The 60,948-nt window shown below is 37.1% G+C and overlaps 1 long non-coding RNA gene across 1 annotated transcript; it reads left to right on the forward strand.

Annotated features, from left to right (window-relative positions):
* Positions 1-11,509: 11,509 nt before the first annotated feature.
* LOC143161508 (uncharacterized) lies at positions 11,510-60,669 on the forward strand. The gene is made up of 6 exons (XR_012995550.1): positions 11,510-11,568; positions 14,744-14,817; positions 48,889-48,966; positions 50,258-50,335; positions 53,922-53,991; positions 60,637-60,669. It is a non-coding gene; the product is annotated as an uncharacterized LOC143161508 (long non-coding RNA).
* The last annotated feature ends 279 nt before the right edge of the window (positions 60,670-60,948 follow it).

Here is a 60,948-nt window from a genome sequence, read left to right on the forward strand (position 1 = left end):
TGGATCCAGCCGCACCTAAACTCCTCTCTGAGAAGTTTAGAAAGCAAGGGGGTCCTTTCTGAACCTCGTGACTCAATGGGAGGGTCTCCCTGACAGTTTTGTCTGACCCTGTCCTCTGTGCAGTAAATAATCAAGTGTACCTTGCCATCGAATCTTGTTCACTGTCACATTTACCATTGAAGTTTGTTAATTCACACTTTAACCCACTGTTTTCTATCAATAAAGCATTGTTGCTTCTCTCTTATGAGTGAAGTGCAGTCTCACTCCATCTGTGACACCTCTTAAGTTTCTTTTTCCCTTTTCCTCTTCTTTTGCACAGCTAACCTGTTAAGAAAACTTAGTGAATGAAGTCTATTCAGCCCTTGTATTCCTTTTTCCCATTGTTCTGATGAGGTACAGTATTACATTAAATGTGCATACTGTTCCAAGTACTTATTAGGATTTTTGAAATCAGAAAGGTTTTTTAATTTTTCACTTACAAGTTTAGGAAATGGTGTTATCTTAAAGATTCCTTTTCTTCTGAAGATACATCCAGGAAGAATCTCTTTTTCCCTTCTACTGTTTCATTCTCCTTTTCCCTTCTCTCACAACCTCAAGGTTAGAAAGATAATTCTCAATGATTTTTTTCAGATCTAGGACAACTTCCTCTTCATTTTACTTTTCGATATTGCTTGCTCTCATCTATGTTTCTTGATCCCTCAGGGGCTGTATGCTAAGCTTTCCTTGGCAGTACTGATGTTTATTAATGCGGTGGACCGAATGTATGCAGAATAAAATAGACATTAATAGGTGTGTGAGTCCCAGAGGTCTTGCTGCTGTCAGGCTGCTCCTCCTCTCTTGTGCTGAAGGCACCCTGTCTGCACAGTTACTCACTTTCCTTCCCCTGAAACAACCAGACTGCAAAATCATGAGAAAAATACACAACTTTGTATAGTTGAACATTCCTTAAGTTCCTTCCTTAGCCATCATGTACATTACTAAAACTTAGCTGAAAATAGGGGATAAGTTGTTCTTGAAACTGAACCACCTTAATTTATTTTTACATACTTTAACACTTTGTTTCCATTCAAAACCTGAAGCCGGTGATAGATATTTCTCTTTGCTCAAAATTTACTGAGAGCTTCAGCCCATTAATAACAGTGGGCATTCGTTAATATCTAAGTAATGTGATAGAAGTTGGCACTTTTTTTCCTGTCCTGCCATTACTTCTCACCGCAGGAGTCAGTATTTCAGCACATGTAATGAGCTGTCATTGCAGTTGAGTGCTGCACTACAATGGGCTATGAAAAATGTAGCTGGAAGTTTATGGGATGTATGGACAGATTTTTGGTTGCGCAGCTTTAATTATAGTGCTAAGCAATTTAGTTTAAAGGTAGCTCTGTTTTTTATGTGAAACCTTCAACAGAAGAATCTGCAACCTATATACTGAAGAACTGGATTAAGGAAATCCGTTGCTATTGAAGGAAATGCTGAAAACTCTTTCAAAATTGCCAGCAGAGCCTGGTGCTGTGTTGTATCCTTAATTAGCAAATATAAGCTCTAGAGAAGACTAATTCAGGGATATTCAGTAATGATAAGAGATGTGACAATAAAAAGTCTCTAGAAGTCTCCAAGACAAAATGAAAAAAGTTATTTTTTTCATACTTGTCACCAGACAGTAGTTTGTATCCATTCATAGATGCAGGTGGATATAGACTGTCTTGGGATGTTCTGTCCTGGGAGCAAGGATCAATACAAAGCTCGGCCGAGTCTCAGGTGAGTGTCACGACTGCAAGAGCAGCCCCTGCTTCCACTGATGCTCTTTTTCAGACTTCAAGATTTCTAAACACTGGCCCGACCTCGGTAGGTAGATGAACAGTGTTCCACTTGCATTGACAAGTGTAAAAAGAGAAATATTGGTTTAATTCATGGTTGTACCCGTATGGCTTGGCAAATCCTCTGTTTGGTTTGGTACTAAGGTAGTGCAGATGCACGTCGGATGTGAATTTACATCTAGGGAAACTAACCATGTTCCTTGAATGTAAGCACGATGACTAAGCACTGCGATGCATAACAATGTCTTTTGTTTTTCTCACGATATCTGCCTTAGGAAGTGTACAGTTTAGAGTACGCATCTTAAATCAAACACTTATGAAACCTTGTTATTCTACAAATGGATCCTTTCCTAATTTATTACACATCATCTAGCCAATAAGGTAGAGACTTTATAGAACGTATACATTAACTTACTGAAAAAATGTGCATGCAAATGTTATTCCCATTTGTCTTCTAGAAGGCAATTAATGTCTCTTTTCCTCTTGTAACAGATAGCCTACTGGGACATAAAAATAATTAATACCTTGGAAGCATTATCTCATGGAATCTCATGTTTATTTCATTTAAGGTAAAGCATTTCTAATACAGGTCAAAAAAATCAGGCTAAGATTTGTGTTCCCTGGAGATAATTCAGGTGTTTTAACAGAATCTGTTTGCATTTCTCCCTGAAGATATGTTGGTACCACTGCTGTGTGCAGTGACAGGGATTTTAGACAACAGTATCAATATGTCACAATTTGTTGCATTAGTGCCGGTTCCCACATTTCCTTCTCAATTCCTTAAAATGTTTCTTGGACAGTGTGCTCTCAAACGAGCTAGGATTTTCCAAGTGCTGAAGCTACGTACTAGAGAATCCTATTAATTAATCTTATTCTTCATGTTGTTTTGTTCAAAAAGAGGGGTTTTGTTCCATTTTTAAGGCACAATAAACAGTAAATAGTCTAGGTAACAACTTTCCAACCCATATGTTCTTCTGTATGAGTCTCTGGTTGCACTTAACTCCAGTCTGCTACTACCATTTGTGATTCAGTTGAAAGTATTGTACTGGAAAGAAGAAAAGTGTTATGTACTCCAGTTGTGTGGTATGGAGGGAAAAGTGAGTAAATTCTCCTGTTTCGTGTGCATAAAAAGGGGGTAAGATCTTTACTGACAAACTAGAAATGTAAAAATTCTGCTTGAGAATAAAAATATTAATGTGTATCTATCTGAAAGGTAATTTTTAGAGCTCTCTTCCATTGGATGCACCTTATGGACATACCACAGAATTTCTGGTGTAGGAGGTTAGGTGTGCGTTGTGGTTGGAAATGCACAGCTACTTAGCTGCTATGTACTTGCCCTGCTGAACAAATGCTCTGCCTGCAGCAAAATATGAGCAGCATGCCCCAGGCAATGTACAGCCAGCTATTAGATTTCAGTGTAGCTTAGAAGTTGTCTCAGTACAATCCATACTTCTGTTTTAAACAAGAGAGGAATAATAAGGGAACTATTTGGGGTACTTTAAGCCCTGTTGTAAAACTGCCAAATTAATTTTGTATCATCTGACATATTACTTGTTAAGTATATCTGATCTATTCTGTCAACAGACTAAATTCTACTCTAATGCAAATGAAAACCAAATTAAGTTAGCCAAACACCAGAATCCTTCTACGCCTCTTCCTCCTTCTGCCTCTCTTATACCACATTCTAGGGATGACTGTTGCAGGCTTAATAAAGGATTTTATTTCAGTGAATATTACTGTTGTAAAAGAAGAACCTTTATTCATCCACAGCTTGAAAACATCTCGCAGGCCAATAAAAGCCATTAGTATAGATAAATCCAAATCACACCTGAGTACGTGAGGTGTTCCCCATGATCTGCAGTCCTTCTCTGCTACCCCTTTTATGACCTTCATCTTAAACGATTAGATCCAAAAAGTGAAGGAGAAATCTTTCCTACAGAGCCATCTGCTAATGTGTAGCTGAAGTTGCCCAAACTGGCATGTACAAATGCCTGAGAGCATCTCTAGTGTGAAAGATGCATCTCATGTGGGCTGTTTTTACTAGAGTTTGGTAGCCTTTTGCTGGGGCAGGCTGGGTTACTGCATGCACTGATGCTCTTGCTCCCGTTCTCTCGGGAAGCCATCAAGGCTCCTTGTCACTCTTTCTCCAGACCTCCTTTTTCTTGCTGGGCATATTTCCACTTATTCCCTCTTTCAGAAACTCTGATCTCTTCTTTATCCCTTCTCCAGTGTTTGTTCATAGGTAGACATGCATAACCTCTAGGCACTACCTCCTGCCCTATAGAACTTTCACAAAAATAGGTGGCGTGAATCCTACTATTATGTAAACTCAGTTACAATATAAAGTTTAATAGTTCAAAAGGTTTATATATGAAGAGTAGCTTTTAGTGAGTAAAACTATTTGCGGTACCATGGAACTCAGAATTTATAGAAAATTTATGCTTAGAGAGCAGCTTTGAAGGAATTAGTCTGTTAACGACAAATATAAGCATTGAAAGTAATAGTCCTTGTACAGGTTCAACAAAGGTGTTTACTATTTTGCAAATGAAGTCTTAGCTAAAAATTTCAGATTGTTGTTTTAAGCTTAGTTTTTAGGACTATAAAAATGAGCTTTAAAGCTTTCTTAAAATAGAACATTGTGCAATAGCGTGACATAGTTGAGCTCTTGAGGCAAGCAGATAAAACAATGCAAACTGTTCTGAAAGAAACATCCTCCCGAGGTGGTGTCCCAGAGTCCTTGTCCTCAGCTGTCCTGCACCTGGGGTCTGCAGCCTGGGTGCCGGCATCCTTTCTGTAGAAATCAGGGACCCGAGGAGAGGCAAAGGAAGCGGGGGAAGAAAATGTGTGCCTAGTTCTCATTTGAACCTAATTCAGGGTCTGGTACCTTGGAAGCGCTTTTGGTTTCCACATCCTAGATACATTAGACATAGCTTCAAAATGGCAAAGATAGGCAATTATAGCTTTCGTGGTACTGTTTTTACCTAAATGTAATATTCCTATTTACAGGGAAAACAGACTCAGTCGTACCAAGAAATGGGATCCCCAAATGGCTTTTCAAACCATCATATTTAAACAGATGACCTTAATTTAAGGACTTTGTGTGCTTGCTTTCATCCTGTTAGGGGTGGGGGGAAATGTATATAATTTTTCTAATCAGATGAAAATTACAGATGAAATAAAAATACTGGTTGTGACTTTTATGACAGGTGCCTGATCCAAGTCCCTTTCCATATCTACCCCCAAAATTAATGTCCATCACGCAGAAAACAAACATTTCAAAATGTCTACTATACCAGTCTTTCACCAAAAAAAAAAAAGCCTGATGTCTCTAGTAATATGAAGTTTTTCCTATGTGTTTTCTCAGAGGTTCAAGTGAAATGTAAGTATTCCCAGTATACTGCAATTCAATGTATTCTCAGAACTGCTGCAGAATCGGGGCAAAAAAAGTACAAATATAGTAATGAATGGTGGAAAAAGTAGAGAAAAATTTAGTAAGAAGATGTGAGCTATTTACAAAAAGAATACAGGTAATGATTTGTGAAATCACAAGTGTTTTCATATCCTCTTACTTGTTTCGACCATATAAACCTCTGGCAGAAACAGATCTGTTCTGTGCTCCTAAAGTGCCCAGTGTAAAAGTTATCCTGAGCTCCAAGGCCTAAACACAGCAAAAATTAATATCAGAATGATAAATGTTTTTCTCTGAATCCACAGTGATGTCAGACGCCTGTTTCATGTGTAAAAAATATTTAGCAGCAGAACAAAACACTTTATAGTTTGGACTCCCAGAAAAAATTTTCTTAAGGGTCCTGCAGAAAATCTATGAAATCCAGTATTGGTATATATGTAAAATGAAGTTATTAGTGACACCCATTCTGAGTGATGCTAATTATAGCTATGAAAACACTTGTAGCATGATCTGTAACTGGTATTAAAAAACCCACCCAAAAACTGGACGTGTGGAATTGTGTGTGAAATTATACCTGCAAATGTACAACTCTCAGTGCCAAAGAAAAACCTTTAAATACATCTCACGTGTAAATTTAGTCTGAAGACTGTAATATGTAAGCTGCCAAACAATGTGAACCATTGTTTGCTGTACACCCCGGGAATAAAGCAAAATGGATGTGCTGAAGTCGTAAGAATAGCAATAGCCATAAGGACAGCATGTGATAAATACATAGGGTGAATTTCTCCTGAAATGCATAGTTTCTGCTGAAAACAAGCTCATCTCAGAATGCAGTGTGGTATCCTGAAACAGGTTTTGTTTTATTGTTTTTAAGTCATCCCTCCTTGTTTTCTATGACTGAATTAAGTGCACTGTTTATAGGAAGAACTTTGAATAGATTTAGACTGAAGAAAGGTTAGGACAAATTATTGGTGATTTTTTCCTTTGACAGATCTGTGATGGAGAGCTTGTAATGAGTATATAAAGAAACAAGAGCCAATCTAGATTTGAAAGATAAACATCTAAAAAGCCTAAGATGTGCAAAAGAGGAAACACGAACAAAATGATCATATGGTGATTTAACTATTCTCCTAACCTATTTAATTTTAGGTCCTTGAGAAGTTCATAAGAATGGATTTGGAAGCTCTAGAGAAAAGCGGGTGTTTGTTCCTGCCTTGACACCCATACAAATATATTCATATGTAGAAATTAATTTAAGCTCTACCAAAGCCATAGGTCCAAATGGTATGTATTCAGGATGTGATTATTTTTCAGTGATGGATCCAGGTAAAAGGGAAATTATGTGCACGTTCAGCAGAAGATTTTGAGAGTATAATTTGGAGTGAGAAACAGGTGGGAGGGGCTGGATTCAGTCTTCTGACTTGTGAGGTGTTATAACTGGTTAGCTATTGGGATGCTGGACAAAGCATCACATTAAGAAAGCTTTATTTTATCATGTAAAGATAAGATTTGCATGTGCTGGAGACCTTCATTCTAGGCAAACATTATATGTTGCTCAAATAATAAACTACGTGTCGGTAGGTTTGGTCCATTTTCAGTCTCTGAAACCATATAATTGCCTGAAGTCTTAACCTCTAAGTATCCTCAATAAGCTTTCCCAACTTTCTAACTGGCTAAGGCTCTTATTTAGGACTGCTAGCGATTCAGGACCAGCACGAGTGGTAGCCAGGCGCAGGTACAGAGCAGCACTCTGAACACCCTGGTCTGTACCTGCTGTGAACTACTCTCTTAATTCCATGTCTCTCTCTCTGAGCTGAGTGTGATACAGGGTTTTGCTTGAGATGCTGAACCACTGCAGGCTGGACACTGCTGTTGTGTACTTCTCCCACAGTGATGCTGACCTATTTTAATTGCTTGTTCTTCAGTGTGTGACTTTGAAATCCACCATAATCAAACTGAATTTGTAAGACCTGCTGTAAGATTTCACAGCTAGAGTCCTTTACAAGAAATGCTTTCTCTGAATTATGCTCAGGGAATGGATTTTCAGGTAGCTTTTTTTTGTGTGTGTGTGTGGTATGTCTGCTTAAAAATTCAGCTTCACATAGTCTATATGTAGAAGGATCTGGGGCAATTGCAACAGAGCAGAGATGGATAGATATAGACCAAGAAAATCTATAACTCTTAAGAGTGAAAGGATCAAAGAAGTATCCATATTTTTTCTTATACAGTTGTTCCTGTAAACTTCAGTTCAACTTTTTTCTGGAAGTGAAAAAAGCTGTGGAAAATAGAAGGTTGGAATATATTTTGTAAAAGAGACAAATGAACCTTTCTGCCTTCACCGTCCTTGCAGTTGTCCATATTTCCTGTTCCCAAAATCACCAATTCTATACAGGACAAAAGAAGCTCATCCAGTCAAGCTGCCAAAACGATTCCGTGTTGCTCCCATGATCAGTCATATACTCAAATTGCTGAGTGCTTAAGTCCCAGCTGAAGTAAGTAACTTGATTAAAGAAAAATGTTCAGGTTAACCTAGATATTCACATTTAATTTTAGAGCAGTTGCAAATATATTAGGTGAACATAAGAAGACAGCAGTTTTGAATCATTTGCTCAGCTTTACATGTCAAATAATGAGGGCTGAGATGCACATTGTTTAAATGCTTATTGCCAAGCCCTGCTCAAAACTCTCCTGCAAAAATAAAGATTTTATTTATTGGACAGAAAAAGACCCATTTCCTCTAAATGTCATACAACCCCCTCAAGCTACTAACAGTCTCTAAAGTGATACGAAGGATATTACTTAGGGTTTCTATAAACTTTAAGGGGGGGGGGGGAGGAAAGGGGGAAAACCCCAAAACCCAAACACCTGACCAACTCTGTCTCCTTCTGGAATACCTTCTGTCTGTCTTGAACGTTGAATGCTCTTAAGAGTAGCTGAAGCAGTTGGCAGGCAAACTGAGAGTAGCTACACTGTCATCCATCTCTAACTACAATTTTAATTTGGTAAATATATAAGTTGTGAGAACGTCCAAATATTGATTACAGTCTGTGGGAACTGGCTGTTTTCTTTAGATGGAATGAGATCCTTTGATACGCACCTTTATCAAACATTGGAGAGCGTTAGGCTGCTATATCCGAGCTTCATACACAGCTTAGTGATATGTTTCCCTCCAGAAAAATTCTTTTATACATTAATTTAAGCATCCAAATGCAGAATTTGGAATTAATGAAAATCAACTTTCACATTTAAAAAACTTAAGAGATTAAATTTAAAATTACTTAATTATGGTATATGAAATATGCAAAAACCCCTGAGTTTTGAGCAAAGATTTTTTCAAAAAAAGAAAATTTTATAGCAGTAGGTGCTTCAAATTGTTCAGGGTTTGATTTTTCTGTAGGAAAGATTACCCTTTAAAAATTTGTTTCTACCATTAATAAATAACCCAGAGCTGAAATTTCAATTTTCAGAAGAGCAAAGGAATAGATTATATTAACTAAGAGATGGGAAAATAAATTTTCGCTTCCTGGGGAAAGAAACAGATTGTGTCTCCTAATGACTCTGCATTTGTTCAAGTAATTCTGTAGTCAGTTCAGAATGGATCTGAATTGTATCAACGTTTATTATTATTACTACTATAATAACCAAAACAGAAGTATAAAAATGCTGGTGAACAGTTGATACTAGGGGGGGATGGGTTATGTGCATACACCCCCCTCCAAAAATAATTAAGAATGTATCCAAACATTCTAGCCAAAATGAGCCGGATCCTCTTTAATTTCCTGTTGTTGTTTTCTTCTAGACAAACCAAGCTGAAAAGAGACACTGATTTAATTTGGTAAGGAATAGGTTGTCTGTCTGATGCCATGTTTTCTGCTTGCTCGTGTCTTGCCAACAATTATCTTGTCAAAAGGTAATGTAATGTAGGCAACAGAGAAGCAGTTAGAAAACTTCTGATAGAGGTAAACTTTTTTACTGCAATAAAACTTAATCTAAAAATAATCAAATGTTATTATTTAAAAAATTTATCCACTTGTTTTCTCGTAAGACACATACTGCCTTTATAATTGACATTTTCTGGACCCGAACCCCTGCACGTTAATGCAGATTATGGCACAAAACAGATTTAGACCTGATATTAAGTTTAATTAGAGAAACATGGTATAGAGCTGGGTCTGTGCTGTTTTCCAGTGCCGTTTGTTGAAAAGGATGTAGCTGGAATGCTCCTGCCCTCAAAGTGTCCTCGCTGGACCTGGGACATTGGGACTTTGTAGCTGGGAGCAACCTGGGATATTACACACTGCGGGCTTCCATGCCAATGTGGCAATATCTGTAGGAAGGAACAATCTCTTTTTAGACTTTTATTGATTAGTGTAATCAACTTTAAACTCTGAGCAATTGTTCTCCATCTGTTTTAGCTTTAAAGGTTTCTGTTTCTTGCTCAGATCAAAGAAAGCTCTAGTGTCCAAATGATGATCTATTTCTTTCCAAAAATAGCAGTTGAAAATGTTACCTCTCCCTCCAATCCTTGACTTACTTATATCCTTAAATCATCTTGGGTAAAATACTGCTGGTACTTTCGGTGTGTATGTAGCTATTTGGAAACTCTGCCTAGTGAGAAACTGGACATTTGGCTGGGTAATAGAGATATATCTATATACACACGTCATGTATAGAGGCTATAAATATACATCTGAATCAATGCGAAGCCTAAAAATCCGTTTAGACATCGGACTTCTTGATGCAATGACAGATCTGACTTGGCGCTTCTTCTACCTATTGAACAAGCTTAGGGGAGAAAAGAGATCCTCTTGTTATAAATGTGTCTTGAAATGTTATAGAATTATCAAAGTGGGAGTGAGGAAGGATGGGCAGTCTGTGGTGGGGTGGAAAACTTGGTCTTCCATTGGCTTTAGAGCTGCAGAATAACTTTTGATGGCAGCTCATGGCAAGCTTTAAAGATTTATAAAAGATGTACGTCAGCTCTCAGGCAGTGTGCTGGCTTGTTTGGGATAGAATTTTGGCTTGAAGATGTCTTCTGTACCTGGATGCAGTAAATGTAAGGATTCAGGCTAAAAGGCAGAATGAGATTGAATTTACCGCTTGGATTTTTCTTTCAGGAAGACTTGGAAACTGATTATGCATTTAATAATGCAGAAGCACATGATGGCTGAAACTTAATTTTCTTTCTTTACTTTTGTAGTTCTTTCGTAAAGGTTACAATATCATCTTTTGGAGCAAGTTCAGACACTGAGTTTTTTACATTTACTTTAACAGCAAATATTGAAAGTATGGTAATGTTATTTGCCTTAAATTTGGGGGGCAGGGGAGGCAGAATCCTGGTGTTTAGTAATAGAAGGAAAAACTTTTATTAGAAAGTTTGTATCTGTTAATACTTGTAATGTGTACAAATTAAAAAAATTCTTACACCTTTTAAAGGAGACATTAACAGGGTCATAATCAAAATACTTTTTTCTTTACAAAGCTGTGATTTTGCTGATTTTGCTGATTATTGCATCAAAAATTATTTGCTCTTGTGTAATCTAGTTATGAGACAAAGAAAACGGTTTTTAACAATGCTTATATACCTATTGTATTGGCTTTTGGTAGTAATTCTGGAAAATTGCTTTCCCTTTTGCTGAATGGGAGTTTTGCACTAAAATTACAGAATAATTACACCACGGCTGTGCAGAAAATATGCCCCCATTTCTTCAGAGGGGGAACTGAATTGTGACCTCCAGTTCCAATTACACTAAATCACTTTTGAATGTGTGATGTTCTCCAATAACACTTTTGATGAATAACTTGTGATACTTGCCAATTTACTGGGGCCATAACCACCTTTCTGTTCTATATTTTTTCAGTATCTTTTTCAGTATGTGACCTTGTCCCACAGTTCTGAACTCCACATTGTGGCTGTAATTAAAGTGCATTAATAATAATATTAATTATTTGTTAAAATTAATCTGAAAATAATTGTGACTAATGAAGGACCCTAAGAAAATCACCATGGCATTCATAACAGTTCGTGAGTTGAAAGAGAAGCAAAACATTTTTATAGAAATGTTTGAACTTTTCTGCCTATGCTTAAATATTCACGAAAGTTTGGAAATGGTTTCTGGCACCTCATTGCCATGGTGATCAACTCTATGCATGATATAACAGCATGAGTCAGTGCGAAACAGAAACCCAACCATACTTTCAGCCACTGTATTTGTTTACATTTATATACGCCATGAAGAAAATGTTTTGCTTTCCCTATTAGCCACAAATAACGTGTAGCAGCAGCAGCAGCCACAGGAAGATGTAAGGGGGGGTAGACAAACACTGGAGGAAGAAAATACTGAGGTAAATATAATCTTTGGTTGTTACTCCAAATTATGGAAATGCAGCATGGGGCAATGATTGGGGCTATCTGATGCCAGAACAAAGATGCTGAAGACTTTATATTGGCTGGTATAGAAATCTTTCTGGTAGCACTAATGCCAAGGATGTTATTGCATTGCGTCAAGAAATCATGAGGCTCTGAACTTAAGGATCAAAAATTCAAGATAAGGTTTTTATGCCATACCTTTATTTTGAATTTTCATGGGGCGCTCCTTGTCTAAAATTTGGCTTCTGCATGAATTTTTATCTTTTTTTTTTTTGCCTGTTTGCTTCATAATTTCAAAAATTTGCATTAAAAGACCTTGACATACATAATAGAGGCTATGGCATTTATAGTGAAGCAGGGAAAGGTTAGTTCAACTGGGCAATGTTCCTATATGGTCTGGGTCTGTCTGTCTTTTCAGCCTCCAGCATTTCTGAGATGTCAGGTTGTTAAATAAGGATCGTGTTCTCCAGATTGATTTTTTTTTTCTTCTTCTTCACACACTCTTCATGAAGTGTTGCAGAGAGCGGGAACTAGTTGAATCAAATGAAGGGGCAATGGAAAACAGACTATGTGGTTCAGTTGCCTGTAAAACCTTAAGCCTAAGGGGAAGCTTGGCTGTGAAACCTGGGTAAAGCCACCTCAGATACAACCTGTAGTGCCCACTGACCTTCAGACAGCTGTGGCACTGTCTGGTGTGTTACATAATTTTCCTTCTTTCATTAATTGAACTTTTTATCTTACAAACAACCTTTCTGAGTCTATTTTGTTACATAGCCCCTGTTTTATTGTGGTGAAACTACGGATATTTTCATTTGTTTTATTCATTAATGCAAAGCTTCAGTATTAGCATTTGCTTAAAACAAAATCTTCACTACTTGGCAATGCCCAAAATGTAATGCAAAGAAGAAAAGAAAAAGAAAAAGCTATGAAACTAATGTGAGCTGATGTAAGCTGCCAAGGAAATGACAAAGGGGTAAAAAATGGAATAATTTTTTCTGACAAAAAATAAAAGGCAAATAAAAGGTAGAGGGCTGTGCAAGAACCCTTTGCACTCTCTCCTGGATCTGCTTTGTCCTTATGCTTGTAGTGAGATCTCCCCTGGCAGCATTTGTGAAGGATGTTTTTCGTGAAAAGCCAGTTTAAGAAATGAAGCAGTGGGAAAGGTGGAATTACCATGAATTATTTCTCTCTCTCACCCTGATCGGATTCTGTTTCTCTCTCTGGCAATCCTGCCAGTTGCAGAGCAAGGCAAGCAATTCCAATTTGAAGATATTGATCTTTTTTTTTCTGTTGAGATTTACATTAAACATAATGGTTTAGAGGGCTCCAGTCAGGGAAGTTTACCTTTACAGACAGTATGATAGGAGCCATGTGCCATTGCCAGCCACCTCCAATTCTACCTTATCCTGTAAAACTCATTAGCAGCAGCAGCATGTTTTGCAACATGCAGGGAACACTACACGTGTAGTGACAATTTATGAGAAAAAAAAGTCTCGCTAGTCTTTATCTATCCTGAGCTATTAGTTGCATGCTTGTACTTACTCCCACCTTTACTCCTTTGTAACAAAAAGGTTTTGCTGGATAATGAAACCGTAGCGAGATAGGAGAGCTGATGTTTCTGTAGGTACATGTTATGGCACTATTTAAAAATTAAGGATAGAAATTAAATAATTAGAAATATTTGAAGCAGACTGAGCTCATGAAGTTTACTGGAACCTACTATTTTCTGACCGCTTTTTATAAAGCAAGAGTAAGCGTCACTAGAGATGGTCTCCTATCTATAAAGAGTAGGCTCTTTGATTCTCCTGTTTCTGCACAGCACTGTATGACTGGTCCTGCCCATGTTGGATTATTTTGACTCTACTGACATCCCCACCTAGCCTTCATGTTCAATTCAAAGCTAAGGTACTTTACAGCCTCTATCAGTCTGATCTGATTTAAGCTTTCAGTGGAGGTTAAACATTTGGTAATTTTGGCTGTTCATAATTTTAAAAATGCAGTAAAGTTGTTTTTGTTGTTTGTTTTTTTTTTTTACTCAAATTTCACCTGTTTTGTGGCTTTCATTGCTTTCCAAAAAGAGTCAGTTTAGCAATTTACTAATCCAGCTAGCTCTGGGTTTTCTTTTTTGCTATGAAGTGTTTGCCAGGATACCTTAAGCTTTCTTCACATGCAATTTCTGAAACATTTTAGAGTGAAACCAACATGTATGTAAAGCACTGGGAACAACCTATTTGCTAAATCATCTGACAAACAAGATGTGCACCTACATGGATGTATTTATACGGCCGTTTTAACAGTTTACTGGATGCTTTTGCAGTGTGTAACGTGGCGGGTGCCACTGGAGGGCTTGCAAGCTATTTAAAGTGATCCTTCGCTAACCCTGTGTGCTGTATTCGTAATTTTTGCTATAAAATCATACCCTAGGTAAATCACGCACACTGTGTGATTGCAATTTGACTGGAAAGAATTATTCAGGTAGTGATTGACTATCACTGAAGTATTGATTGCTCTCCTAATAGAGCTATCACGATTCCCTGCCAGGTCTTCAGCTCTCTGCCACTAATTATTTTGGTCTATAGATCCTTTCAAGAAGCCATATGTAAAAAGCTGAAAGCAGAAATACTACTTTATATTTATATTCAGAGCGATCCATTGCTGACAGTCATTGTAATACAGTTCTGGAAAACAGTATCTCACAGAGCTAGAGGGTAATTGCCTGGAAAGTTGGATTTGAACTTCTTGTATGTAGGAGTGCTGAGGTTTTAGCATGACAGCTCAGGGATGCAATAGAGAAATATGTAATACAACAAAGGAAGAAATAATTAAGATAATGCAAAATAGCAAAGAGGAAGCCAGGAAGAACTGATAAGAGATGGTAGGAACCAGAACACTCCGTTGCATTTACGGTAGGAATAAATTTAAGAGCAACTCTGAGACTATGGCAGCTTAATTAAGCCTAATAGTGTTAAGAGAGCTGTAGCTGGACAGACAGCTGTCTGCTGATGGAAGAAGTCAGGAACCCAAAAAACTTCAGAAAATCAGAAGGAAGAAACTATTTCGTGTTGCTGAAGAACTGAGGCAAAAATGTCAACTGGTTGGAATTCCAAGTAAATAGCAAATTAACTCCTCGCTCTTGTTTTTTTCCTGTAGGTTCTGAATAGGAGCCACTCTGTTCCTCCAGTTTTTCCGTCGCTTATTTGAACTGAAATGATTTCTGTGTGCATGTGAGTACTAATTCTCTACATATGTTGGATAAAAAATTGGAAATACATAACAGGTGAACCAGAAAATGCCACATTTTTTTCAGCCTATTTCATTTCAACGTTTCAGTGATGTGCAATCCTTAGGAAAATTTGATCTAAAAGTGTTACTATGCTTTTTTAGGAAAAAAAAAAAAAAGTGGCTGAATTTATTAAAGCTATTTAAAGTATGGGTATAATTCACAAATCCTCATTTCTGATCACATAAGGTCATGTTTCAATAGGGGTTTCTATCTCTCCTATGCATTGCAAGTACGTTATGCAGCTATATGAGGCAGAACTTAAAACCATAGACATTTAAATAGTGTAAAGAGAAAAACATCATCAGAAGTAAGCTCCTTAATAATAGAAAGACTCTGGTAAAAATGAATCAGTCTAGTCTAAAGAGCTTAAATTTGCCACTTCTAAATTTGCATGTGCATAATGCAATGGTGTTGCACTGGAAGTGAAATGGAGGAGCTGTGGAGTAGTCCACAATATTCTGATGGCATTTATTTCCTACACATTTCACAATGTGGAAAGCAAAACCCTCCTGGAAGATCGTGAGCTCTGATTGCACACAGATTATGTGCTGTAGGAGAGAATCGTTATTGTCAACGAGACATCTACAGAACATATGTAGAAAACCTTTAGCAAAATTGCAGTTATCGGAGAAAACAGTAAGCAATTGTCTTCCCGGTGTTGCTTTATGTTAACACAGTGAAAGGGTGAAGAGGCTGTGCAAACGTGGAATCAAAACTCAGTGCTAAGTTTTCATCCCTGAAGACCAGTGGCTTTTCTAACCAAGGAGTCTTCTCTAGCTATTGGTTTTTAACCCCTGTTTGGAACGGTCTGTGCTCTATCCTGAAAGATACTCTGCAGATCTCTAAAGAGGAAGCATCCCAGATTCTTCTGGGAGAAATCACTGTTCTGCATTTTCTTCCTCAAGGCAGTCCTGTCAGAATTCAGACACGTCAGCAGTTTGAAAATAGTTCATCTCCAACTGTATTATGATTGCTGCAATGGTATTTATTGTAGGATAAGATAATCTTCTTCCTATCTCTACATCATTGGTACACATGAGGCCTAGAACAGTTTTCAGTTCACAGGTCCATACAGACAGTTAGTTCCCATTAATGAAAATGATGGAGCCTAAGTGTCTAAAATCTCCTGAATGTCTGTTTTGAGCTTAAGCTTGTAGAAATGCAGCTAGAATAACGCTGGAGAGTAAACAACATGCAAGATGTACATAACAATTTTTGATTTATATGCTGCACTGAACCAAAACAAAAGCATTCAGAAAGTCTTCACCCATGATTCCTCCTACAACAGTAACTGCAGGTTGAGATCTCCAAAGCCAATAATGAAGAGGTAACAGCTGTATTAGGCACTTTTTGTTGGTTTTGTTGCTGCTTTAAATGAATGAGATGAGGGAAAAAAGAGAGAAAGTATGAACAAACTGTTATAATTAGAAGGCTAAATTCAACTCTAGGTTTATACTGTTGTAAATGCATGCTAGTCTCATTTTGCTACTGGGGGTGAGTTTGGAGTTGCACTGGTGTAAGTGCTGACTCGTGTTGTGTGTACTGTATTAAACATGTTCCCACATAAAGCACAAACTAAAATGTCTTACAGAGTCCATGAAAATTAGCATCATTAGGGGACTTCCTCCCTGTTCTCATAATGTCACTGCTTCATTTATTTACTAAATGACTATTTTGCCATACAGCTGGGATAGATACTTGAGGGGCAGCAGATCTGTACACTTTGCTGTTCTCCATGCAGCTGGGCCGTCTGCTCCACCCACCCACTCCATCCTATGCCAATAACTCTTCCGGCAATGGTAGCCAGGAGTCACAAGCTTTTAAAAAAAATAATGCCTTTAAGATTTATGTGTTTTTTAAATCTGGGCTTTTAATTCTACACCTGTTAGGTATCACTAAAATCCATTATAATATAATAATATCTGAGGTAAAATAGAAAAAGAAAGAAACAGTAGGATTTCTTTTAAAGGATGCTTTTAATACTGCTTTTACTGCAGACGCTTTATGTCTCACAGCTAGGTGCAAACAAGGTGACTATTCTGATGAGATTTGTATAAAGGTAGTGACTTTTATGATGAGGGCAGAAATTTTAATTATAGAGAAATGCATATTGCTTTACTCATGGCTTTGTTAGAAATTTCCATTTTTTTACTTTTATAAATATAAATGCCTTTTATACGGTCTTTATATGGATTGTACAGTAATTGGAAATAAAACCTTTTCCATAATAGAAATGAATGTTAAGACAAAAAGTCATCTAGACAAGTACATAAGGTAACCTTGGTAGTTTCAGATGTGTCTGACCATAAACTACTAGCAAAGCGAGAAAGAAACAGCTTTTCTTATGTCATCCGGAGTAGGTCCCGCCAATTTGCATCTGGACAGTTAATGTAAGCCCCAAGATTCTGAAAATTTTCTGTGTCCCATCTTGCTTCATTTAGTTCTCAGGGCTCCAGCCAAAGAGGTCATCACATACTTCCTTTGGAAGATTGATTCACCGACTGCAAAATTTCACTGTCAAGAATGATTCTTGCCATTTAGCCTGCATTTTCACTGTCAGGAACATTTCTTGATGTTCAGTCTATATTTGACCTTTCTTAAGTTCCTTGTATATTCTTGAAGAACTTCTCACAAATGGGCTTATATAAATAAATGGTGGTTTTTCTTAGTTCTTACTTTCTCTCACCACCCGTTACTCCTGTTTCTAGTTAACCAACATAACTTTTTTTTTTAATCCCTTAAAGAATTATTTGTTCTTGGAGGGAGACTGCATAAAACATGTGGAGCATAACTGTAATTGGGGGTGTGTGTGTATTTTTTTTTCAAGTGAAAATTCCAAGTATATATTTTAAGTGAATCAGTAAGATGTGGTAGGAGGTTTTCTGGGATGAGATTCTTCCAGGGTCAATCTCAACAGAGCAAGTGTATTAAAGTTTTGTGATTAGTTTGTATGTCCTGAAACTTTTTTTTTTTTCCTCACCAGCAGTAAACATGTAGTCTTTGTCACTGGGTACTCCACAAGATCAGGAGGTAAGTTTTGGTGCACTATCTCTTAGAAAGCAAGGACCTATCCTCATGACCAGTTTCAGCAGAAAATGTAACTAGGTATTGTTTTTTAAATGCTTCCTATCCGGACAAATAATGGCTTATAATTGATTGGTAAATGCGTTGGTTAATAACTAATAACATTTCATTCCTCTGAAATATTCCCTGAAAATGTCTCAGTCCAATTAAAGTACTTGGTTTATTGATCTATATCCTATGCTTTCTCTTTCATCTTGCTACGAGTCCTTTCATCCTTCTCTTACTACTGGGCTTCATCAGTTTGAGTTTCATCTGCAAATGCAGATGACTGTGAAATACAAGCTCCTGCTTGAAAGTTGTAAAGTTTCCACAGGCTTTGCTGGGTAAGATCCGAATTTGTACTCAAAGGGTGTTAAGGTTTCTGTCCCTCTTCCTGCAAAGCGATTACTTGCATGATTAATTATAACAGCCTAGCATATGTTTCCATAAGGCACTACTCCAGCACTGTGGAAGGACCTAAATGTAGCAAAGTTTTTTATTTTTTATTGCTTTTTTTTTTTATTAAGAGAAGTGATCTTCTGCTGTCTTTGTGATTAAAACCATTGCAAATAAAACGCAGCATTAGGATGAGACAATCTGCCCTATGGTCTATTTAAATTTTAGTGCCACTTTTTGGCCTATTTTTTTTCACTGGTAGAAAAATATAGCTACAAAGCAGGAAGAATTACATTTTGTAAAAGTGGAAACTTAAACAGATAAGAGACAAGCTACGAGTTAACATGTGTGGAAATATTGGGAAGATGCCTACAGTACATCTGGGACGCTCAGCGCTTGTATCTGTACGTGAGCAAGAAATTGTTGCTCTGACTGTTTGTATTTGCCTAACCTTCCATTATCAAATAAAATCCAGAACAAAATACAATTTCTGTCTGAGACAAATATGACTAGAATCCCCAGAAAGACTCTAAAGGTCAGATCATCTGTTTTGAAATATTGCTCCCCAGTATCTACAAAGTCTTAGTGACATTAAACAGTACAACATGTAGTTTGCTAGAAGGTACCCCAGTGTTATATATTTAAAGCACAAGCTGTAACCTAGAAATAAATAAATAAATAAATAAATATTATTTGGTGAAAGACTTCCAACTCTGACCAGTATTTGTGTAATAAGAATATTGTGGGAACGGTTTTTAATTTGGCAGCAGGTGAACTCCAAATCTCTGATCCTCCTGGCACTTTGTCTGCTGGTCTGGTTAGATAGTCGCTCTCACCGAGTCCAGGGACTATTGCTAAAACTGACTTCCACACCTATTTATTTGGAAAAGAAAAATGGTGATTGCTTTATGCATAAATGGTCAAATATTTGCATTTTATAATTGTTTACACAGAGATTAGGAAAACTGAATCATAACAAGGTGCTTTTCTTCCTTTGAAATGGGGTAGAATGTTAATTAGCCTTATTTCCTATTTAGTAAATACAGCACTATAGGAGGCTTGCTGTTGTTGGTATATTTTTTTTCTTTTACAGTGAGTTTTACCAGGAGGCTTCTTAACTAATATTGAAATAATTTCTTGGGCATCTACTTTGATTGAATTAGAAGGTAATTTAATCCCCCCAAAATAGAGAAAAAGGCAAGTGTAACTAAAAATATTAATTGGAAAACATCTTTTATTAGGGATTTGTATGTGGGAAAGAGAAAGATAGTGATTTTCATGTTTACCAAATTCTCAAAGCTAACTGCACGCACACAGTTATATAACGCATCTATCTACTAAAAAAACACACGTAAAGATTGTACAGTGACACATGATGACTGGGACTGTGAAAACATAGAGATTCAGCAAAACCATTGGTGGTGATGGGCAAAGCTTTTTCAAATGTGCAATTGTTAGCTAGTAAATTTCTATGGGGGGAAAAAAAAAAGATAGTTCTGGAAATCAGTGGAAGTTGGGCATGTAATCTCCAGGGATGCCTCTGAAAATTTCCTTCCTAGAGTTAATCAGTAAATGGGAAAACATAAATGAGAGATGGGGTGAATATGTGTATGAAGTAATTATGGCCACATACAGATATAACTCTGATAATTCTGGTCAGCAAGAGCGACACAGAAACAGTGGAAGAGCAATTCCCGATAGCAAGCAGAGTTTTGTGCAAAAAAGAAAACTCTGAGGGGAATTAAGGCTGAAATGAGAGATGTTTCTGTAAGTGACCGCTTCCATATTACCACATTATGTTTAGTTTCTCAGGAGATACTTTCTATGATTAAATTTCACTCCTGAACTACCCTGGATTCAGCACATGATTGAGTCACCTTGAATCCAATGATCATTTAAATGAGAAAAATCATATTCAACATTAAAATAATCATTTTTACTCCATGTAACTCATTTATAATATGCCTCTCTGTTAACACACTGCTACCAGAAACCATTTCAAACTATTGGAAAATACATAGGAGTTCAAGTGTAAATGAGATTTTAGTACTTAACTATGCAAAAAGTTGAGTACTTATATTTTAAGCATATTTGTTTAGGAGGTTTTCCACAATGCAGAGCAAATCTGGGAGACAAAATGTTAATGTCAATATACTGTGTTAAAGGAAGCATTTAATTGCCTCTATTGGTTACACCTATATTGCTTTGTAGTGGCTTGATCATTCAATAATGCACAGTTTTACCTCTGAGTGGTTTAGTATAGCTTGGGGGGGGGGGGGGGGGGAAGCCACATTCCATATATTTACAGGATTTCTTATAGTTAGAAAACATTGAACAATCTCCTGTCAGGCGCTGAAGATCATGAGGATACAGAATCAACTTTGCTGAGGTCAGATCCTCGCCTCTGTTATCTTCTAAACTCTGGTTTAAACTGAAAAACTTCCATTAAATTAAACTGGCAAAGCAGAACAGCCTCCTCCTGTTGATTTCATACTTGCAGAATGACACATTGGGTTGTCACTGTAGCAGTTAGGATCACACTTCATAAGATTAAATTCCTTGTTTTTATTTTCTTGTTTGTATATATCTCTCAGCCTAATTGAATTATGGTCTAAGCTTAGACTTTTAGTTTAGCCATAACAAAACAAAACAAAACAAAAAAACCCAAAAGCCTTTGAAATCTTCAGTCTTATCAAATTTTTATCACTGGCGTGAGCAGCTTAAAACACAATTAACCTGTTACCAATATCAGGTTTATTTATCCTCGAACTCAAACCATTGATGTTATTGATCTGCTTTAGGGCTAATCTCTCCATTGTGTAATCTAGGAAGTTGTTACATTACTTCTTTCCATGACACTGATGTGTTTCAAACTGTAGATTAGGACCAGTGTAGTATGAGCACTAATAATTCCTGTGGTAAGATTGCGTACTAGGGAGAGAAGGACATTTCATTGCTGAATGTGAAGTAACCGCTCACCATGACCGTGTCCTGCCTCTTTCTGGCCACGTAGGAAATATAGGTGTTTCCACCCCTTACATTAAGTTAAAAAAGGGAGTGTAGAAAGGTTTGTCCTAACGGTATTTCAAAATCACTAAATATTTTACTTTACAGCTCTGTGTTTAAGCAGAAGTGAAATGCAGAGCTTTGAGCCCTTCATCCTTTGCAAGACTAGAGGAAAGATGTTTAATCATTTTTTCAGTTGAAGCATAATATCCTGTGGCACCTTTTGACAGATTATCTTTGAGTCTTCAGTAGGCAAAACACCTGATGAAATACTTTTGAACCTTGAAATCAGTAGAGCCGCGTTGATTTTTGCTGGATGAAAACCAGATCCCTGCAAAAGAAAGCTGGAGAAATAGCTATTTGTGCAGGGTGCTTCCTGAAAACATATTGTATAGGCAAAGACTTTTTCTCCATCAACATTAAGCATTCATTTTGTGTTGAAGATTGGCTTTTTATAATTATACATTTTTCTTATCTGATGCTAATAAACAAATATTCTGTCTCCCATCCTCCATTTAAGAGGTATGTCTAGGGTCACAGATACAGGAGAACATGGTCATATGTGCAAACTACAGCACTAACGGAAGAAATAATTTAAGTATATAACTCGAGATATTCACTACAGTCATAGGTGGTAAAAACCAAGGTAGATTACTGAGTCGTCAGTGAGGAACTGTGAATGAAGGTGGTATCACCTGAAACAGAGCCCTAGCAAAGTCTGAGATTTCAGTACTTTTTATATAAATACACAGAGAGCCAGGTCTGCTTCTGAGAGTAATGATGGTAACGTTATGGATCTGTCTTAGGCACTATAAGAGATGCGTGGTGATTGTCAGGAGGCAATAGCTGATATCCAACAAAGGTTTTTAGCATTTGATGCTCCATTATTTTAAGAGATGGAAAAGTAGGCATTGAGAAGTATTCCTGCTTAATCAACAACAAAATTAATTTTCATGCACAAACCACTATAAAAGGATTGCTGCATTGTTTACAGGTGATTCAGTGGCTGAATTTTAAAAAAAAAAGCTTCTAGTTTTTGCCTGCAATATTATTCTTCACTGTTGGTAAAACTGCAGTCTTAACACAAAAATAACTGCTAGTGTTTTATTTGGAATAAATGATTTTTAGTCAAGAATTATCTTCTTAACTTATATTCATGACTCTAGACTTGCTGGTGCTTGAGACATGCTGGGCATATATACAGACTTAATGTGATGGTGTGTGTCCATCTTTTCCATACAGGTCTGTAGTGTAGAAAAACTCATAGGATCGATAGATTTTTATCTTACTGGCTATATTTGGTGTTGTACAGTTTAATGGCAGCAAAAGTTTCCATGTTCTACTGAATGCTGGTGCAATTTATTGTAAAGTGGTTATCTTTGGACCCAAACATTTAGAAAAAGATTCCATTCCGCTGTAGAATAGAAACTTTGTCTATATGAAAACGTGTGGCCATTTAATTTAAGGAAGGATTTAAAATAAATTACTGTTGAACTAGTGCAAAATGACTTCATGAGAAAGGTAAGCAAACAGCAGAAGATACAGAATATTAACTGCTTATTCTGTTTCAGTTTTCCTGTAAAAGGTTAATTATTTTTAATACAATTATTAAAACACAACAGGGGACAGGAACAGAATAAAGAACAGGTCAAAGAACTCTTACATCAATTAATGCTTTCAGCTAAACAGGATCTGATGAATTTTACTCTAGGGCATTTCAGAACTAACTAAAGCAACGTCTGTGCTTAAAATTGGGTAAAATCCCAGAGAACTAGAGAAGGCCCAAAATAAGCATTATTTCCACAGACAGATGGAATACAGAGAGTTTCAGGAAATATTAAGCAGGCAGCCTAATTACAAAATGCAAAGAAGATGCTGTAAAATTAAATGATCCATATGTATATATGTAGAAACTGAGAATAAGCTGCAGATATGGTGGACTGTCGAGAACAAATCATACCTCTTCTTTGACTGCTCATAACATGTTTAAATGAAAAGGGTGTGAGGTTAGGGCAAAGTAGCAGATGTAATAAAATTTTGGTAAAGATTTGTATGTAGTCCTCTATAGCATTTGCAAAAGCAAGCAATAAGCACATGATCCTAGTCAAATTGTTGTAAAATATACCCACTTAATACAAGAGGCAGACACACTCTCCCCCCCCCAAGTAAAAATAGATATCAGTATTTTCCTGTGATGTTGGAAGGATTTTTTCCTCTGGGTTCGGTACTGGACACAATTCTGTATCCTATAGAGTAGTCAATTTCGTAGTCAGTGTCTGACTACACTTCTATTGCATTTTAAGGTTTTATAGTATACAAAACCTGGTACCTCACTGATAGTAACGAGTGACTAAATTTGCACATCAACTGCATATGGTAGGACATCTGCAAAACCAAAAGCTGGTACATCCTATAGTAGAAATGTTCTGCCTTAAAACTTTTTCCTCGTTTTTCTTTGCTTTTATTGTGTGAAGATTGTTCAAAACGAATTAGGATAGGCAAATTAATGACAAAACTGGCATAATACACATCTCCTCAGTGGTTTTTTGAGAAGCTTCCACACTCCTGGGGTTTAGCATTGCTGTCATTTGCAATCTGTAATTTTCCTGTTTTCTTCAATGATAGAGGATTAAAGACCAATTAGGTTTCAATCTGAGCACTAATCCAAGCTTTGGACAGCTTTCCATTTTTCAGATTTATATTTGAATGTAAGCACAGTTCATTGTTCCAGCAAACTACATTTAATGTTTTTTACCGTGTCCCCACACAACAGATAAGAAGATTGCCATACTTCTCATTTTTAAAATAAACGTTAAATAGCTTTTTATGACATAGGGACCTACAACATCATCTCAAGCTGAACCTTTAGAATCGAAGGTCTGTTTGTAAGGGATTTATGAGTAGCAAAGAAAAATCCTAAAAGCTGATTTTCAGCATATTGGATTTATACTGGTTTTCTGAAGACCGGGTTCTCATTGTAATATTACATATAATTGCATCACTTTTTGACATATTATATAACCTTTTTTTTGAGCAAAATGGTGATGAGTAAGACAAGATGCCACTTATTTTTAATTGCTTTAAATCAAAACTTGTAGGCTGCCATGGAGTGGGTGGGGCGGTGTGTGCTGCATTTCTCAAGCAGGGAATGCTGTTTGAAGCAATTATCTAAACTGCTTAGTGACATTCAAAGGAATCTTTCATATTTAAAGCATTTTCTGTTAGACATGAGACATGAATATCTCTATGTGGACAAGAGATAAGCTGCTTTAAAATGATTTTCAAGCATATTTGGAAAAAAGCATGGGGCCCCTGGAATTTGTATCTTGAATTCCAACTTGGATGCAGTGTTTGCAAAGTCCCTCAGTAGCAATGGTGAATTTCAGCAGGAATATGACTATTGTTTATTGTTCTGAATTCTTTTTTTCCTCCTCATTGCCTATGATTTTCATGATGTTTCTAGTTTAATATAATTGTTTGGGTTTTTTTCCTCAAAAGCTCAGTGACATTGTTGACCTGCAAATATATCCCCACGCTATGGACCTCAAGAAAACCTATGGGAATGCTTGTTCTGATGGTAAAAACCGTCCATTGAGACCTAACATTCTAATTTTGGATAATGTTTATTATTATAATACCCTGTAATTGTACTGATTTAATTCCACTGTGCCTTGGAGTGTTGCACCTTTGGGAAGGAGGCAAATTTGTGAACTGGGACTGAAGCTCATTACTTAAATAATTTTCTGCTTGCAGGAAGGAGCAGTTTGCCAGCGTCAGCTTGTTGCCTTGTAAGTCATAGCCTGACTTACAAATTTTAACGTCTAGCTGCTGTGGTCCCAGGAGAAAATTCTCTTACCTGTCTCCTGGGCAGTCAGCTGGACGCATCTCCCATATAGGTAGAAAGTGTCTCTGAACACAATTTTAGCAGCAGGAGTAGCTTGGTCTTCTCAAATTTGCCTGTAGGATTGGTCTACCAGGATAAGTTTCCTTCCCATGAGGTTATGATTACAATAGGGGCACCACATCATATCTGCACAACTGGAAACACAGGTTAGAGACAACTACGCCACTCAACTAAACACACCAGATGCATGACTTGTTTTAGAGTAACCTTTTTACCATGGGTTTTTTTTCCTCCTTAAAAAGGGGAGCTTTATGTTCTCAGGAAGAACAACTCTCTGTAAATACAAAATAGCTTAATAAAGTTCCAGTATATAATAAGAACATAATTTTTAAAAGCTATACCAGGCCCCACACAAAGTCTCCTAGCTGTTTATCTCTTCTAGTCTTCAGTGATTTAGGACTCGAAGTGAGATAAAAATGTTTATTTTTTAATATTTCTGTTCATTAATAAAATGAAGTTTTGGTAATTAGGCTATGATGGCAGAAACTAGATATGCATCAAGAAATCCCATTAATCTCTAAAAATGTAAGTTATCATTTTAGTACTGCTTTCATTCAGTAATACTAATATCAATTTAATAATATCACGTAGTAATTGCCAAGGTTCTTCTCTCCTGTGTAAGGAAAGTGGAAAAGGATATGATTATAAATACGCCATTTTACAGAAGAAAAAGCTGAAACACAAAGAAAAAACTAAATTCCCTGAACTTGCATGATACAACGGGTTCCAAGAAGCATTAAAGTCAATAGCCATTGTCCCTGTAATCAGCCCATCACAGCATACACAGTGCACAATCCATAAACTGGTATTTGCATAGATTTGCATATGAATAAAGTAAGATTTTTATTCAACAGTTACTGGCAATATTAAAAAATCTTGAGCTTAAGATGTTTGACAACAGTAGAACTTCAGAAGACCAGGAAAAATCCAAAAGGAATTGCATCTTTTAGTGACATTTTTATAGTGTTGTAAAATGGTATTAGACAATATTGAAATTAAAGGCGTAGTTTCCAAAGATGTTTTGGAACATAGGTTCCATCATGCTTTGGTTTAGAGGTAGAGGTGGGAAAGCTTATTCTCAGCAGCTAACTTTGAGAAAACTGCTCTCCCTGGATTTTCTTGCTCATTGAATTAGAAGAGGGTAGCTAAAATTCAGAGCCATCAGAGTAGCTTCAACTAAAACCTCTGAACCCTTTCCTACAGGAACTCATTGCTTTCTGTTGTCTTGAGAGGGAATGTAGACTGGGAGAGCTAAGCTGAAGTTCATGTTTCTGAATACTTTTTTATGTGCAGAAGTTTATTTGATGTCATAGAGTATCCACCTTACAGTAAATTTAATACAACCTTCTAAAGTCCTGCTGTCACGCAGCCATGGAAGGCCTGAATTTCTGATTTTCTGTGACCTCTTTATGCTGTTGGAGCAGCATAAAGTGACTCTGTAGCAGGCAAAACTGCTGACTGGGGAATCTAGCTCTTGGCATAAAGCTAGCAAAACATCTTTATACTTTGCTATGGCAGTCCCCATTATTCTGTCAATTTAGGAATAGGAAAGAAGAATTGGTTATTGGGATGGAGAAGCCAGTAAGGAGGATTGAAGCAGATGTTGTCAGAGATGTGGAGGAGATGGCAGATGTAAGACCTAAATTTGTATTGGTGGGAAGCCAGAGCACAACATGCTCCATCTGCTCCTGACTGCATGTGACCCAAGCAGCAGTGAACTCTATATTATTAAGTGGAATTTACCCTCTAGGGCAGGAAATCCCCCTCTCAGTAGAGAGCAATTAAAGGGACAAGACTGGGAAAAAAAGATGTTACGAATAAAGCAAGAATTGTGAGGTGATTGATGAATTACTGACAGAACATTGATGTGTCATTAGTGAAATAAACGTAATTATTAAATTTTTAAGCAAAGATGTATGTCTTTGTTTCACCCATTCCCTGGATGAGGAATGAAATACACTGAAGGGATGTGAGAGTTACACTCAGGGTGCACAATAAAAGTTCAGGTTATGATCCCTCACACAGTAGTAGCGTGCAGCAGAAAGCTGAAAACAGTGGCGATCCTGCTTGTAGGAAATGACCTTTCCTAGACCACAATGGCGTTCTCAACAGTTTGTCAAAACCTGCCAGATGTATGCATAACTCTGTAGGAAGGTCTGCTGCAGGGGAAAAGTTCTGGTTTCTGTCTGCTTCCAGCAAGAGCTTCCTTGTCTTCTGTGTTCGGCAAAAAAATTCTAAAAGTAGACTGTCTTCTTGAATGCTGTTCAGCTTCCTTCCTTCCAGGCTGCTTTCGATAGAACTAAAACAAGTTACATTTAAAACCTATCCAGATTGCATTTTTCTTGTTTTTCCTGAAAGCCCAGACACCTACTGTCCATTGGTAGAGAGCGAGCCGAATTAAAGTCTGTTTATGAGAAACAGAAATGTATGCCATATTTTACAAAATGTTGTGAATGTCCTAATATTTTGCACTGTAGGAGCTTGGCTGGCTGGCTGTAATACCTCACAGAAATGTGCATTTCCTCTCCTTGAAAAACAGACTGCCTCACTAGAATAAAAGGAAGGTTTATGATGAGAATGTAAAATGCTTCTTTTTGTCCTAATATTTCATAGAATCATAGAATTGTTTGGGTTGGAAGGGACCTTAAAGATCACCTAGTTCTAACCCCCCCTGCCATGGGCAGGGACACCTTCCACTAGACCAGGTTACTCACAGCCCCATCCAACCTGGACTTGAACACTTCCAGAGATGGGGCATCCACAGCTTCTCTGGGTGACCTGTTCCAGTGCCTCACCACCCTCACAGTGAAGAATTTCTTCCTTATATCTAATCTACATCTACCCTCTTTCAGTTTAAAGCCATTACCCCTTGTCCTATCACTACATGCCCTTGTAAAAAGTCCCTCTCCAGCTTTCTTGTACCTTACCTTCAGGTACTGGAAGGCTGCTATAAGGTCTCCCTGGAGCCTTGTCTTCTCCAGGATGAACAACCCCAACTCTCTCAGCCTTTCTTCACAGGAGAGGTGTTCCATCCCCCTGATCATCTTTGTGGCCTTCCTCTGGACTCGCTCCAACAGGTCCAGGTCCTTCTTATGCTGAGGGCTCCAGAGCTGGACGCAGTACTCCAGGTGGGGTCTCAGCAGAGCAGAGTAGAGGGGCAGAATCATCTCCCTCGACCTGCTGGCCACGCTTCTTTGGATGCAGCCCAGGGTATGGTTGGCATTCTGGGCCTGCAAGCGCACATTGCTGGCTCATGTTGAGCTTCTCATCAACCAACACCCCAAGTCCTTCTCCTCAGGGCTGCTCTCAATCCATTCTCCGCCCAACCTGTATTTGTGCTTGGGATTGCCCTGACCCAGGTGCAGGACCTTGCACTCGGCCTTGTTAAACTTCATGAGGTTTGCATGGGCCCACCTCTCAAGCCTGTCAAGGTCCGTCTGGATGGCATCCCTTCCCTCCAGGGTGTCGACCGCACCACTCAGCTTGGTGTAGTTGGCAAACTTGCTGAGCGTGTGCTCAATCCCACTGTCCATGTCTCCAACAAAGATGTTAAAACAGCGCCGGTCCCAATACCGACCCCTGAGGAATGCCACTCGTCACTGGTCTCCATATTTAGCTCAATAAAGACACAAAGAGCAGTAAAAGAAACTTAACAGTAAAAATCTTGCTATTGCTTTTAGTGGCAGAAAAACATCAAGATCATATCAATCTCAAGATCATGTGATGCCTCTTAATTGACTTGGACAACTGTGCACTACAGGAGGATGTCAATAGATGATCTTTTTAGAGGTATGTAATCAATAGTAGCTTTAAATAAGAAGAGATAGGTCTCAAGAATGGCTTTATGCTTCTCAGAGAAAGACTGGAAATGAAATATGCTTTATTGCTGGAGTATTAAACAGTTTACAGGAGTACAGAGAAAAAATAATGAGAGCAAGTAAGAAATATTCATGTGTTTAAAATTGAAGTGTCTGTAAAAAACCAGCTGCTAGGTGATGAAAGACAAAGGTAAAAGACAGACAGAAGTATTACTGTTTCAGAAAGAGGACTTGAAGACTGAATTAATTTAATTTCTGGTTATTGCCATGGACACAGCTCCTGACTAAACCTGCAAGTTTCACCTCTGCCCTGTGATAAATGCAATGAATTCCTTTGAGTTATGCTGAATGATAAAGCTTCTGGATGGTAATTAGCATTAAGTCCTGAAATAAATTCTAATCTAACATGTTGCAATTGTTCACTGTAATTGATTACATTATTGATAGTGTAAACATAATTTTATCTGCTTTATAACAGGAAACTTAATCATTGGAAAAATAGTCCGGTAGAACTGGCATGCTAGTGCCCTTCAGTCCATTGCTGTGACTGTGGTGGTGGTGATTCAGTTGTATCTCAGCGATAACACAAATGCTCTTGAGATTGTACATTCCTCTCAGCTTCAATTCTGTGGTCTTTTGGCTCTTTCCATTCCTCTCTACAGTAGCATGGCAATTTCTTGGAAATTTCTTGATTAAGGTGGAAAAGGGAGATAAGATTCAGAAAATTTTTAGCCTTTTTAGTATGTCTTTGATCTCCTTGTTCTCTTCTCATTTGGAGCATCGGTCCTGAGAGAATATTGATCTTTGCCTGGGTCCAACAGGAAGCCTTGATGTCTGACACAAGACAGGGTAGGATGTAACCATGTAAGTCAGAAGAATTTTACTTCATATCAAAGGAAAGTTTCAGTTTGTTACTGTTCTCATTGCATAGGCGCTCTACTGTTTTACTGTAATACTCACAGGGATCTGCAGTTACTCCTTCCTGTATCCTCACGTTCTCTCTGAAAGCCCAAACCCAGGTGGGATCTGGAAATATAGGTGGCCTTTGATGAAAGAGCTCAATTCAGTCAGCAATCTTGGAACATGCCATTTCTGTGAGGGATCCCCATCTTGTCCAGTTGTAGGTATTTCATGGCGGCCATGTGCTTTTGGAGTGGGAGACCTGACTTCTGCTCCTATTTCAATTCTAAGAATTACAACCTGCATCTCCCGAGAGATTTTCTGAACATCCAGGACCTAAATTACTCTGTAATGCAAGTATTTTTCTTCCCTTCTATTGAAACTTTTTGAATGTTGTTTCTAAAATTGGGCTTTCATTGGGTCACTGACATTTTTCAGTCATTCTAGACTTACAGGGATTAGCTAGTAATTGAAGCTGGAGAGCCATAACTAGAGGGTAAACTCATCAGCCCTGTGCATATATATCTTATTGAATACAGTAATTGATACACATTTATCAGACTAGCCCAGTGGCCGGGGGGAGGGGCGGGGATAGAACTTTTGACATTATTTTTATTTTGATATACACTAATTTCATATTATTATTTTAATTTTTTAAAAAACTTGAGCATTTGCTTTTACTTTAGTCTATCTTTATGTGCTATCTGAGATTATCTGTAAACCAAGATATAAAAATTTGAATAAAACAAGCATGAACATGACTGAATAATAGGTTATTAAATTTGCAGGAAGACAATAGGTATTTAAGTTAAGGAGACATCAAAAATCTGCATACAAAAATGTTTAGCGTAAAGACTACAATATCTAACAAGATGAGACAAGCAGGAACTCATCAACAGAAGGTAGCTCTAATTGGAGTGGCACAGTAAGGAAGACAAAGAACACTGACTTTTCAACCTCAGTTGATTTTTTTAGGGAATGAAATTTGTCAAGAAACCTAGGAGAAATCTCATTCCACTGTTTACTGCCATATCATCAAGGTAACAGTACAAAACATGTTAAAATAAAAAGGCATCAAAGAAATTCTGTAAAAAGAAATAGCAGTCTGGGATAGATGGAAATGCTCCCTCTGAGTCAAATCAAGCCTTAGAGCAGAATAATACTTTCTTATGTGTTATCTTCATTAGCGACTATTCTGTATCCTATTTAACAAGTATTTCTGTGAGTGGCAGAACGCATGACGCTTGATTTTCTCCAGTGCCATCTGTCGTGTGGAATCTCTAATAATGGTTGAATTTATTCCGTAAACACTTCTTCAGTGGGAGTATTAATCTGTCTCCTTGGTCGTTTCATGCCACCTCTTCTGACTGACTATGAGCTTAACATCTTTCATACTTCTACCCCAGTGTCAAATAGGGTTCACCATGACCTAAGCATGGATGAGAAAGTTGGTGTTTGGAGAATTACAGAGAAGAGAATGATGGATAATGGGAATTTGTAAGTTCTGTTTCCTTAGGAAGGAGGGAATGCTGAACTGAGCTTAGAAAAGGAAACTTTCTTCTGTAATAGGTTCACACTGTTTTCAAGGATCGTATTTGTGAACAATCAATTAATAATGCTAAATGACTGAGCCACATTCAGGATGCCCATTTTGATCCTATCTAGCCAACCACAACTCTGCACATTGCAGCACTCCATCTGTCATTAGTAACAAGTGCTTACACTCACAGAAAATGTGATTTTAGTCATCTGTATGTCGTCTTTTCACAGACTGACTTTCAGCCCTTACCCAGAAAGTACCCCTGCTGAGCACCTGATTTGGTTGTCACATATAGCAATGTAATTCCATTAACTCAACTGCGATGGTGTTAATCCTCATTTTCATGAGCATCGGCAACAGGAGAAGGCGGCCCTCTGTACCTCATCTGAAAAAAATGTAATTACCCTGTGCATATAGAGATTGATCAGATCCTCCTGGAGTTGAGGAAAAGCCTCCCACTGATTTTGGTAGTCTTTGGGCCCTTATTAGAGACTTCTATTTCATTTTGAGGTACAAATAAATAGCCTTAACAGCAGTGATCAAGCAATGCTGGTCCTGTTTAGAAGACGAATTAGCCAGTGAAGAGAAATGAAAGCTTATATGAGAGGTACTGTAATCTAAAGGATAAACCATTGTTTTCTTAACAGCAGTAGTTATTTCAGTAGACTGCACTTTTATCACCAAATAACAAACCCTATTTAAATCTCTGCTCAAAGTTGGCTGTCATGAAAATACTGGTAATGCTTTGAGCAGGTAGAAAAACATTGTCATTAAGGTCAAGGATCAGAGCCTTCTTTTTGGTAGAGAAATCTCCATCATGTGAATATGTCTCCATTATGATAAAATAAGGAAGTAAACTACAAGGAGGTCATTGACTGTAAGAAGCAATTTTCCAGCTCTTATTGCTTCTGATACTCTACAGTGTAATTCACAAACAAAAGCATAAATCAACAGCAACCTTTTCCAGCAGGTTAGCGGAGAATGGGGAGAGATGAAGCCACATAGCACAGGATATTAAATTGCCATGACCAATTTCCTGTAATCATTCTTAAAAGAAAGCAGAACATTTCTTCCTTATAATTACAAAGATATTTTGTCAAATCCTGCATATTTTAGAAGTGTTTCAGAGCATCCAATATGTCTTTCTGCTGTAAAAAATATGTACAAGCAAACAAACAAATGCAAGCATTCATATATATTCCCCTGCCACGCTAGTGAATTTTCCTATCACATGCATGACTGCTCCCTATTCTGGCACTTACTTTATCACAACATTTACAAACGCTTCTAGGCCATGAACAAGTAGTTTCAAGAAAAGTATGTGGAGGCTGCCATGTCTCATAAATACAATCCATTTTCTTTCATTTCTTGATAGTGTATGCTCAGCTATAACAATTCTGCAAACTCAGCTATTGGGAGCATTTACAAATCGTATGGGTTTATGTTCCCCAGCATCTCTCAGAGTAAAAATTATCTCAATATTTCGGTGCTTCTTCAGTGAGTAGTGCTCTTACAATCCTCACAGGCACGTTGTTTACAATTAAGCTAAATATAACAGTAGAATCATGACCCTCTGAATTTACATCTTAACTTTGAAAAATTGTTAGCTTAATTTCAGGTTTTTTAATGTGTTGGAACTATACCAGGATGTTGGTGGTCCGAGCTGCATGCATAGGTACCTTCCCTACTGCTATCCCCCTCACAAATGTCACAGTTTGTGGATCATTTGTACTTTTGTAATGATATCTGCAGTGGCTGATGTACTGAAATTTAGAATGAGGGCAAATATGGTGAACATTAAAGTTTTTGGATAGTTAATAAAAGAGGAAAAAAAAATTATGCTTAGGACATGAGCCTGAGATCAGGATTTCCAGTTGCTACTCAATACTGCCATTGACTGGAAGTGATTACTACTTTGGGTTTTGTTTTTTGGTTAACTATTTTGGTAACGTTACTTTTTCATCATGAGGTGGAAATGTGAAGTATTGTGGTGCTACCATAGCAATTCAGTGGCTGAAGTTGAAGCTAGCTTGTTATTCTAAACTTGATGTTTTGGGGATTTATGTTTTTAATAATTCGTTCTCCCTATCATTCCTGTCCATGCCTAACTTTCATAGAAATTGTCTCATATCCCCTCCTATATGCAACCATCTTACAAAAGGTAGGTATTTTCAGAAAAGTCCAGATTTCCAGATGGCCTTGCTGTTTCCTTTTTCAATTATATCTTCAGTTCATTATATTTGGAAAATGGGTCTTACCTACAAACTTAGTCTATAGTTTGCTGCTTTTAAGTAATGCTGAGGAGAATTGACTATTGAAACAAAGGTTTTCTTTGATATCTCCTTAAAATACAGTCGATTGCTCAAAGTCTGTCTGTTGGCAACATGTTGCTGCTAATGTAAGTGATGAGATTTGTTCTGTTTTGGTGAAGCTTCCCGGATAATTAAGGAATATCTTTTTTTAGGCTGGTGTGTGTATATGTACATGTACATTTATAATTAATAATCCTTGCTGTAAAAATGTCAGAAATAGAAATTGCCATTTGAGAAGCTATCAGTGAAGGAGAAATTAAAATGGAAAATAGAATAGAGAATGTGAGTATATTCAATAGCAGAATCATAGAAAAAAATCTGCTCCCATATTTTGAAATTAAACTGTACATACTTTTTCCATTCAATTTAAAGAACTTACACTGTGAGTAGGGACACTCGTAATGAATTTTACCCTTCAGCTGGTACAATAAGTTATTTGTAACTGAATATATAATTATGTTAATTTGTTCAATGCCAGCATTGGAGATGATAGCCATTTTTAACAGGTGGGAAACTTGTTAATGTGAAAAGTAAAAGTTTACAGAGAAAACAACTGGTATTAAGTCAGTGTTTCAGTATGGTGCTTGTAAACAAGTCTCAGCCTTATGGAGTGGGGTTGGTCCCCTGCAGTACTGGGGCTTCAGACAGTGCTAGCCCAAAGGATGTGGCAGGGTGAAACGTCCCTGTGAAGTCAACAGTACATCCAAGAAGGTATGTTGATGTTACACTAGTTGTTAACAAAGAATATTTAATGTTCTAGAGAGAAAGCAACAAAATAATCTGGAACAACTTGTGTGTGCCAGTTAGTGAGTGACAACTACACTTCAGTCCTACTGCACTCCTTCTGACACAGGAAAAGGATAAGGGCAGGGGTCTGTGGCACACTTCCCTTCTGTGCCAGTGCTGCTCTCCTTCTACATGGTTTCTGACTGTTTTGCTCATCCCACGTAGCACTCACATTTTCTCCATCTGCTTAAATCATCATTCAAATTACGATTAAATTCAAAATTAAGTATTGTGCATGCAGAGTGAAGCAGCTAAGCAGGAGTAGCTTTGCCATACTGTGTCCTCACAGCACTTATAAATAGTTGTACTCAAATAAGTAAACTAAAAAGAAATAAATGTTTCTTTCACATTCCATAATTTTGCTTTCTCCTGAAACTAATGTTTTCTCTATTTGCCGAGTAAAACTTTGAGAAGGTCTTTCTTCATTCCCTGTAAGAGACTGAGTTGGATGTATCTGTAAACGACAACTTTTTTGAATCTTTGTTTCTCTCTCAGAACCATTTCAAAAAGGAGGAGATTTTTTTCTTTTTTTGGTATATCTATACTAGGAAACCAGCTCAGAATATTTCACCTGTGAAATTAAAGTGCAGGAAATACCTAATAGCAGCCAAATACTGTGAGCAATTTCGTTGTTTGACTAGGATAGGAAAATTGCAAAAAATTGTTTCTTTGATATTTGTGATGTACTTTTGTAAGATAAAGGTTGTAAACCAGAAACTTTTGGAGAATATACAATCCTTTTTCTTTTTATCGGAAGGAAACTTAAACTCAGTTGTCAGTGTAATCTCTGGACAAAACCTTTCTAAATAATAGGTGATGAAACACAAAACCAGCAAAAATTAACAGGTAGACAAAACCCTATAAATGAAAGGAGATGATGACTAACAGCTTTTTTCTTGTAAATATGTTGGATTTTAAATGTAATTATAGAAATAATCTTTATTTTAGATATGTTTTGCCTTATATCTTATCTCTGTGCGTTTTAAACGTGTTTTGTTATGATAGTCACACCTTCTTAAAACTGCCTTTTACGTCTTTCTTCACAATGCTGTTTCACTGCTTTATTAAGTGGTGAAAAAAACTGCATGCTAGTGTTAAAATGCCCCTGGTTGTCTGCCAAAGCTCCACGCCTAATCAGTGCTTTTGTTGTGGGTCGAAGTGAGGTGCACCTTACCGATTTAAAAGTTATATTTCTTAAATAGTTTTGAAATTGTATTTCCTTGTGTATAAACAGAAGGACATTGCCAGCAGGACCGCTGTTTTCAGATGAGAATCCCTTCTTATAAATTATCCCAAGTCTGCATAGTAATGAGGCCATTTATATGGAAATAGATGCACTGCTATTCTTCTGCTGGCTCTCCAGCAATTCATGAACTGCATTTCACATTATGAGAAGTGCTTCATGAATCAGATGAAAAGCAAAACTGAGACACTGGTAATTTCCAACTTCCTTTGATAAATACTACTCCAAACATGAAGGTGGTGAAAGAGCCAAGAGGTGTAAGACAGAGGAGGTGCAAGTGATAATAATGTCAGGGGAATTGAATGCTATTGCAGATAATGGTCTCCTCTTCCTCGGGTGATAAACACAGAAGGACAGCAGAGGCATTTATCAAAAGATAAACAATGAGCTCAAACAAAGGTGTTTATTTTCATAGAGGGAGATGCCTTTTATCTGTGGATGATGAAGATGTATTAGTGACTCTTATCAATTAAAATCAATAGTGTCTCCAGTACATTAGCAGAGCAGGTACTTACACAACTAAGAAGGCTACTTGTTCTAATTTCCTTACATAATGAAGATTTCTGAGAGATAGGCAACACACTGATTCATAAAAATGTAGCTGACTTAGATTTTCTCTTCAAGCAAATCCTTGCAACTTTCTAAGCAAATGCAAGTAACTTCAGGTAGAAGTAGCAAGTATTTCAGGTGCGTTATCTCCAGTGAATAGCAATAATTGCAACAAAGTCATGGTAGAATTTTAGCTTGCATTAATTCATTTTGAGCTTCACCAGGTAGTGAGTGAAAGCTAGAATTTGGGTAGGGATGCCCTGGAGTGATAAATCTGTAAATTGGTAATTTGAAACTAATTTCTAATAAAGGAGCTACTGAACTCCTAGGAATTTGTAACACTGTACTCTCACCTACCAGTTATTGAACATCATAACTAATTTTAGTAATTTTTTCCATCACAAACTGAAAATTATTAGTCATACGTAACATTTCATATAGCAAAAGAATGCTGTTACATATATATACACACACCTTTCTGTGTGTAAGTGACAGCTTTTGTAATTTTATTTTGAATTTCATAATACTGCTTTTGGTTCTTAAAACCACTATTTTTTGAGTCTTGTAAATTATTAAAAATTTCCTCATGATTGGAAAGAACACGTGGAAAGCAAATCTGTGAGAATAAAAAGAAATAAATATAAAGATCACATTTTAAATCTCAACATTGTAAAGGAGAAGTGATTGGTTTTTTCTGGGGACTGAATTACAGCACATTATAACTCAGGTTGGTATTGTAAGATCTTCCAGATATTTTCTTATTTTTAGGTGAGTGAGGATTGGGGGAGGGGAAAATATAAAATTAAAAACAAGGGTGGATGAATATTTATTGATTTTTATTAGCCACATTACTAATTTTTCTATTAAAAAAAATGTTGGATTGGCTACCTTAGCTGACTATGGTTGAACAAAAATTTACCATAACCTAGCACGGTAAGGGTATGGGAAGAGGGAAAGGTATTCTTGTCCTTCGCCAGTAAAACTAACACTGCATTTATCCCGTGGAGTTCCCTAGCTTCAGGGAGGAGAAGACGTGCTACTTGTTTTCTTCATGCTACTTGTTTGTATACAGAGAGCTGTCAAAGGTATTCATCTTGAACTTCGTCTACCTGGTTATTATTGCATCAGGATGAAATATTGGACAATGCTTTTCCTTCTAAAAAAAAAAAAAAGGAAAAGGAAAAAACAAAGGCAAGAAAAGAAATGGAATAAAAGTGGAGATTTTTCTTACTATGTCAACTCTATCTTTTCTTGATGTCTCCCATTTCTCCCCAAGAAAATGCAATTTGGTATGGAGCATATAGAAAAGATGCTTTAAAGAGCCTTCACAAATTGGCAGTGCATTTATTTATACACATTTCAGCCTGACTCATTACATATCATCATGAGGCTCCCCAGGCTATGCATAAAAAGAAGAGCTGGCATAAATCAAACTAGATGCAACTCTTCCCTTTCTTCACTGATTTTTCAGATTTTTTTTTTTTCCAGTAATACACATAGAGAACATATATTTTTCCTTATTACACACAAAGGGAATACCATTCCTTATATTATCATCACTCTTTCTATCCAATAATAATGGTAATAATGATAATCTTCATTGCATATGTATTTTAAAGCAGGATATAATTCTGTGGAGATACAAGCACATTATTTTTGCCATTGTTCATCTAATCTTTTGAGAATTTATTTTTCTTTCTCGTGAGTAGTTGATCTTAAACTTTTCTGTCAACTTCTAAGATGAAAAGTTTCTAGTAAACAACTCTTATGTCGTTTATCCCTCTGATTTTCACTCTATCTGAAAAAAAAAAAAAAAATTTGTCTTTAAAGTGTGTGACCTAAATGTATCTTTTGTTCTTTTCTATGAGGACAGTAAATCAAAAATAAATTCATTTTGAATATTGTATTGAGATCAGAACTGAATTCAAAGTTTTCTGAGCACTTTTTTTGCAACCTGTATTTTTAGTAATTTTTCACAAGTTCCCTGTGGGTGGTATTCTTTCTGCTTCATTTTAGGCTAGTCTCCTGAAACAATCTGTCTAGACTCTTTATGTTCAATGAAGCAAGAAAGGTTTCCCTGGAGGATGATGCATAGTACCTAAGTGGGGGTTCTGCTCTGAATTTCTCTTCAGAGAAACAGGACTATATCCCTTGCCAATGCAAGAACATGCCTCAGTTCCCTATTGGAAATAGATGAGTGTCATTAGTGAGTGTGAATACTTCTTTTTTCTTCAGATTTTTCCTTTTGTGTTTTTTTTGGGGGGTTTTGGGGGCGGTTTATTTTTGTATTTCTTTATTTTTTTTAAATGAAGATGCTGATCTTCTGGGTATTCAGAATGTATTGCAGAAGGGCTCTGCCAACGCAAGCCAAGAAGTTAGGGACTCCCGCAAGCTCTGTATAGTTCACCATATATCTGCCAGTATGCTTTCAAAGGGCTGAAAAAGCAAGGGTAGGGTGTGCCTGGGAAAAATTTGAGAAGCAAAGTAGTTTTTGGGAAGTGACAAGTAGTGGGGATATGTGAAAGAAGTTTCTAGGAAGGGCGTAAAAGGGAACTCTGAGCTTTGGGCTTGATAGACCAGTTAGCAAGCTGCTGCTTCTGGGCTTCATCCAAGGCATATTGAACTTGATTGTCCTTCCCCCCCCCCCCCCCTTTTTTTTTTTTTGTTCCTCTGCAATATTGATCAGTCTCAGTGTGGAAGAAAGTAAAGATTTAGTGACATGGGAAAATGACAGGCAGGGCTGAGGGGAGGTGAAGTCCTCCTTCAAATCTGCTAACTTATGAGTTGAGCACGAGTAGCGGAGTTTGTTAAAACATAATGCAGTTAAGATTCAGGTTTATCATTCAAAAAGAATTACGTGAGAAGAGGGGGCAACAATGATAAGAAACACCCCTTCCCCCAAACCCACTGTAGTCATCTTTTGATAAAAGAAAGATTATTCTTTCCTGAACAGACGTCTCTCGGGACTTGTCTTAGGGCATGTTTGTTCAACAGCTTAAAGATTATGCCAGAATGTGTCAAAGGAGGTGAGAATTGAATCTCACTGATGTTCAGGTTGGTAAAGATCATCCAAAATTGAAAATATTAATTAACACTGTTCTTCACCCAATGGATCCTCAGCCTGCATAGATTAGGAAGAATTTTTTCTTGTTTCCAAAGAAGATTACAAGAAAGGTTCTTTTTGGCACTGTTTGTGGTGGTACTTAGTAAATTTTTTAATTCTAAATGGTTGATGCTGTTCTTAATACTAAATGTTTTACAGTTTTTCCATCTTTTTTTTTAAAGGTAAAAATAACTAAACATTTCTTTCCAAATAGAGTGCGGCATTTATTTAAACTCTTTGGGTGAAAAATTATTATTTTTATATATATAAAAATCTGTACATTGCTACATCTAGCACTTTTGAGTACAGCTAGGATGTGTAAATTATGACTCTAGCAATTTAAAATGTTACAGCAGAATATAAAATACAAACGGATAATCAAAAACTATAATTGTTAGGATTTTCTTCTTTCAGCCTGTAAAAATCACCTGCTTAGGTAATGATAAAAGGAGATTTTGTCTTCAGGTTTTATGCAATTTAGTCCCCTCTCCCTTCATTTTTTCCTCTTCTGATAGCTTGATTTTTAAAAAATATATATTATAAATGAAGTTGGAATAATTGATAACATCAGCTATTTTGGTTGTCCTGCACTGTTAGATAACCGAAACAATTTTGGAGGAGGGTACAAAAATCAGGCTTTTGCTTTTGATCACAACTTTCCCAGCTATTAAGACAGATCGCTTCTTTTTGTAGCTCTATAATATACTGTCTGTCTCTTTGGTGTCGTCTTTGAAAGAATAAATGCACTCCAAAAGGAATTACTGCCAGGAGGGAGAGTGCTTCTCTCAACAGCTCCTTATGCAGTCAGCTAGAGGAAAGATGCTGATCCTGATGCTATTTCAGCTCACAGAGGTTCGGTGAGCTACGACTGAGTTTCAAGGCCACATGAATTTTCAGAGAATAAAGGCCAAAGGAATAGATTTCTGCATCTAAACTTGGTGAGTTGAAGATTGTACAGGAAACCTTGCATGAAAATTATTTGCTTAACAATTCCAGTTTGACTTCCAGGCTATCCATTGATTCAGGTCACCCTTCTTGGCGACGTGCTTTCTCATTTTTCAGCGCTGTTCCCTCAGCTGAACAGGGTGGAGCCTGAGTCTATAATAAATCTGTATAATTGAAGTAATATCCTTAAATTGTTTTATATTAGAAGGGCATATTTTTATTCCATTTTATGATTTTATATATATATCTATAAAAAATATACCTTTAAAAAAATTGTACTGTTCTTCAACTAGGAGTTGGTCTGAAAATATTTTTTGTTACACCTGATTCCTTGTTTCTGTGCCCAGTGTGTTACAAAGCATTATCCTACTATGTCAACCAGCATGCTTCAAAGAACAATAACTTACAGCTGGTTTTATTAATTATCGCCTTATGTAAACCTACCAGAGGTGAGCTTGGATTTCTGGAACCAAGTATCAACATGTTGTTGCTTTCCTAGTGACATAATGAAAGCTGTATATCTTCTGCATGTGGAAGGTAGCAATATCCAAGCAAGTAGGTGTAGATCTAAATGGAGGAATTCCAGCTTAATCTCTTGCTTTTGTATTTTTTGTGCATGTTTCACTGGGACCACAGTAGATGAGAAAATGGGCAGTAACAGAATTTCCCAGCATTGCTGTCCCACTTCAAACCTGGGAATGTTTACAGTTGTGTTGCGTTTGCCTTAAACCCAGCAGATCACTTTAAAGACAGTGGCTGCTTTTGAATACGTTGCTATGCCACTGTCTCTTTTCCTAGACAATGCAAAGCCTACAGGAAGGGAGTGAATCCAGACAGGGAGAGCCTTGGGAAATACGTGCTGCTTTCACTTACTGATTTTAAGGTGTTCAATCTTTTTACCTCTAGGTCCTTCTAATAAGGACCTAATATATTCTCATGCTTTTGTTGTTAGAAGAAATATGAATAAACAGACATTATAAAGAACCAAACCTATCTAGATGGGGGTTCAGACCAGTTTTGCTGGAGGAGGCTTTCTGGAAACCCATTATGCTCACTGGAGAGATCTGTCACAGCATGCAGTTCTTGCCTTATGTTAGATCAGGACCCACCAGTTTTAGTTATCTTCTCCGTTATTTACTGAGTACCTCACTGTTGCTCCTGTTGGAAAATCTGTAAGGTCTTAACCAAAAGGATATATTATATCTTTTATGTTCAGTTAAAAACAAAGCACAACCCACCACCCAAATACTTTGAAGTAAGTTTAATGTTTTCAATAATAATTTGATATACTTTTGTATGATAAAAATAGTAGAACTAATTTAATCATAAAAATGCTGTTTCTGGAGATAAGCATTCATGTGAAGAATAATTAGATTATTTTTAAATGAAGTCAGATCCTATTAATCTATTGATCTTACATTTAATAAACTTCCAGCTACAAAGTGTGGGTGAACTTACGCTACTTGTGTTGAAGCTATAAACATGATAATGGTATTGCAATTACTAGACAGAAATTATTTGCATTATAGATGTTGTTCTCTACTAAATGTCTAGCACAAAACTATTGTCATAATTCTACCCTTTTTTCAGTATTAAGTAATGTCAAATGCTCTTAACTTCAAGAGATCAAATACTTAATTTCAGCAATTCAAACTGAACAGTATTTAAATCCTCACCTGTATCTTTGGTTTGTGCTAGGCACTGTGCAGTTTTAAACTTCCAGTGCTCTAAATTTTATTTGAAAAACCTGTAGCCCAGCCATGTAAAGTTATTCAGCTGACATTAAATACACATTTTTTTGCAAGATTAGGTACTAATTTTTTTCTGTTCTCCTGCCAATATCTTTGAAGGAAACCACTCCTTACAGATGTTTATGTCTCATCTTCCCGTAAATATTGGCATTAATAAAGTCATGTAATACTATTTCTTTCTATTATTTAAAAGCCGATAAGGTAGTATGTTTCCTTACCATGTGACCTGCTGTGGTGCAATGCAGAAGAAATAGTTGACACTTCACTAATTTTGCAATGCTAAACTGTGATCTATATTGATCAGTATCCACTGCGGCTGTCAGCCCAAAGGTGAAGTTATTTCTTGATTTTTATACCGGTACAAGGAAGGGGAGAATCCTCCGAATATTTTGTGTCTCTTTAGACCCATTTCTCATCAGTGAGAATGAGTGTTGGCCACCAAATGTGCAGCGAAGTGCCACAGCAAACAATGCTGATCCTTTATAATGTTAAGAGATGGTAGATTTGGCAAGACTTTAAAGACAAGTATGAAGTGTGTTACATGACTGACTGGCATAAGGAAAAGCTTACCCTTGTTCTTATTTAGTCCCCAGACTACTTTGTGCAAATAAGTCTTCATTCAGCAATATGGAGACCTGATTTTATGCTATGATGTGAGCACTCACAAGAGACTGTACTTGTTGCCCAGCCGTGGGAGTGTAGAACATCCTACATGCTCTAATCAAATGCCAGGGCAAGAAAAGAGAGTGGGTTAGACTATTTATTTATTTATTTATTTATTTTCTTTTTTTTCCAGTTCTTTTCTATTTCACTATTTCTTGGGATGGGTAAGGTGTTTATTGCAAATCTGTTTGGGAATTTGACACCAAATTTAGTTTGCTAATGTTACAGGTAGAGGAGAGAATTGTGCTTGAATGTGTGAAGAAAACGGACGTTTAATTACACTTGCTTTTATAGCTATTGAAGTTTAGCTTTTAGAAACAGCTTATCATTGCTCCAAATAATAGTGCCTGGAAGTGATTTACTGTTGTCTTTCCATCAGTAACCGCTGCAAAGCTGACTGGAAGTGAAAAATTGAGTTTTTATTAATGTGTGTTCAAATTCCAAGGAGCTGTATTGCAAGCATGTGCATATCCATCTTTTCCCTCATTAAAAAAAATTGTCTTTAAAGACGTCATTGGGAATGGTATCTATGTATGGAAATTATGTGTTTGCAGACAAAGAATTATGTTTGAGTTGCATCACATGATAAGAAATCTCTAATTTTCTCAAAACTCGTACTTCAGAGAATTTCTGAGAATGAGTCATGTGGGTTGGGGATCTCTTGATCCAACATCTCTTGATGTTGGACTAGATGATTCCAGTCCAACAGCATTCTTCAGCTGGGTTTGGTCTAAAAAGCGTGTCACTAAAATTAACTATTCTTTAACTTTTGCTGTCTTCTAAAAGTTTCTCTTTCTCATTCAATGAAATAGCAGAAACAACATTATACAAATAAAACCATTGTCAATAAATTATCGACAAATAAGTGAATGGTTTAAATTACATAAAGGTTGAAAAATAGTAATACTTCTAGTTATTAGCCAATAATAAAAAATAACAAACATCAGTATAATCAAATTATCAGCTAAAATCTTACTTTGTTTTTCCATACCTACAATAATGAAGTGGATAAGAAAAAACAAATAAATAAAAAAGCCCAGACATGCATCTAGGGAAAGTAGAGATACATGTTCCAGAAGCTTTTACTAGGACAGACTCCCACTGCAACAAGATGTTTTTTTCTTTAATTGAATTCCTCTTCCAATCTGGTTGGTGTTTTGAACTGCTATTTAAAAGACTTGTCTCCAGGGAAACAAGATCTATGTGGGACCGAGAGACTCTGACTGACAAATTAAAGTGTGGTTGTAGTCAGAAGAAGCAACTCTGCAAAAAATGACATTGTGGGCTTACATATTTTTCTTTCTCTGGGACTTCCAGATCAAATTGGCTCAGCTGACAAGTCAATCAATGATTTTCTAACTGCCAGTGTTTCAGCTCAGTGTGGGAACTGAAAATCAAGCTGTGGTATTTCTTCCTCTTATTGCATTGCCAGTGATGCCGGCCATCAAACCCGAGATGGTGTTATTACTTACGATGCACAAGCCAAAATCCAGCTCAGTTTCCCTACTTTTTAAACAGGTAAATGATACCTGCTTGTTTGTGGGCTCTATATAGTTTACGCCAGTCTTCATCTACCTTCCCTAATTCATACTGATCCTTGATTAGAATAGTGCATTGTTTTCATCTTCTGGGACTATAAATTTATGCAATGGTTCAAACTTAGAACAGGTCAAATATGTAACATCTTTCTTGACAGATAATTTAGCTACTTTTAAATAGTTTTTTCACCAATTGCTGCTTTTTCACCCCTTTTTCCTACTTTCCTGTTATAAAGGCAGAGGGTGACTAGAAATGGAGCAGACAACAAGGTGTGGGGAGCAGGAATCTGCTGAGAAACCTGTGCAGGTTGTTGACTAAAAGATACAGAAATGTCACCTGAGAATAAGCACTGTCAAGGAGCTGGTTTAGTAAGCCAGAAAAAAAACTTGCTTAGAATGGGTTTGGGGATGAAATTTGTTACAGATCCAGAGGAGGGCCATCTCACAGGTTAACAGAGTGGTTTGTGGCTTAAGGTCAAAGACTGAAGGAGAGTAATTAATGTGTTAGGATATAGGCTCCTCCACATAACGCCTAATGGTGATACTGCTGCAATACCTGACTGCTTTCCAGAACTGCATTAAAGCCTCCTGGTCCAGGTGGCAGCCAGGAAGCTGGATCTGCCCACGGGATGCTTCCCTCCAGCCTGAAATCCCACGCTTGGAGCAGACAAGGGGCATGACTGTCTAGGCAGTGCTCACAGTTGGGAAGGACAAATGCTTCTGCAGCAAATGCAAAGTGCTTGGAATGGAGCTTATCTGGAAGAAATGGATGGTGTTAGAGGAATGTTTCTGCTATGTATGTGCACATGGTTAGGAGCTCACATATGAGACTGTCGCTTATTTTTTCAGGGCAAACTGTTGGTAGTGTTTCAAAATTGGACAAATTGGTCCCAAGAAGTGGGACCGTTGCTCAATAAGCAAAAGGTACAAAAGTCTGATTTATTTGTTCATGCTTTCACTCACAATTTTCCCTCTGGGACAGCTGTTTCTGCAGGACAGCAATTTATTTTGATAGTTTTTATTGTTTGTTTTTCAAATTATCTTGCCTTTTTTTTTTATAAAAAGAAAGGTTTAGGCCACATACCTTACATTTGGACTGGAATGGCATGAGATCAGTGAAGGTCAAGTGGGAGCTTGTTCCTCCTTCTTGGATCAGTTGAAAGTTTATTGAAAATGCACTGTGTCCTGAACAGGTGAACTTCACCTTTATGGTTAAAGAGTGAGCAGAGTTGCTTCTGCATGACCTTTTCTGTAGAGCTCAGCTGGATATTTTATCCATACTGACCTCAGCTCAGTAAGCGTACTGGACCAGAGGATCAAGATACTGAATTGATATTAAGCTAGTCTTGATTTTCTACAGAAACGAATGAAAGACGTGCTGAGAGGCTTACCCTCCATATTGCGAGCAGATGAAATGTAGCTTTATGTGCTAGCTGAGTTCTCTCCCTTCTCATGCATAGTGGGAATGGTTGATACTTTTCACTGAATGCCTATGCAGTGACAGTTGTCTTGTGGAAAATATAAGTTTAACATAAGCACTCTTTTTAATGCTTGAGTTGGATGAAACTTAATTGTACTTAACCATTTCAAGCCAGAAAGCATATTTTTTAAATCAAATTCAATAGGCTTTCTTTGTTCCATTGAAACCAGTACTCATACTAATGATAGCAATCTTGTTTCTCTTTTTTTTACTTGTTTTGCAATCTATTAAAATAAAACCACTTTTAGTACTATTTTTCAATCAACCATTGTCAGATATTTTATATTTTAAATTTCTTTACGTAAGTATATCATTATTCCAAAATGATCCTTTCTGCAGATGTGTTGCACTAAAATTTCCTCCAATTATTACTTTTGACATCAGTACTTTATTGAATTAGCTGTTTCCAATTTAATTATACTTGCTTCATTGTCTAGGTCACCTTTTAAACAAATTCATATCAGTATGAAATTGCTGGTATTACTGAGTAGGATTGTGATGGTTCTATTCACATGAAGATAATTTCTCTTTTTTTTGCTCACATTCGGGAAAGCTGAATTAACATTAATTCATTGAAAGTGTTTAGAAATTTGTTATTACTGGTAGTAAAAATTGATATAAATAATGTTTGCTTGTTTAGTTTTCAAAAAATATGGGGTACAGTATTCTAATTAAGTAATTTTTAGTTTAATTACTGTTCACTCCGGAAAGTGAAAAGATGAGGTCTTTTTTTTTTTTTCTTTTTTTCTTTCTGAGAGATGCAATATATGTGAGGGCTTCATAGAAACAATCAAAAACATTGGTCTTTACTTGGAAGAGCATAAGGTATTGAGCACTTATCCAGTATGTGTTTAAGCCCCCAAGCACATCTACCGGACTTGGATGAAAATAATTATAATCAGAGTTGTTTCAGGATTAGGTTTTAAACTCAAATTTGGCACAACAAATCGTTGCCATAAATAAATGAGCCCAAATGTAGAAGGACAGGTTCAATAGTAGAACAGATGTAACTGTAATGACCAAATAAATTATAACTGTAATAAGACCATGTTGGTACTTCAGACTCCTTATAAACATCTTTACAGTCCCATTATCCTTTCTAGTTGAGACTTGTTTGTAAGAGGATTGTATGGAGGATATTAACCACTGTTGTATTAACAAAACCAATGCTAAGCGGTTAACCTACTATTACTACTACTAGTTCTTCTACTAAATGTTTTGGGTTTTTTTTTCCATTGTAGATGCCATATTGGCAGGGCTTTGGTGCAAATGAAATATAGGTTTGTATTAATATCAGTTTGTTAGCTTACGTGAGTTTGCATAAACACCATTATTTACATCTGTTTTTCTTTCAACAATTTTCATTGTAATATTCTTATAGTCTGTGTTAAAATTTTAAAGGTTTGGGTTTTTTTAATGGCATAAACATATATGAATGTGTTTATATGTATATATATTTGTGTGGTGGTGTGTATGTAATATCAGTTTTCATAGTGCAGAAGTCAAGAAAGCACTGGCTTTCAGCCTAGCTGCCTAATTTATCAGCCAGAAAGATAAAGTTGAAAAAAATCTTTTATATAAGGCCAAGCCATGAAAGATGGCCAAGCCAACAAAGAAGAGATGCCACATTAGTGGGTTTGTTTTGCATGTTTTTCTCCAACTCAGGTTTCTTTAAGCACTGCTTTTGTATATTTATGTGGTATAAAATCTCCTCTATCACATGTAATGTCCCTTAGCTCTATGCAGGTGCATGTTCAATACATCTGCAAAATGATGACCCATTAATAACCAAAATGAGTGGCAGAGTCTGACTGTCCTCCCCTGTGGCTGAAATTCAGAGTTTTGAGTCCCCATCCTGAAGGCTTTCTTCCACTGCTTATTGCATTTATTCATCTACCAGGAGAGTGTGAGCAAGGCCTAACTCTGCTTTAAGAGACTTGGTCAAATCAATATCATGACACCTGGAGCGTTCACTCCTGTAGCAGTGTTCCCACGGATGAGTGCTTCTATGAAAGCAAACATAACACTTATTCTAGGTCACTGGACATGTAGCAAACAAATCTGATCCAGGCTGGGTTTTCTGGACATGTTGTTCATCCCCATGAGAGATAGGGAATGATCTGGTTGCATTATACTGACCTTCAGTCAAAGGGGGTAAGTGTTTACTCTCATTTATCTCAAGTTATACTTAGCCTGGCAGAAATTTTCGTATGTACCAATGTTTAATTGCCAATGCTATTAAAAAAATACCTTGGGACTGATAGACACATTATTGCCCACTTGATCTTTGGTATTTGCTGTATATCCAGTGATCTAGGAAAACACTTGTTTCTTATGGAGCCATTCTCCACTCTGTCAGAGAGATGAATCTGAGATGATAGAATTAGGAGCTTAGCAATATTCCTCGTGCTTAGCTTGAAAAAAGAGATGTTGGGAAAATCTTGATGTGTTTCGCAGGAAACTTTGACAATTCATAAACAATAACAACCATGCCTTTGAAAAATGTCTCCTCTGAATTCGTGGGAAAATTTGAAGAGGGTGGAAATTTCTTCTAAGGGGAAAAAAAAATATGTAAAAACAGTATTTAATTTACATTGACACAATTCATTTGGCAATTCAACCATAATAGTAGTCTACAGTATGCTGTTAGGTTATGTTATGCCAAATGATATTTTAAGGAATAAAGCCTTTTAAGTAAACATAATTTTATTATCCCAATCTCCTTGTTATGCTTGTTTCTCTGTAGGTGAAGGTTATACTCAAACTGACTATTAAGTATTTTTGTTTCAGTCAGCAGCTGCTGAGGTTCAAGGGAACAAATTCATTTTGGAAACCGTGTGTTAACGTGTTTCCAAAAGGAACGTTGTACAGATCGTCTGTTTTGTGGGACATCTAAAAATATTATACGTTATGAAGTAGAAGAGAACCAAATTTCAAAATGTCAAAATCTCATGTAGACCAAAAATTCTCCATGTCAATCAGCTCTGTTCATTATGTATCTTCTGACTTTTGCAGGCAAAGAGCCTTTATCGCAGTCCCGAGTCTTCATGCGAACAGGCCTCTTGTCATCAGCGGCAGGCAGGAGCTGATGAGGTAGGGGACAGGAGTGATCATGCACTTAAAAACCACAATAGTGACATCTGCAAACACTTCTGAATGTAAAAATCCTGTGCTGGGGATTAAGAAGTATAAACTTCACATTGTGTGTAAATAAGGAACTTCCAGCTGATGTAGTTTCTGCTTGATATACGGTCTCTGTTCTTCATGATAACAAAGAGACTGCTCTGCCCAGAAAGACAGAAAATGCACCTGAAACAGCATCTGACCTCACAAGCTGAGTGTGGAGGTCACTGTGGGAAATGGTCTTGGGTCAGCGGCAGAGCCTGGAGCAAACTGGACCATGCAGAGCCTGGGAAAGTTTATTTTCTTCCCCTAGCTTTACTCTGAGAGCCAAAATGTTTTAGTAAAAGGTAGAAAATAAAGGAAAAAACCACACAACAGATAACTTACCAGAAAGCCTGGTAAAATAATGGTTATTGAAAATTAAAATAATATAATAAGGTGCTTTGGACAAGCATAGGAGGTCAGCACTACCGACCCCACTTAAAACTATATCACCAGTAAATAAGCTGTTTTATGTTGGATTCCCTTATATTTGTTTGGATAAATGCTTTAATTTCACTGACGAATATATTTAATAAAAACACAACCTTGACTGGATGCCTGATGTTTCCAATCTTATGGAGAGATTTAATAAATGAGGCCCTGCAACTTTTATTTAATGTCTTCAGGTGGTAAATTAACTACAAGAGGGCTTCCCTATTGTTCCCTGAAAGCAGTAAAAGCAGAGGAAGAATTAAAAGCAAAACACTAATTTAAATCTGAGTGTAAGGGCTAGAGAGTTCAAAGAGAGCCTATCCTTGGTGCACAATAATATTCATATGAAGGCAGAACATTATAGAAATTAAATTTAAATATAGAGTATATATTTGAATAAATGAACAAATTAATTCATGAAGTATAGCTAAGTGCAATGCACTTTGAATGATGGAAATTAATCTAGTGATTTTCTGATAGAAACTATTTGTCATACAGTCACAAACAACATAGTTTCATTGCTTTACTGTTAAAACATTCTTTGCAGCTGAAACTAAGAATAAAGTTTGGGGCTTTTTATGGCTGTTGGTCTGACTACCAGATCATCAACTGATGCAAAGAGGTGCCTGCCCCCTGAAGTTGGTGCTGGCTGGCAGTTAAAGCAATGGAATAATAGTTTTGGTTTGGTTTGGTTTTTTATGATACATGCTGGATGAGAGCAAAGAGAAAGAAATTCCCTTTGCTCTGCCTCATGTTCATTTTTTCACCTGCCTCTTGTTCTTGACAGATGCATGAGAAGGGGCTTGCAGGAGAGGATCAACAGCTACACAAGAGATGAGATCTCGCCTGGCTGGGCGATGGACAGGTAAACATGTAAGGATCGCCAGCAATACGCAGTAGGGAAAACATGGAGGGTAAAAGCTGTGTAAAAATGTTTTCAAAGTGCATGGGAGATGATCACAAGGACTGCTGAGGTCTGGTTTCTTACGGTTTCTAGCTGAGTCCTCATTACGGCAGCAACAGCATGTGCACTCCTTTAGGGGGTATTTCCATGCGCCTCAAGTGCCTGTGAATGGCCCCAGGGGTCCCTCTGCACAGACCCCTCTCGTGGGGGCTCACGGGAGAGCTTATTGCAGAGACTTTCCCTTAGTAGGAGGCAGTCATGGGGCATCTCTGCTCTACTCAGACATATTGTCATGAAATTCAGAGGAGTCCTGCCCTTCCGTCAAATACTGCCACGTTGTCCACTGTGTTCAGTTCACTGTAAGGAACATGACAACATAAGCATCTCTTCCTGGGGAAGCCGAACTAAAAAGTAATGTGACAGACAAAAAGACAGAGGAGGAGGGTGCAGATGGGACCAAAGGGGTGGGGGAAGACAAAAATACCAAAGTTACAGAAAGAGACATAATGCCAAGGCCTGGGAGAGTCAGACCATCTGGTTCTGTTGCAGCATCTCTACGCAATTGTCTCCTCTCGTCGTTTCTCTTTGTCAGCAAGAGGGGATAAACTATGTGAGGCGTAACATGAAGGCTTTGGTGTAAAACAGATGATGAAGTAGCCTGCATTAAGAAAAGCTTGTTTTATTCACTGTAATTTGCAAAAGATCTCTCTCAGCAATACAGACTGTGACAGCGATTTGCTATATGCAGATTTTTCACTGCAGCAGTAGCTATTTGCAACCCCTTCTGCGTGTTTATAAAGCGAAACCTTGTGGATAAACCGTGAATCCCTTGAGCAAAGCAGTGCCTGCTAATGTTTTACGCATCTGAAGCCTAGTTAAAGCTAACTGGCATTACAATAAATGACCCAGCTGACCACTTCTCCCAGGCTGTATGATTGAGGAAAGCTGAGCCAAAGGTTGCTCCCAGGGACCAGGGTGGTTCAGAGAGTTCGTAACAGAATACAAAGCCTTTCGCTCCCGAGTTGCCTGCCTTGGTCCAAAATGACAGAGAGAGTTATGTTTGTATGGCCTGTGTGCTAAAAATGGATTGTTTTACTCCAGTCTGCAGTACAGCTGACACATCATAGCCATAGCTGCAGGAAGACTAATGATCCCGTGTTCATGCCACATAAACCACCCCTAGCGACTTCTTTAGTTTCCACCAGGTCATGATGGACATGGCTTGGCACCTGTAGGTAGGAGTTTGCAATGCCATTACCTCTTCTGGAGCTTCTGGGGAATAAAGAGCAACTGTAAGTCTTGGTCAATCTGGCACCTTTAATGGGCACTAAATTGACTTAGAAGGGATGGTGAGAGAAGCATTCAGGAAGCATATAATAGACCCAAAATGATCTTCATGCCCTGGAACTGGAGTTTCAACATTTACAACAGAACGAACATTTTACGTGAATACAAATTTCAAGTGAAACAACTGTGGGGAGAATTTTACATTCAGCAAGCTGCTGCCGGGCTGATAGGAGAGGGGAGTGCATACACAGAGCTGGGTGCAAGTTTTGCATTTAATTAAATGGGAAGCCTGCATGAAGGTTATGCCATCTCTGTAAGAAGACCTGCATTTTTTAGCATTTGACATGCAGCATTATAAGTAGAATGGTTAAATGACAGCCACAATAACATGTTATATTGTTCGTAGCAGTCAGGTGTCAGCAAAATGGATTGATTTCTATTAGGGAGCACTAAAGGTGTATTGGATTCAATTGAATGAAGTAAATGTGCTGTAATATCTCTCTGAAGTTTCCTGCATTTTCCTGTAGTGGTACCTGAGAGAAGTAAAAATGTATGTGTAAATACAGATATTAAAGAATTAGCAGAGTACAGATACTGAAAAATTCCTGTCTAGGAAGCCCTGTGGGAACCATATGCTTGTTTATTGTTTCCGACCCTTCTGGACAGGATGCAAATTTCTACACCTATGATTAAAATAGTGTTTTCAAAAATGCTCAAGCAAAGATGCAGCTGCCACAGAGAATGCAATTTTTTGTTAGACTGACTTTAACCATGTCAAGGCATTAGAAACAAAGTGAATTTCTTTAGCCTAAGTCAGCAAGGTTAACATAAATATAATGTATTTTTTAGTGCTACTAATGTGAATTTGCTTTAATAAAATAAGAAAAAATATCTTGTTCCTCTTATCCAAGACTTCTAAAATAGCAAGGCCTACGTTATCTTGAGGATGAGAGCTCTGCAGAAAACAGAAAGACAATTCCTTTCCCCAAAAGAATAGTTTGCTGCTATCATCAAATTCTGCTGCTGACACAGACCCAGATGAGCTCTTCTTGCTTTGGTATTTAGTTCATACATTTTTAAAAAATCTGCTGAATTGGCAGTGAAGGTTTCTGTTCAGGCTTTGTGATAATGAATTGGTACCCTCTTAGTTTAAATCTAAGCAGTCATCTAAACAAACCCCTCCCAGTCATGTAGGCAGCCTATTTCGTATGCAAATATAGTCATGCGATATCAGAAATTTTAAGTATCTTTTTAAACACGTGCACTCTATCCTCAAACTTACACATCTTACAGGCAAAATAACAAAATCTCCAGTATGCACTCTGGCACTCCAGGAACCTGATTTGGCTTATTCTGGTGTGACTTGCTCTTATCAAAAGTTCTTTGTTTAGACAGTATTGGCATTTGTATAGTTTCCTTTGGGTTGACTTTTTTCCATGCCATCTCTATTTTTATACTAAGGTAATCATTAAGCATTAAAACAATTGTCCTACAGCTGCTTTCAGTTGGAAGCTGGTACGGTATGGTCTCAATTCGCACTAGTAGGACGTACACAAAAGGTTAGACTTGAATGAAAAGTTGCAATCTATCAGAATTCAATGACTTGATGGAAACACACCCCCAAGAAAATTTTGCAATCAATCAATGGTGATAGTGAGCAAGATCTGAATTTCATCTGCAATAGGTTTGATCTTGAAATCAATAGCAGAGAACTTTCCATCCTTGCAGGCATTCATTGGTGGACACAAAGAATCAGAACAATAAATTATCACCTCATATAGTCTCCTTGATTATTTTATAGGAGCGAGGCACTGCAGAATACTATAATCTTTGCCACAGCAGCACAAAAAGCAGAGCCAGAACCCTGCAGAGAAGTACAAATAATGAAAACAAATGTTTTTGCATCTCTTAGGGTGAGCAGTAAGTTCGCTTTGTCTGATGCATAGTTGAGGTAATTACAGAACAAAATAGCAGCAAAGAGATATGACAAAAGTTGAAAATCAGTGCTTGCTATGGGAACTATTGGGTGTATTTTGACCCATGTGCAGATACACAGACCTTCAAAGTTGGGCTGGATACCCACAGCATGTTCAATTTTACCTACTGGACACAGCTACTTACCTTGAGCTAATGCTTGTAGTGGGGTGATTTTCAATCCATTTCTTATTGGGAAAGCAAAGGATTGATTTCTATTGATAGTCTGGGCCTTGCTAAGTAAAAAAGTCCTCTTTATTTGTGCCCTTTTTCTGCTCCTGTTCAGACATATGACAGCTGAGATATTTTTATTGCTGGTTCCTATTCCTGAATACTGCTGGTGTGGAAGATCAAAGGTAAACTGTCTTGATTTTTCTTCTCTTATTAGTTTCAAGCATTTGAATATGCTGCTATTAGCCAAATTACCAATTTTTGTTATACTGTGTTATCTGTGATCTTATCTATTTCCTGAATAGAAGAAATAGATATTTGAGGTGGTTATTGTATTTTGTGATTGTTATCATGCTTTTATAGAAGAGTAACTCACTTCACTTGGGTTGAGATGTTTCTGATTTACATCATGGAAAAAGGAGAGATTGAGAGAGAGAGAATAAGCAGGCCATAGAGTTTTAAGGATGATATCCATATCAGATGATAGTGGTCCACAAAGTAAACAGGATAGATACAAGATATTAAATCAGAGGAACCAATATCTCAGTTTTATTTCTTTTGAACTTTGAAGCTTTCTTTTGTCACAGTTATGAGGAAGAAATACTGTATGCTCACGGAAACAGAGGAAGGAAACAGAACTGTTTGTATGAACACAAATGTGGTTTGAGATTTATATTTTTTCCCTCAAAATGACAGCGAGAGCCCTTACAGATGCATCTTTAAAAGCTCAGAAATCGAGTTATATGCATCCTAAATAGCAGAAAAATATAGAAATAGTAGCGTTATGATTTTGTGGCCTTTTCCTGAATCAGTTCCAAACTGAAACTGCAGATGCCAGAAGAGATCGATTAGTATGAATATCAACACTGTAACTGAGAGACTCAAAATAAGTAACCAAGAAAATGTCAAAGAAAGAGCTGAACAGAATAATGGTGAGACTAAAACAGTCATTAATACTGAAAAGCTAAAGTGGGATAAAAGGGGCCATGAGCATTACGGTGCAGCTACCCATGAAGCCTACAACAGTTTTGTAATTAAGAAGCCATTAGTGGTGTAAATGCTGGGTAGTGTTATTCTAACTCCTACATCATGTCAGTTAAAACACCATTAATATGTTTGATGCATTATGAGGTAAATCAGAGATAAACTGCTCAGGTCTAAGAAGATAAATTTATCATCTTTTATGCTTTTATAGAATTTCTGGAGTGGGGGGAGATTTTCACTACTGGTGCTCAATGGGAACACTATGTTCTTGCCCAGCTTTCCAGTTCACAGAGGTTTGGACTGAAACTTGGGAGAAAAGGGTTTGGTTCTGGGTTCTGCCATAAGCCGACTGAGTGAGCTTGTTAGTCATTTTTTTCCCCCAATAAGTCTAAGCTTTTTATGTGTGAAAAAGAAAAAAAAATTGATTACTATATATAGTAGTTGGAGTATTAGAGGTTAAAAATGTTGTTATTCAGATAGATCTAGATATATATATACACACGCACACACATTATCACTGAAATCATTGAGCGTCACACTTTGAGAAAGTGTCCATCTGTTTCCTACTTCTTTCAACAAGATACTCTCATTTATTAACATAGGAGGAAATGGAAGCAATTGCAGTCCTAGTTTTAGCTTAAAAAGTTAAACTGATTTCAAGTGTTCTATAGAACGCTCTTGGTCAAAAAACTGAGGGAGTTTAAAATACACATATACCCACTGGATAGCCACTGTCATTAGATATCACAGAAGAGTTGGAACAAACATTAACAGAACTTAAACATGGATCTAGAGATCTGTAAGTCCCAAAGGTACAGATCAATAATAAATTAATAAAATAGTTCAAAACCACGCACAAGAATAGTTCTCAAAATTGGCTAATGTACCAAAATGATCTTAAAGGGCAAACCAAGTGTTTCAAGTAGAAAGCAAGAGGAAAATGGGGCTCAGACTTTGACAACTGTATTTTGTAGTGTACTGCATGCATTTTAATACAATAAATGAAAACATTGTTCGATATGGTATAACAGAAAATGGATGAAATGGTACACATTTCACATACGTAAAAGGCTTTCAAAATACTTCTCAAGTGTAAGCCTTTCTCTAGTGGCTTTGGATGGGAAAGGATGACAACAGTTCAATAGTCTTGATCTTGAGATTTATTTCTCCATTTAACTTCTCTGTTAATTAGGTCATTTTACTAACTAGCCATTTATGTGACGGATGATTCCTAAAGTAAATGCAACAACAGTCATGCACGCTTGGAAATACTTTTCAAGAAGATCTGCCAATATTGCAGTTAGGGGTTTCAGGGATTAGTGATCAGCTGATTAATATGTACATTTACATTCAAAATGATAACAGCCTGTGGTATTGAGATGTCTGGAGTTCACTCTGTTAACACGTGGTCTTTTGAGCTGGAGAATTGCCTAAAAGGTACCTAACTTAGCACATTGTCAATAAATAGGTATGGGATTTTATCTATTACTTGAAATAATACATCTATCACGTAATAGTATTATTACAATAGACTGTAATTGATTCTAAGAAAATACATATAACTGTGCCAAGAATTACTGTAAAAGAAAAGCCAAATATATGAAGTTGTTATTGCTTTTCTCTGTATGCCAAAACCAGTGTTTCAAAAACCCTGTGGCTTCAGGGAGTGAAAATCTGGACCCCTTGAAGTCAATGGGAGTATTGTTATTAAATTCAATATGACCAGGATTTCACCTTGGGTTCAGGCACTAGGAGTTTAGCATGCAGCAGGGAATGAAGGCATTTCGCTCTTGATTTATGAAATACTGTGTCAGATTACTGGATTGTTGCTGGTTTATGTTAACAAAGACGGGGTCAGACCTTTCTGTTGAAAACCCCCTGATCGCTGCCCTTTGATCCAGACCAAATCTCTATCCGTTATTAGCAACATGGGATTTACAGAATGGATCCGAGCAGTTACGATTCCACGTGAAGAGCATCGATATGAGAACAGATATTACACTGCAGCACTGATAAAGTTTAAGTGTAACTACTGATACCCAGAAAAAATGTGACTGCATTAAGCAAGAAAGGAGATCCCGTCCTTTTTTCTCTTGTACTCTTTTCCTCAGCATCCGCTGGCCGCTGTTGGAGATACAGAAGTAGTTCAAGCGAACATGTTTGGACACTGTGTGGCAGTTCTCATCTCTATAAGCTTTTGAGAACAATATTCCCCCTTCTTTCTCTTTTGGTTAAAAATATGGAGCAAAAGAGCAAATATGTAAGTCATGAGCAACTCTGTCTTCCTGAACAAGGGGGATAGATAGCCCTGTTCTCAATACACGTGATATGGGGAAACTGTGGAATTTTACATGCTGTCAAGATAATGATGTGGCTTAAATACTCCAGGTAGGAGCAAGACAAGCTGGAGAAAGTAATGGTGATTGATCACTTATTTCTAATAGTCTTTCTTTAATTTCTAAAACACGGACCTGTGTCAGCCAAGTAAGGGTCAGTGCTTTTCTAGCACTTGCGTATATACATGCACGTTTGACATTATGCAATTTGAGTCACATCCTATATCTGCGATCCCTAGCATCTATTTTATTTAAACCATTCAACTCCCAAAACAGTGTCCCTGCTTTTCTGACCCATTTCTTAAAAACCTGCAGTTCCTCTCCAAATTAAGTGGCAAAAGCAGCTAAACACGAGGCAAGCCTGGGCTTGCTCTGTACGCCTCCTGCCCAAGGCTGTGGTGCTTTTTGTAGCTTTTTGATATCAGCATGGGCTGCTTCCCTGCTATTTTCCAATACTGCCTTATCCTTAGCTTCAGGAGCACTTACTTGCCATTAGAAGGTGCCAGCTCTAGCCTTAAGACAAAATGGAAAGATAGAAGGGACGCAGAGAAGGGCTGTGTGGTGAGCGCTGGGTAGAGACTTGTTGGTGAAAGAGGTCTGCATGTCCTCTTGGTCCGCTGTTTTTCTGGTGAGCATTAGCTACTATTAGCCAAACTGGGGGTTCCTATTTGTCTGGGAACATCTTTGATTTAATTTCATGTAAGTCATGAAATACACAAATAATAAAGCTGTATGAACTATATAAATATAATTTAGTGCTTTGAGCGAACTGTCCCACAAATAACAAAACAAAGGAATCAATAGACTCCTGTTTCAGTTGTGGAATGAGACATTTATTATTAAGTAATGGAAAATAACAATGCAAATAGGATTATCTCCATTGTCAGGGTTCATCAGGGTGAACATGAAACCTGAGTGAATTTGATGCTTGGAAAGGGAGTGCAGGTATGCAGAATAGTTACAGTGAGTTTAGTCCCTGCTCTACTGTGTGCCCTGAGGCTACCCTTCAGCTTTCAAAGAGGGCATTGGATATAGGGGGGGGGGAAAAAAGGAAGGACCATCTCTGTGTTTGTAACAGAGAAAACCAGATTTCTGGATAAGCCTAGTGCAGTTTCTCAGCTTGCAATTGTCTTGCATTATAAACTCTAAAGATAGCATTTCCACTATTTAAGCTAAACTATGGTAGAATAAATATCTTTTTTTCCTTGACCTTTCAGTAGAATTATTGAGATTATTTCCTTTTAAGAGCGTACAGACAGAAAGGCTATAAATATGGAAATATTCTTATGAACTAAATATATGTTATTATATATAAAATAAATTAAAAATTCTTTGAGCTCCTTCCTGCTTCTGTTGGAAGTATCAGGTTATTTTGGTCCAGACAAAAATTTAACTTAAGAAATTAAACAAAATCAACATCTCTAAAGTGCCAGGTGTCTTATTCATATATTTTCTTTAAGATATGCAATGAAATTGCAAGTGGATCAGAAGACAGTTACTATAGTAAATTCTGACTCAATCAGAAGATGCTGAAGGGTTTAAATAAATGATTTTTTTTTTCCCCTTTGTGGAGCAAAATTGAAATGATGAGAATGCACAGTAGTCCCAGACATTTGTACATGCTCCTGAAGTTGCAGTATTTCTGATTATTTTCAAAATAATAAATGACAATGAAGATCTTTTCTAATGGGAAAGTCATGAATTGCAGAGAATACTAAAAATATCTTTGTAGTTTAATACTGGAATACTAGTATGTTGTTTATGGCCATATTTTTCTTTTTAGATTCATATGAAATTTACTATTCTGCAATTTTTTATCAAGGCCTTTTTAGATTCCTTATGCAAAAATGAATGCAGATTCCTCAGGTTTGAAAGTTTTGGTGTTTTTTTTTTTTTTTGTTCTAGAGATAGAACATGGGATAGGAAATAAAGAAGATATGGAACAAAAATTTGAAAGCCAATGTATAAAATTTGCCTCAAGGGATTTGTAACCACTTTTACACAGCATTTGCCCAGAACTATTCGCTGTGGGTTGTTTCATCATTTTACAGTCTTATCAGTTAAACCTCAATACTGATGTAACTTCTTGGAACAGTTACACTGTCCTTACTCTATAAATTTACAGAACATTTCATCCTCAGTGTCAATCTCAGCGTGATGGACAGTATTTTGCATCATAATGGTTTTCTGAATGTAAAAAAGGGCTGACTAATTTATATGACAAAGCCACTTTGCTTGATGTTTGAATTAATATCTATTCAACAGGCTCAGTCTGAAGCTGGTATCTTGAGAAATTAACAGAGATACAATCTATAATCCCACTGGTTTTGCACATATTAAAGGCCTATAAGTTGTAGATGATGCATCTGTACCTAGAAATCAGTATGTAATGTGAGGGATACCCAAGATTTGTTGAAATAGATTCTGAAAGTACCTGAGAGGAAGGCTGTCTTCCCAATTGCAAAGTTACTCTAGCCTCCTAGCAATACTGATTAAAAAAAAGAATAAGGAAATAGAGTACTAAGGGAAAACCATGAAGTTCGAAAGGCACACAAGATGACACACAAACTTGCAAACCCATGGAGTCCTTGATCTCTAGTTATTAATAAGGTGCTGTGGAAGTTCATTTACTTTCTCGGTGGTATGTTTGTGAGGTTTTTTTCCCCCTCACTGTTCTCTCCTTACTCCCATTTTCATGATCTTAACAATGTTGACAAATCCTTTTTATTCAAGAGTTAAAAGAGAAAGACTATTAAATTCCATGAAAATAGCTGCAGAATGTTTTCCTAGGCATAAGTCCCAAGGAAGTCTTTTGGCTTTTTAGTAACCTCAAAACTGGACCCACCTAACTTAGTTCATTGGAAAAAAAAAAAACCCCAAACATTACATGGCCTGTTTTGGGACATGGTTCCTGAGTTTCATTTTGTTGTGATGCATTAAAAAATGTTCACTGTCAAAATGATTGACAGAAACTCATCATTAAAAAAAAAAAATCAATGGCTTTATCCACTGTAGCAAAATCCCATGCAAGGTGAGTCTTGATCTACCTTGCATCAAGTACTTATCAGTGTTGTAGTAGATACATAAACTCATGACAACTGATCTAACAGTGGAAGGGAATTAAATATCTGTAACAACACAGATGAGGAGTCCTAGCTGTGTGAAAAGTATTTCAAAGCAGATTGTCCTTCATCGCTTGCTTGTACAACACTTAAAGGAAGATTACCCCCATAATACTAATTTTCCTATAAATCCTATTTAAAATACAGTGGGGGTGGGGGTGGGGGTGGGGAACCCAAAACAAACCCTCAAACCCCACATAATTTAAAAAAACAACCAATAAATTATTTGGTAATGCGAACAAAATTGCAACTGGTAAGAGAAGCTAATTAAATGGAGTATGTGTAAAGATTTTTAGTATTAAAAAAAGTGGTAGTATGGGTAAAATAATTTTCTTTCATTTTTACCTGAGTTTCCAAAATCAGTGTCTTACTGTGGGACACATTGCAGGTAGATTTTGCTGTGTCACCTGTGGCTTGCTAACGTGAACCAACATAATAAGTATCAAAAACATCACATGTAAAATCAGAAGAAAAGATTTCGCTTTGACAGTTCAAGACCCAAAATAGCATGGATTTTACTCCAATAAAAGGATATACGGTTATTCCTTTTTAAGGTAAAGTTAACTTTCATTTAACTATTTTATATAGATAAATGGAATACAGACAGTGAAAAACACTATGTTTACTGTTAAAGGGAACTTTTCTGCTGAGCTTGTGCTATATAAATGTGAGCAGAAGAAAATAATTCTACATGTATAGT

This window comes from Aptenodytes patagonicus, chromosome 6, assembly GCF_965638725.1.
Source record: "Aptenodytes patagonicus chromosome 6, bAptPat1.pri.cur, whole genome shotgun sequence".
Classification (NCBI taxonomy): Eukaryota; Metazoa; Chordata; class Aves; order Sphenisciformes; family Spheniscidae; genus Aptenodytes; species Aptenodytes patagonicus.